This window comes from Brassica oleracea, chromosome C3 (genome assembly GCF_000695525.1).
Source record: "Brassica oleracea var. oleracea cultivar TO1000 chromosome C3, BOL, whole genome shotgun sequence".
In the NCBI taxonomy this organism is placed as follows: Eukaryota; Viridiplantae; Streptophyta; class Magnoliopsida; order Brassicales; family Brassicaceae; genus Brassica; species Brassica oleracea.
In genome coordinates, this window is record NC_027750.1 from 2741091 (window position 1) to 2809236 (window position 68146).

General features: G+C 33.0%; 11 protein-coding genes and 3 pseudogenes across 19 annotated transcripts in view; 6 read left to right on the plus strand and 8 right to left on the minus strand.

Moving 5' to 3' along the window:
* Positions 1-7340: 7340 nt before the first annotated feature.
* Positions 7341-11084, minus strand: LOC106335751 (mechanosensitive ion channel protein 10-like). 4 transcript variants are annotated; one of them, XM_013774355.1, is made up of 7 exons: positions 10972-11084; positions 10802-10862; positions 9171-10530; positions 8963-9086; positions 8134-8427; positions 7852-8054; positions 7341-7760 (listed from the first exon to the last, which is right to left on the minus strand). In XM_013774355.1, exons 3-7 carry the CDS (start codon positions 10511-10513, stop codon positions 7514-7516), a joined length of 2211 nt encoding a protein of 736 aa, XP_013629809.1. In that variant the 5' UTR covers positions 10514-10530; positions 10802-10862; positions 10972-11084; the 3' UTR covers positions 7341-7513. The 4 variants fall into 4 exon arrangements, with proteins under 4 accessions (XP_013629809.1, XP_013629808.1, XP_013629807.1 ...); XM_013774353.1 differs by having other exon boundaries at positions 7342-7760; positions 9171-10540; XM_013774352.1 differs by having other exon boundaries at positions 7342-7760; positions 9171-10540; positions 10802-10878; positions 10972-11083.
* Positions 11085-12268: 1184 nt separating this feature from the next.
* On the minus strand, positions 12269-12738 carry LOC106329648 (B3 domain-containing protein REM9-like). The gene is made up of 2 exons (XM_013768330.1): positions 12676-12738; positions 12269-12589 (listed from the first exon to the last, which is right to left on the minus strand). The coding sequence occupies exons 1-2, from the start codon at positions 12736-12738 to the stop codon at positions 12269-12271; spliced, it is 384 nt and encodes a 127-aa protein (XP_013623784.1).
* Positions 12739-15178: 2440 nt separating this feature from the next.
* Positions 15179-17622, minus strand: LOC106335166. 2 transcript variants are annotated; one of them, XM_013773611.1, is made up of 3 exons: positions 17491-17622; positions 15519-17107; positions 15179-15488 (listed from the first exon to the last, which is right to left on the minus strand). In XM_013773611.1, the coding sequence occupies exons 2-3, from the start codon at positions 17083-17085 to the stop codon at positions 15325-15327; spliced, it is 1731 nt and encodes a 576-aa protein (XP_013629065.1). In that variant the 5' UTR covers positions 17086-17107; positions 17491-17622; the 3' UTR covers positions 15179-15324. The 2 variants fall into 2 exon arrangements, with proteins under 2 accessions (XP_013629065.1, XP_013629064.1); XM_013773610.1 differs by having other exon boundaries at positions 15179-17107; positions 17491-17621.
* A 3155-nt stretch (positions 17623-20777) lies between these two features.
* LOC106335167 (calcium-dependent protein kinase 17-like) lies at positions 20778-23195 on the plus strand. Its single transcript, XM_013773612.1, has 6 exons — positions 20778-21726; positions 21809-21961; positions 22047-22330; positions 22428-22555; positions 22633-22732; positions 22811-23195. Exons 1-6 carry the CDS (start codon positions 20916-20918, stop codon positions 22904-22906), a joined length of 1572 nt encoding a protein of 523 aa, XP_013629066.1. The 5' UTR covers positions 20778-20915; the 3' UTR covers positions 22907-23195.
* A 362-nt stretch (positions 23196-23557) lies between these two features.
* LOC106332090 (splicing factor 3B subunit 6-like protein) lies at positions 23558-24143 on the minus strand. Its single transcript, XM_013770562.1, has one exon. The coding sequence runs from the start codon at positions 24088-24090 to the stop codon at positions 23716-23718; it is 375 nt and encodes a 124-aa protein (XP_013626016.1). The 5' UTR covers positions 24091-24143; the 3' UTR covers positions 23558-23715.
* A 395-nt stretch (positions 24144-24538) lies between these two features.
* LOC106336510 (geranylgeranyl transferase type-2 subunit beta-like) lies at positions 24539-27362 on the plus strand. 3 transcript variants are annotated; one of them, XM_013775352.1, is made up of 9 exons: positions 24539-24637; positions 24992-25045; positions 25124-25274; positions 25528-25647; positions 25776-25842; positions 25941-26089; positions 26174-26785; positions 26866-26996; positions 27068-27362. In XM_013775352.1, the coding sequence occupies exons 1-7, from the start codon at positions 24611-24613 to the stop codon at positions 26353-26355; spliced, it is 750 nt and encodes a 249-aa protein (XP_013630806.1). In that variant the 5' UTR covers positions 24539-24610; the 3' UTR covers positions 26356-26785; positions 26866-26996; positions 27068-27362. The 3 variants fall into 3 exon arrangements, with proteins under 3 accessions (XP_013630806.1, XP_013630807.1, XP_013630808.1); XM_013775353.1 differs by having other exon boundaries at positions 25127-25274; XM_013775354.1 differs by having other exon boundaries at positions 24570-24637; positions 25165-25274.
* Positions 27363-27477: 115 nt separating this feature from the next.
* Positions 27478-33124, plus strand: LOC106336509 (annotated as a pseudogene).
* A 763-nt stretch (positions 33125-33887) lies between these two features.
* On the plus strand, positions 33888-36904 carry LOC106335232. The gene is made up of 8 exons (XM_013773700.1): positions 33888-34142; positions 34563-34654; positions 34740-34814; positions 34903-35009; positions 35109-35164; positions 35311-35485; positions 35563-35847; positions 35930-36904. The coding sequence occupies exons 1-8, from the start codon at positions 33960-33962 to the stop codon at positions 36796-36798; spliced, it is 1842 nt and encodes a 613-aa protein (XP_013629154.1). The 5' UTR covers positions 33888-33959; the 3' UTR covers positions 36799-36904.
* Positions 36905-37153: 249 nt separating this feature from the next.
* Positions 37154-39319, minus strand: LOC106335233 (mediator of RNA polymerase II transcription subunit 19a-like). 2 transcript variants are annotated; one of them, XR_001268709.1, is made up of 7 exons: positions 39071-39318; positions 38540-38609; positions 38161-38456; positions 37725-37955; positions 37471-37530; positions 37242-37392; positions 37154-37164 (listed from the first exon to the last, which is right to left on the minus strand). XR_001268709.1 is itself a non-coding variant. In XM_013773701.1 (6 exons), the coding sequence occupies exons 2-6, from the start codon at positions 38565-38567 to the stop codon at positions 37342-37344; spliced, it is 666 nt and encodes a 221-aa protein (XP_013629155.1). In that variant the 5' UTR covers positions 38568-38609; positions 39071-39319; the 3' UTR covers positions 37240-37341. The 2 variants fall into 2 exon arrangements, 1 of the variants encoding a protein (XP_013629155.1); XM_013773701.1 differs by lacking the exon at positions 37154-37164 and having other exon boundaries at positions 37240-37392; positions 39071-39319.
* Positions 39320-40402: 1083 nt separating this feature from the next.
* LOC106335235 (CLAVATA3/ESR (CLE)-related protein 22-like) lies at positions 40403-41044 on the plus strand. Its single transcript, XM_013773703.1, has one exon. It carries the CDS (start codon positions 40582-40584, stop codon positions 40885-40887), a length of 306 nt encoding a protein of 101 aa, XP_013629157.1. The 5' UTR covers positions 40403-40581; the 3' UTR covers positions 40888-41044.
* Positions 41045-41865: 821 nt separating this feature from the next.
* On the minus strand, positions 41866-43670 carry LOC106335234. Its single transcript, XM_013773702.1, has 6 exons — positions 43601-43670; positions 43277-43336; positions 43125-43185; positions 42481-42521; positions 42197-42256; positions 41866-42096 (listed from the first exon to the last, which is right to left on the minus strand). The coding sequence occupies exons 1-6, from the start codon at positions 43664-43666 to the stop codon at positions 42043-42045; spliced, it is 342 nt and encodes a 113-aa protein (XP_013629156.1). The 5' UTR covers positions 43667-43670; the 3' UTR covers positions 41866-42042.
* A 267-nt stretch (positions 43671-43937) lies between these two features.
* On the minus strand, positions 43938-44778 carry LOC106329649 (annotated as a pseudogene).
* A 17425-nt stretch (positions 44779-62203) lies between these two features.
* LOC106329171 lies at positions 62204-65000 on the plus strand (annotated as a pseudogene).
* The window catches only part of LOC106329172 (nuclear control of ATPase protein 2), a 3426-nt gene continuing 271 nt past the window's right edge, over positions 64992-68146 (minus strand). For both annotated transcript variants that reach the window (XM_013767784.1, XM_013767785.1), the window contains exons 2-14: positions 68008-68125; positions 67725-67928; positions 67512-67649; positions 67280-67441; positions 66978-67172; positions 66654-66754; positions 66373-66462; positions 66216-66288; positions 66108-66136; positions 65902-66025; positions 65671-65781; positions 65467-65567; positions 64992-65306 (exon numbers count right to left, since the gene is read on the minus strand). In XM_013767784.1, the coding sequence (XP_013623238.1) occupies positions 65186-65306; positions 65467-65567; positions 65671-65781; positions 65902-66025; positions 66108-66136; positions 66216-66288; positions 66373-66462; positions 66654-66754; positions 66978-67172; positions 67280-67441; positions 67512-67649; positions 67725-67928; positions 68008-68125 (1567 nt within the window). In that variant the 3' untranslated portion in view covers positions 64992-65185. The remainder of the gene's footprint in view (positions 65307-65466; positions 65568-65670; positions 65782-65901; positions 66026-66107; positions 66137-66215; positions 66289-66372; positions 66463-66653; positions 66755-66977; positions 67173-67279; positions 67442-67511; positions 67650-67724; positions 67929-68007; positions 68126-68146) is intronic.

A 68146-nucleotide genomic window follows, 5' to 3' on the forward strand; every position in this document is an offset into this window, starting at 1 on the left:
TTTTTAAAAAAAATTATTTGGTTTCATATTTAATTTTATTTCAAATATTTTAAATTTTAAAATTATTGTTTTATAAAATTTATATAATTATTATAATTAATTAATATTTTAAATATGGAGATGTAAATTCGTTGTAAAATTCCACGTTAAGTCCTCGTAACATTTACGAGGAATTTACATGGAGTCGTTGTAAAGTCCTCGTAAAGTTTACATCGACTTTACGTGGAAGCCTTACGTGGCTTTTACAACGAACTATTACGAGGTATTTACATCGCCATTTACGAGGGCATTACGACGAATAGTTTCCTTCCGCTTTACGAGGAATTGACTTCCTCGTAAACGTAACTAGGACTTTACGACGAAACCTCCGTTACGACGAGCGTTTAACAACGAAACGCGTATCGATGTTAATTCGTCGTAAAACCCCTATTACGACGAATTTACAACGAATACCGCCCTCGTAAAAAATATGTTTTCTTGTAGTGAATTACTCATCATTCTAACTCAGGGTCATCTCGAATTATTTATGGGTCCTGTCCTGTTCAAAAATTATTAATGGTGTATTTAATAATGTATTAAAGTAGTTTAAAAAATTTATAGCTTTATTTATTTATATATTTGACGTCTCTTTATTTAATTTATATATTTATTTTTAAAAATTCTTAATTTTTCTTTTATCTGTTAAACTGTTCCAGTTGCACGTAACATGCTGTTAGACGGCCTTTTTCCAACCATAACATATATCTCTACCGGAACTGTCTTCAAGTCTGCATACCTCACTACGGTTTATATCCCACAAACAAATATGCCATAAGCATGGTTTATGACCATCACCATCTCTGTCATCATCATAGATATCAAACCAATGGGATTCTCCAGCCCACATAAACTTACAAAAAAAGAGTGTTGTGCCGAAAAACGATGTTTTAAACTTGAATGACCAACTACTATCCGGTGCGAGAGTTTGGACACCGAGATCGTCATCCTTAGACTTACAATGGAATGTTAGTGTTAAGCCACCACCAAGCTTATTGGTAATCTCCACCGTTCTCTTACTAGGAAAATCAAAAAGTTTATTGGTAATCTCCACCGTTCTCCCCTCAATAATAGTTTCCACTCGAGACGCCGCCAAATGGACGAATAGGGATATGACCACCACATAAACTTGCCATTTCTTCATTTTTGCTATACTTTTTTTAAGTTCAAAGTGTCTTCTACTAATACTATCTGTAGTGGTACTCATAAGAAGCCTTTGATGAACCCATCTCCTTGTTGATTCTATTTTGGAATTTTTAGGGTCAAATAGTACAATGTATATTGAATCAAAAGTCAAAGCTAATACCTAATCAAAACGTTACATACCACTTTACAGATTTACATCAACATATATTTAAAGATATTTTCCCATAATTGTTTAATTCATGGTCTACTGGATGTGCATCACTAAAAATCTTATCATAAAATAAACATCATTGATATTTTTTTTGTTTTAGGTTTGCAAATTAAACTGACACTACGTCAAAACTATTGGTTAGAAATCTTGTAATATATTCCATTCGTACCACTTTAAGTGGTGTTTAGAGAAAAAAAATTGTTTCAAAATGCGGATTTTTTTCTTATTGATTGAATGAGTTTTATTTAATGATATTTTATGTAACCAAGATAAATTATATAGAAGTTTGTATTTTTTTAATCTATGTGTAAAAATCTTAAAACCCAGTTAAAGTTGTACGGAGGGAGTATGTGATTGTGCTGCAAAATAAAAATGTTGAGATATGTTTGTACGAAACTCTAACAAAATAAATAAATTAAAATTTTATAGATACATATATTGGTTCAAAACTTCTTACTCAGATATATTAAATCTAAAACTAATCCAAATATAACCAGATTCAATAAGAATTTAAGAACTAATTCCAATAGATCCGATGATCCACACCTAACATGAAAACATGAATATGTAAGATCAGGAGCGGATCTACCTTATATAAGAGTGCAATTGCGCTCACCCACAATTTAGTGATCAATCTAATTTTGTTAAAGATCAATTTGTTGCATCCACAAAAGAATATGATTCCGCATCCATTGTTTATTTTCTGTTCCTTAAAATCAAAATTAGAGATGACTTTAAAATGGATATTTGATTACAAGAAGTATTTTGGTTGAGTCCATATGTATTAATGTCACACATATATGTATAGTATACATCTGGGTTAGAAATGTAAATAAGTCAAAAATAGTTTTTTAAACACTAGCTAAATTATTATATAATTTTTATTACAAATGATGGAGTATTTTTTCTTGAAAAAAACTAAACTACAATCAATATATACAATATTATTGAATATTTTTTGGATAATTTCACGACAAAACTCTCTCTATAATACTCAGACCGACATATAGTTCTGCATGTACGACATTATCTATGGACATATTATTTGCAGGATGCGATCACAATAAGCTGCTTTGCATGCATCACTCTGAAACTTCCAATAAGCATGCATATAATATACAAGAAAATGTATCCTCTAGGAAACTAACCCCAAACATAGTAAAGAGACCACAATGTTTCTATGGTAAGAAAATAACTAATATATGGATTAGAAATAGAGAACGCAAAAATATTTGATAAATAACTAAGTTTTAATAACATACTAGATTCTGACCTGTCCTAAAAAGGCGGATATATTTTTTTATTTTATATTTTTTTTAGAAATGGTAGGTATATTTTTGTTTTATATTTTAAAAAAAAATTATTTGTGTTTTATTTATATTTGTGTTTTCCTTTGTACTGTATAGTATTTTTTTTAAAATGATTAATAAGAGATTTTTATAATTATATTAAACTGTATCTAAAGCCGGTTATAACCAGTTCAGGCACTGAAAAGGGATTACGTTTTTAGAAACAAATAATTAAGGATCAGACAGTCTTTTCAATTCGTCGTCTTCCCCTTCGCCCTGTAACCCTAAATATTCATCCATTCTATTTTTTTCAAGATCTGTTTGTTTAATTCTTTCATCAATTCTTTTTCGCTGTTCTTAAGTTTGTTAAAATCCACAAAACTATCAACCATTCATCGGCTTTAACACAAAACTAACATTATAAAAAGATTTATCAATATTTCCAGTCAATCATTTTTACTCCGGTTAATCAGCAATAGAATCTCGTTTTAATACAAAATCATGCTGATTCTCTACACTGAGAGTATAAACCTTAAACTTTGCAGTTAATCTTCCTCGTTAACTATTCAAATCAATTCCAAAATGAAATACAACAAAATTTATTTTGGAACAAAACATTTTAGAGAAATATCAATGAAAAATAAAATTTTAAAAGTTGGAAACGCAGAAAATTATAATCATAAAACTTTCTTTGCCATGTTTTTAAAATTCCAGGGTCAGTTTAGTTTGATCATAATCCTGTCATGGTTCTGGAATTAAGTGTCGTGGTCATAATTTTTGTTTGTTAGTGATAATTAATTGATGAAAATACAGTTACAAAAAAAAATTAATTGATGAAAATAAAAAGTGTTTGGAAAGAGAATGTGGTAACTGTTTTTTGTTTTTTGTTTTTTGTTTTTTTTTGGTCAGCAAACAAAGCAGACTCATGTAGACTCTGTGAACCACCCCGGTAGCTCTGCATCCATATGGACGACAAACGACGGTTGCTTTCTTGCACTGCGTGCGAGACTGTCCGCCTTTAAGTTCTGTGTCATTGGTATATGAATGATCTCTGACCTGTTAAAACTCCTCTTTAAAACTTTTATGTCTTCCAAATAGCTTGCAAAAGTTGGCCACTCTTCTGGTTCCGACACCATCTTCACCAATTGAGCACTATCCGTTGCAAAAAAAACCCATGCTTGTCTAAGATTCCTCATACATTCCATTGCCCATATAATGTGGTAACTGTTTTTGGTAGAAAAAAATATAACGTGGCTTGAATTTGTTTTGATGTAAATAGATACAGTTATATATAAATCAGTAGATAACATGGAAAAATGACAAATAATAATTGTACATAATATTTATCAATAGGTCATGCTGATATTTTAATAGAATAGATATTCATATATATATATGATTATTAAAGTATACTGTATTTATGGTTTAAAAATTGTCGAGTTTTTATGTAGATTATTTTTTAGATATTTAATGCAATATTAAAATTTTACATTCAGTTAAAGATTTTCTAGATCCAATGATTTCATGTGTTTTTTCTATACTTTTATTTATTTTTTATCGTTCATCAACACACTTCCATGTTTTTCTTCACAATCACTCACAAATGTAAGTCCAAATTCATTATTCATTAAAATTAATTATTTAAAAATATATATATTTTATTACCTTGTTTTCCCTAAACGATTATGAAAAAATCATTATTTATTAAAAAAATACTTAACTAATATTTTCCTTCGCAACACATGAAAAAAAAATCATTCTTCTGAATCCCCATCTATCTCAATATTAGAAAAATTATATCGTTTAGATTCGATTTGCGGGATAAGCAGACGCCTAGAGAGACGCGTAGACCAATTTTTAAAACACTAAACTTGTGACCAATTTTTAAAACACTAAACTTGTGGCCAATTTTTGCTTATGGTTGAATGCCAATATTTGGGCATTGTCTATTTAAGTTGTGTTAGTCATATACAAGGTTAGCAATATAGATTTTAATCTGATTTTGGTTCATTTTCTCAGGTTTTTTTCTCTAGAAAATCTGTTTATAAATAAATTGTATCCAAATTAAAATCTAATAGAGTATGAATAATTGTGTATGATTTCTGTCAAGAGTTTAGACAAATCTATCATTAATTTTCAAAGATATTTAAAAAATCAACTAAAATAAATAAAAATATATAAATTACTTATTCCAATCATAAACAAATCAAATAAATTGGTCTTTTGGTTAAATCTGCATGGCCTATTCTTGTCTGTATTCCACGTACAGTCGATGCATGGACTACCCTTACGAACACCATCTCTATAATTTTTTTTTTGTAAACTACACCATATCTATAATCATCATAAATATCCAACGAATGTGATTCTTGAGTCCACATAAAACGACGTCAGAAAATGAGTGTTGTTCCAAAAATATTTGGTCTAAAATAAAATGACCAAGAAACTATCCGGTGCGAGAGTTTGGACACCGAGATCGTTATTCTTAGATTTACAATGGAGTGTTAGTGTTAAGCCACCACCGAGGCGATTAATGATCTGCCCCGGCCCGTTGTTTTCATAAAAGCCCAATGACAACTACATGAACTTGCGTTTTCTTCATAGTTGCTACCCTTTTTAAGTTCAAAGTGTTTAATTACTACGAATAATATTTTTGCAGTGGTAATGATTAGTGCTGGGTTCGCGGGTCAACCCGCCCCGACCCGCTGCGGGTCGAATCATTTTTTCGATTCAAAAAATTCGACCCGCATAACCCGCAAACAAAAATTTTTATATCCGCACCCGCCCCGCCAAAACCCGCGGGTAACCCGCCAAACCCGCGGGTAATATTAATTATATTAAAAATAGTTATTTTAATTAAAAATAATTATTTTTTATTTATATAATAGTTATTTTTAAAAAAATACTATTTAAAAATATATATATAATTAAAATTATACAAATATTTATTGTTTTTTATATATTTTACGAAAAAAATGTTTTTTTTTCAAAAATGTTTTTTTTTTAATTTGCGGGTTGGCGGGTACCCGCGATTCAAATTCGGCTGACCCGCACCCGCCCCGCTCAAAATAATCTCGACCCGCACCCGCACCCGCGATTTAAAATTTTCAAATGGTTCGACCCGCATCCGCTCCGCGGCGGATCAAACGGGGCGGGCCCCGCGGGCAATGATTAAAATTTCCAGCTCTAGTAATGATAAGAAGTCTTTGATGAGTCCACATCTCGTTGTTGATTCTGTTTAACAAAAAAAATTGCTCAATAGTACAACGTATATTAAAACATGCATATTACATTTACAGATTTTACATTACTGTCGTTTACATATATTAAGATATTTTCCCATAAATATGTAGTCCCTCACCATTTTGGGGTTGTATCCTCTAAATCGCCAGCTACTCTGCTAGTCTCTGGCATCGTATATGACAGCCATCTCAAAGGTATCTTGTATATCATTCTAACGTCTAGTATAAAATCTTTACTGAAATTTTTTTAATCCATCAACAATAAATGATATGATCGCGTAGTGAATGCATTGCTAAAAAAAAATAGAATATGTGTTGGATTAATTCTACGTCAAAATTATTGGTTAAAAATCTTTATAATATGTGGGGTGTTGTATACCTTATATCTAGTATGATTCATTAACATTAGTTAATGTTATATTCTTTCAATTCTATTGTAATCTAACAAGAGGTTCAAAGTATAGTTTTTCTGTCCTTGGACATAAGTTCATAACAAATTGATAAACCATGTTAACTTTTTTTGTAGTTCATTTTTTTTGTATTAATGTATCCATTATAATAATATAGTACTAGATCTCGATCTGCGCAACCGCGTGAATTTTTGTTTTCATTTATTTTTGTATAAATATTTTGTTTTCAATTCTAAATTTGTATATATTATAATATATATGTGTATCAATTTTTAAAACATAATAAGTTTACTGTATATTTTTTTCATTGAATAGATTGTTTCAAACTTTTACATGTATTTGTATCTTCTTCTATATATATATTTTCGGATTATTATTTCATTATTAAAATCGTAACTATATATATAAAGATTAGTAAAATTTGTTTTATTGTCATATTCAAAGATATTGTAACATTTCACAAATTTAGAAAGTTTTTAAAAAATTAAACTTTTCGCTTCATAGATTTATATTATCGAGTAAATAATTAAACATTAGTTTTTGTTTAATTTTTAGAATAAACTGTATAGTTTAAAATTTGTTTTCATTGGTTTAAGTTAGTAAAGATTAATCATTGTTAGATAATATAATTTTTGTTATTTAAAAAAAACTTTATAATTTTAAAAGTTAATATCGACAAATATTTAAATATTTAGCATATAGAGGTATAGTATTACAATATTAAATTATATATATTTAATTTATAGTATCTATAAATCCAATGTATCATCTATTGTTTAAATCCAATTATTGATAGCCTAATAAAAAATTTTGGTATGCCCAAAATTTAAATGATAAGATTGGATATTAAATGTAACATGAATAAAATTTTTAGGAATAGGTCTATTAGGTCCATTTTTAAAAAAAATCACACATGAATCAAAGTCGTAACTTTTGTTTTAATATATAAAATGTGACTGACGTCAAATAAAAATGTTGAAATAAGTTTGGAACAACGTCCATTTCATTAAGAACTTGGAATACTGATTTCATCTTCTATTCATAAAAAAAAAAAAAAGTTTAGAACTTGCAATATTGATTTCATCTTATAATCTAACAGTCTAAGATAAACAATTCACCACAACATTTGATAATAATAACTTAAAAACGGTTTAGTAAAAAAAAACCAAACCGGTGTTTTTAATTTTTGTCGGACTTGGTGAGATGAACATGTTGAGGAAGGAGACTATAGTCAATGTGAAGATCCTCCAATATTTTCTTAATAGCCAAAGCCTGTTCGGTCCTTCTGATATTCCTCTCACTGTATTCCTGAAACGTGATGGTGTGGTTGCTGTATAGAGCCATCTTCAGCTTGTTCATGTTCTCTATCTCCTTAACCACCACCGTGTGTATAGGTGACCAATGATGCGGATTCTGCTCCAAGTAACTGATTGTTTTCCATAGAACAAAACCAAATCAAGAACTCTTTCAAGATTTGATCAAGAAGAGTTTCAAATGAGTGAAGGGTGGTAACTTACTCAGCGATTCTTTCTTTGAGATGTGCGATCTTGGAGATTGGTGTTGAAAACGCTATAGAGAACTCCACTGTTTCGCTCATATCAGGACTTCTGAAGTAGTTGCTTATCGGTTTCGTGGCTAAAACTGCGTTAGGATAATACACTTTCTCGTTGTCAAGCTTCAAGAACACTGTAGATAACAGATTCATCTCTTCAACCAGCAACTGAAAAGACCGCAAAAATGTGAAGCCGAAGACATATGGAAAAAATGTAATGGATTCTTTTGGTGGTGAGTGTTTTTACCGGGACACCGTCGACAACGCAGCGATCACCAACATCATAAGGATGCATAACGAAGACAAAGATAATGGATTCGAAGAGATTTTTGCAAGTGCTTCCGATTATAAAAGCTAGAGCCACCATTTGAGTGGAGAAGAAGAGCAAAACCTTGGTCGTTGCTACTTCTAGAAGCAGCAGCCAAATGATAAGGGTAACCACCATCAAGATCGCTGTCACAAGTTTGTTTAACTGCTTAACCGCCGTTTTTGTGTCGTTTAAGGAATGCGCTAGAGCTTTCCTGCTAGTGTACACCTTAACCTGATCATATAACAGCAACAACAACACAAGTGGTTAAACACAAGAAACACAGACTCTGATTCGTAATAACCAGTACCAGTCCATATTTCTGAATGTATTAAACAAATTTTCAACAATGTTCTTTTTTACGTTTTTTAAATATAACATAAATTACACTACAATTTCATATCCTAATTCAATTCTATTAATGACTGATTAAGATAATTGCATGATTAGTCAATGCTTATCATTAACATTTGACTATAATTGAGCATGTTAATACAAAATTTTATATTTAAGAATCATATTTTTTAATAAAACACGTACTCAATATATTTATAAATTAAAAAAATTCCATAAGCAATATTAAAGTCCTACAAATATTACTATTATTATAAATGAATTATAAACTCTATTCACATAAATACTAACAAAAAAAATAATATGAAAAATAAATAAATATATATCCCTCAAGCTATATATAATCAATAACTTTGCCCTCTTGGTCCAGCCTTGGTAATAACTAATCTCTAAGAACAGAAAGCATGAAAGTTACCACCCATTCTGTGAAAGCTTTTCTGGTGATTTTACCAGTCTCAGCAGCACCATCAAACAAAGGAAACACAAGATCAACCTCTTCCTTAATCATGAACCTAAGCAAGTCTTCCTCCTCTATGAAACTAAAACAATAACCAAAAAAGCAGAGATCTCCATTAGAGAATGCACAGAGAAAAAAAGTATATGAATATTGGTTATTTACTCACTTGAAGCAAGGCTGAGCAACATTTCTAAAGACATGATAAGCAGCAGCCAAAGCCTCCATCTCACTAGTAATCTCCCCTCTATCACCTTTCTCTTTCCCATCGCCAAAAGCCGCCGTCTGATCCAACGTGTCAGAGATAGTAGACAGACCCGAAGTCCTAACCGCTTCCATCAAAACCCTCATCGTCCAAGCAGAGACTTTCTCACGCTTCATCTTGTGAACTTTCCCCATATCAATCACTTTCTTCTCCTTAACCTCTCCCTTCTTCACCACGCTAGCGAAACTCAAATGCCCCGTCCCCGGCTCCCTCCCCACCCTCTGGGCCTCCTCGATGAGCGGAGGCCCAGAGAGCGTCTGGAGGACGTACTGGTGGAACACGGAGTCTTGAATCCTATCGAAGAAGTTAACCACGTTGAAGTTCGCCGCGAGGATCTTTAATAAAAGAGTTTTTACCAGCCAGAGGAATGATCCGGTTAGAAGAGAGATGAGAGTTCTCGTGATAGCGGTGAGGATCTTGGTGGCCCCGGGTGAACGATCCACGTCGCGGTTGAAGAGGAACACCCACGCAACAAGAATCAAACTAAGCCATATAAAGACTTGAACGCTCTTCTTTAACCCGTGGACGAAGTAGAGCACTTTTCTTCTTAAGAGAAAGTTTGTTTCGATGAGGAAGACGACGAAACGCATGAACCAGTTCGTCACCAGCATCCCGCTGAACGTGACCATCACGAGCACGCACCATTTCCAAACTTCTAGCCCCCAGAAGGTGTGTTTCTTCAGGGAGTCGATGGTTAAGCTACAAACCAAAGAGGCTAAGACCGCTAAGAAGAAAGCTATCTCTATTAAAGTCAATAAGCTGATCTTTCTACGCATCTCTTTGCTCAGCTTCACCTTCTTGTAGATCTCTTCGTCTTCGTCCTTCTCCGCAGCCTCTACGGCTTTGCTTGGAGTGAGAGGTGTCGTTGAGCCGATGCTCCTTGTGGAGTTGTTGTTAGGAGAAGCTCTTCTGAAAGAGAAACGAGCGCCGAGCTGTTCTTTGACTTCCTCCTCTAGGTTGCTTGTGTCTACAGGACAAGGTGGTTCAACAAAACGGGATTTGGATTTGGAGTAAACCGACCTCGCAAAAGATTTTCTCTGAATTAAACCGGCGTTGCTCAGATTGGGAGATCTGGGAGGCTTGTGAGGGCTACCAGTAAGCTTAGAGATCTCAGGAGAAGAGGTTTTATTGATGGCAGAGTCTGGTGAAGCCATCTTTGATGAAAGCTCACCTGAGACGTTGATAACAACTTCTGTTTTTCCATTGCTACTCTTGCTTCCTGCCATTCCTATACTACTAGCATCCATTTTGACAACAAACGGCTCTGAAAATTTCTACAAAAAGACACAGATTAAGAACACTGTTGGGGTGATAAAGACCTTAAAGGCCAAGGGTTTAAGAAACTCTAAAGCTCTTTGTTCTTGGTTAAAAAAAAAACTTAAAATCTTCTAGCAGAGAGAGATGTGTAAGAAAGTAAGTGGATTTACACAGGAGGATTAATCTAGAGAAACTTACTAAATAAAGATCTAAACCCTCAAATAAACATATACAAATCTGTTACACCAAAAAAAAAACATATAAAAATCTGTACTTACCAGTAGTGTTCTTCTTCTTGCTCAATCAGCTCATTCTTGAGAAGAAGGCCCCAGAGAAGTGCTGAAGATAAAGGGAGCTGTTAGGAGTTTCAGTACACACACAACTACCACTTTTAAAGAGAAAGAATTCAATTATTTCGAAAAAAGGAGAGAAGAAAGTCGATAATGACCTCAAAGAGAAGATGATAATAGCAACTGAACAAGAGAGGTCATGGAGAAAGTTTTGCCTGAGAACCCCAGAAGCCAACAAAAACAAAAAGCCAAATGTTTTAGTATGAAGCGATGAAAGATAAGAAAAAGGGAGGTTTGAGAAGACAGTACATGAACAGAACACTAATTAATAATTACCTCTAAAAGCCGGTCCAAAGAGTGAGTGAGAGAGATCTCGAGACTTTTCAAGCCTAATAACTTGATAAACTATTTACGGTAAATTGGAAACTGTGATTTAACTTTCTTTTTATAATAGAAGATGCTAAGGCCATGATTATCCCTAAAAAACCCACTGTGGGTTTCTTAGTTTTAAAAAAAAAAAAAAAAAAAAAAATTAAAGAGCAAACCAATCGCGGACCGCCACGTGTCAGTTGGGCCCGCGAACAGTGTAAGAAACTCACTAAGATCGGTTCTTAATTAGTAGTTTTTGTAACCGATCCTTAAGGGTTTTGTGGGGGCCCACGCACTAAAAAACTCACTAAGGACCCCGGATAATCATGCTCATAATCATGCTCTAAGAGCATATGCAATGGTGAAATCCTTAAGAATATTTTAGTAATATTTTTTTTTTTGGTTTTTGTTTGAATAGTTAAGGATTCGAATCAAAAATGGTCGTCCAATGGTGTTCCCGAAGATGGATCCTTATAGAAAAAAAAAAAATTATTAATTTTTTTTTAAATTGAAATTGAAATTTGTTTTTAAAACTGAAATTGTAGTTTGTAGTGCTTTGGTGATGTTAAATCAGTTGGTTAAACTTAAACCAAGACTGGTTATGTCAATTGAGCGGTCAGATTGAAGAGGAGGCATCCGGTTCAGTTAGACGGTTTAACTCTGTGTGTGTACTTCTTTTGTGTTTCTTGTTCTTCTTCTTTGAGAGTTTGATTGAGAGAGAAAACGATTGTGTGTGAGAAGTGTGATCACACATTCGTGAATTTGAGCGGGAAGATCCTAAACAGATTGAGATTAACTAAACAAAAGATAAAAGAGAAGAGAATGAAGAGAAGCAAGATTGTAGTTAGCTAAACAGATTTAAACTTACAAGAGTAGAGGAAAAAGATTTAAACTTATAAAAGTAAGTTGATACTCGAGAAACACAAGAACTTGAGTCTAAACTGAACTGATCATTACATTGTAGCAAGGAAAACAAGATGATAGAAGCTCTAAACAAGTCCGAGATACATAGCTAAAGAGACACAAGCTAAAGAGACGGAAGACATTGCCTCTGTTCCTCCTGAAATAAAAAAACAAGTTTCCACGTCAAGACTTACTAATCTCATTGTCATCAGCATCACCCGCGTCGGCTTCTTCCTTGATGATGTGAGGATGTGTATACTGAATCTCACAACAGCTAGGACCAAAAGGAGTGACATGAAACACCATGTCTCCTTCGTGTTTGAAGATGACAAGGTCACCGATTTGAAGGTCATGTGCTGTGGTGAAATCTTTCCAACCTCTGGTGAGTGTCCTGTCTTCTTGTATCACTTCCCAAGTTTGATCTGAAGCGTCTGATCTTAGTTTCCATGTTTTCTGGTTCGTCTTCCCTTCTATGTGCTTTGAGAAGAAGGCAAGTGGTATTGTCTACAAGAAAAGGCAAAGTTAATCAAACAAGAAATACATCTAATCAAGAAACGCATGTAAACAAATAGAGAGAGTGAGGTTCTTACGACGCCACTTTGGAAACCAGGAAGCAGCGGCTTAAAGAAATGAGGTTCATGTGGATTCGCCATCTGCAAACAAGAAACGAATGTAAACAATATCAGTATTGAATTGATTCCCAACTCCTTTTGAAATCCTAATTTCAAACCAGAAGAACCCGAAATCGATGCTAGCAGTATCGTCTTCACACCAATTTTTTACAAACGCAAAAAGCCCAAAATTCGAATTGAAACCCTAATTACAAACGCAACAAACCCCCAAATTGTGTTCGAACCCTAAGTTGAAACGATATCGATTGAACATTCAAATTAATATATATCGATGAATCTACCTTGTTCAGTCGACGGAGACAAATCACCGTCGTTCGCCGCGGGAATAGTTGTCTGTCGTCGCGGGATTCGCCTTCGCTTCGTCGAGAGAGCAATCGCCTTTCTTCGTCGGGACTTTTTTTTTCTGCTTCGGTCGAGAATGACCAATGTTTTACGCGTAACCAAACCGAAATCTCTTCCATCCATTCAAAACACGCCACGTACCCTAAGGATCAAGTCCTAAAAATCCTTAATAACGTATCAATCCTTACTCTTATTAACCAAACAACTATTATTATAATCTTCTTAACCTATGATTAAACGCCAAGGACCCTGCATGTACCTCCGTTGCGTACGCTCTAAGAAGGTGGTGGAGTTTTGACCCAAAAAAAAAAAAGATGGTGGTGGAGTAAGTAGCAATGATAAAAGTATTTAGAATAGTAATTGCTAACTCCTGACAATATCGTTTACAGCAAAACTATAGTTCAATATTATTATATATGTATTGGGGTAAATGTCCATACACTTTTTAACTTCTTTTTTTTGTCAAAGTACCTAGATAACCTAAGTACTATTTATCATTAAATACTTTTCATAACTCCTATGTACTGCTAAGCTGACACACAAAAAGACAATGCTCTGTGCTAAAATGTCAAAAAATAAAATATGAATTTTGTAAAAATTTTATGTTTTCCACAATTTCCAACTTCGGGCAAGAAAATTCAAAACTGAAGTTGCCAACCGAAAAAGTAATCAAAACTGAAGTTCCAAAAGGATTAATAAACTATAATTTCCAGCTTTCTAATTAAAACACAACTTTTATTTATTTATGGGGTTAAAAGACACCAAATAAACATAATGATTTTTCGTTTGACTGTGACAAGTTTGGACAGTGGCCATACCACTCACTGTCTCAATCGATTAGCAGCAATTCCATTACTTATTGCTAGGCCTGGACGTTCGGATACCCGTTGGCATTCAGATCAGGTTTTTCGAGTTTTCGGATTTTCGGGTTTACGCTTCTAGGTCCCATACTAAAATTTTATTAGTACGGATCGGGTTTGGATAATAACACTTCGGGTTCGGTTCAAAATTGTATTGCATCATAAAACCCATAAAGTAATCATATATCGTACGGGTTCGGGTTATATCGGTTCGGTTCGGATATAACCAAAGTAAAAAATAAATTTTTTGAAGTAAAACATAAATAAAAACATCTAAATTAAATAAAAATTAATCTATCACATATAAAATTGATAAAATAACAATAAAATGTTAAATCAAGCATGAAAACAAACATCATTTGTAAAAAATATGTATTGCATTATAGAGAGTAGACTTTTTATTTCAATGAACAAATTATAAAATACTTATTTATAAATAATTGTGTACTTAAAGTATTTATTAAAATTTTAATATTTATTATTATGTATAATATTACCACAAATATTGAATTTAATAATTGGAATACTTATATATATTTCAAAATATTTATATTGACTATTAATTTCGGATTTTTTGGGTTACCCGTTCGGGTTCGGTTAATAACACTTCGGGTTCGGATATTTTTTGTACCACCCTACAAGACCCGTTCGAGTATTTTTTATGTTTCGAGTCGGATAACGGATCGGGTTTTTCGGTTCGGATTCGGTTCGGATTTCGGGTTTCGGATTTTATGCCGAGGTCTACTTCTTGCTGGAGAGCTATTATTAGTCATTCCGGTAATTAACGCGCGTGCATGGCATCACTAATATCTATTATTACTACTATTACTATATAACTAATTGTACTTGGTGGTAGCTGCTCTTTTCTTCATCATTGGTGGCTGGTCTCGTGGAAGATTATATATTGTTTAATTAATAAGCTTTGTTTTTCAACATCTAAATAACGTGACTATTATCGTTATGGGTTAATTAAGTTTGACTAGTGGGTTCATTCGAGACCATCCAAAGCCTAAAACGAGTACATCCAAAGTGTCCGCATCGTCGCTTTAACAAGATTTTTTTTTTTTTTTTTTGACAAGATTTAGAGACTCTAAAACCATTCCACATGATGATGTCTCGAGTAACCAGTTTTAGTGCCATTCATGGTCTTCTTCCTTTCCTTTTGTTCTTCATACGGTTCCCGGCTTCCCGTATGTTTCTTTAAGTCGTTTCCTTCACGTTGCAAGACCAATGTTGGAGTTTAAGAGCTCTCCGTGGTAGATACGTTGGGGATAAAATATTAGGAAATTTTGAAAAGATCCATTATGATTGAGCAAACATGCAAGAAACTCGCTCTTGATAAAACTAGTAACCACAAACACATACCCATCGATCATCATCTTTATTATAGAAGCAACTTTCACCTTCAAAGAGAAGGAGGCACGTACTGTCTAGACAAACTAAACAGATCTTTACCCTCAAATGGCGATGTCCATTCTCTCCCATTCCCCACTAAAGCAGCTTCCTGCACTCCCATTGCCATGCCCATCGTTCTTGTCCTTCCATTCATGTTTGCTTCATATGGGGATGATGCCGCTACGTACTGTTGTTGGTTTGGTCTCGGACAAGCTAGGCCTCTGTCTAAACTCCAATCAATGTTGTTGTAATCCGAATATCCCGCTGACCCATCCGTGTTCCAGTCCACCCCAGATGAAGATGTTGATCCATACCCCGAGAAGAGCCCAAGAGAAGCAGCTGGTGCCACAGCATGCTGTGAAGAAGCAGAACCTCCTGCCGTTCTGTGACCGTTGTTCCCCTGGCCTTGATATTGTCGGTACTGAAGCTGCTGGTACATCAGATTTGAATTCAGATCACTAGGAGGCAGAGTTCTTGTGGGCAAGTAACCGTTAGATTGTGCCGCCTCATCAGATCTATTTGCAGAGTACCAATCGCTGCCTCCTGATACAGTAAAGGATGAATTCATGGTAGAGACAGGTAACTGAGTGCGTTGTTGTTGTTGCTGCATCGCCATAACTGGTTCCCTCTGCTGAAGTCTCTTGAATTGACCACCTTGAGCCGACACATAATGCGTTTCTTCTCTTGGCCGCGGCAGCTGTGTCTGTTGAGTTAACATGCGTTTCTTCTCTTCCATGGCAGCATTCTGTTGCATTTTCAACCACTGCAATTCCGTGTGAATTCTATCTACTCTTTCGTTTCCGGATTCTCCATTAACATAGCTGGATCCTCTGAGGTAACCGAGACTCTTTCTGTCTTCTTCTCCCCCTGCAGTATACATGCCTGAGTTAGGTTGCAACTGGGCGGCTACTCTGTTTTGGCTTTCCTGCACAGAAGGGACTCTGCTAACGGACGCATTATCACTAACATCCTCTGCTTTTACTGAAGCAGTAGATTGCTCTTCCTTCTGTCTTGTTAACGATTCCTCTGCTTTCTCAATATCCCCTTCCGCTGTAACCACAGCCTTTTCTACATCCTGCTTTGCGCACTTATATTCCCTTTCCAACTCCAAGATTCTCCCCAGCTCTTGCGATATGTCAAGCTTCAAGTTCCCAGAGGCGGGATCTAGTTTCGTATCAGCTACACTCGCCCCACTATCATCAAGCAGCCAATTAACAGACTCTTCTAGCTTCCCTTCATTCAACATCAGAGCGTAAGTCGCACGCTCATGAGAAATCCCCATCACTATGACCTGCACCTGCTGAACAAGGACTTCGAGTTTCCTCGACATCAGAAACTGACAGCACCGCTCATGCAACTCCTGAGCTCGCTTCTCCTTCTGCCGCTGATGCTTTCTCTCGTTCTTCAGCCGCATCTTCTCTCGCTTATTATCGTTGTCAGCTGCTCCCGGAATGGCTTCTTGCTTTGCGGTGGCTGTCGTAGGTAGTGCCTTCTCTTTGTGATCTTCCGAATCGCCTGACCAGCTACCGTTGTTAGAGACGGAATCAAAGTCGGCGGTGGTTGAATCCGAGTCATCAATGCTTCTGAAACGGCCGTTATTGTGAAGCGATGAGGAACCATTCAGTGTCTCAACGGTTTGAAAAGTCCCTAAGAGAGGATTGTAAGCACCACCAGTAGTTGCACCTATGGATCCAGAGGCTTGGCTTGGTGCCTTCTGTGAATCATTAACAATCTTCTTGTCTCTTGATTTGGTCTTTGATACGGTAGACATCTTCTCAAAAACAAAGTTAATCCTGCAATTCTCACAGAAAACGATAATAATCAATACATAGCAGTAATCTTCTCGTTGAACATCAAAGATCAATGAAGAGCATCAACCTAATAGCGAATATCGAAAACGCATAGATCCATCGGAAGAGCGAAACAAGAAATCAAACAACATTTCTACAAATACTTCCATCGAATATGGTTCAAAGAGCAAAATCTCGAGGCGGAGGATGATCTAAGCAGGCGAATCCGAACCATAAGTCATTGATTGAGCAACGAAGGGACGAAATTCGAGCGAATCAAGAAAACCTAAAGGCGATTCTGATGAATAATAATCTAAATCGTGGTATAGATCAGTGACGAGAGGTTGCCAGAGAGAGAGAGAGAGAGAGAGAGGGAGGGAGAGAACCTGCTTGGTCTTGATCGGCGTCGTTGACGGAGAAGCAGAATCCGGAGAAAAAAGAAGAAGCTGAGCTAAGGCGATGAGGATAATACCAAATGTCTCGGCGTTTCGATTCCCCCAAATCGATAAATTAGGGCTTTGTTACGAGGGAAAATAAACCAATTTTTTTAACAGAGTGTATAGTAAATCATTTTTAACGATTCTGAGCCATTTGATTTATGTTCTTCTACATTTTCAGTTATTATTTTTTTCTTTTTCATGATCATTTCCAGTTGTACTTGTTTGATTTCAGTTGTCACAAACTGATTAATAAAACAAATTTACATTAATATAAAGTGTAAATCTAAAAATACATACTTATGAAGTTATGATCATAATGAAGAAAGCAGAGCCTAGGTCCGAGACAGATCGGGTATCCGGAAAATTTTAAGGTATCCGGATCCGGATCCTTATCCGGCGGATCCATAATTTTACTATCGTTATCCGGTCCGGATCCGGGGTTCTCGGATATCCGGGTGTCGGATATTTTTCTAAAAATTGTAATATCCGGCGGATATCCGGATCCGGATTTGGATCTTTCAAATAAATAAAAAATAATATTAATATATATATATATAAAATATTAACAATAATTTAAAAAATGTATATATATTGTCTTTAATTATTTCTATGTATAATATTACAAAATTTACATAAAATTTATATATACTATTATAAAAATGAAAATATATTAAATAAAATTAATTTTTATATATAGATATTACTATTTTTAATATATTTATTAATAAAACTTACGGATCCGGATATCCGGACTTAAAAATTAAGATACCCGGATCCGAATCCGGCTTTGACGGATCCAACATTTTACTTTCCGGATCGAATATCCGAATTTTCGGAACGGATCCGGATCGAATTTTTGATCGAATCTGGATCTCGGATAAAAGTCCCAAGCCTAAGCAGAGGTGAGTATTGAGCATAAATTTCCTCTTCGGTGGTAATTTATACTTTACTTTAAGTGGCTGTTTGGTTTCAGCCAGTAGAAACAGTGAAAAAGATGGAACTTACCAACATTCAAATCATGCACATTCATCCAAGCTGTCACACCATGGGAAGGACCTCTATCTTGTGTCCTAACTTACATAGATTTATGCTTTTTTTTTAACACAACATAGATTTATACTGTATATAAATTTACTATATAACTTAATTATTTTTAGGCTGTAACTGGAAATAGATTTTATGAATGTTCGGAATGAAAGGAATTAGAAAAAAATGGAATGTTAACATTGGAATGGTAGCAGTTATGGAATAACTTAAAATTACATGAGCTTAATCGTAGAAAATATTTTTCTAACATAAATGGTAATATTTTAAAGGAATGGAATGGAATGACATTAAGTGTAATTTTAATTAAATTATTAAGACTATTCTCATTATACTAAGTAAATGCATCTGACAAAAATATAGTTGCTTCTTCGGATGATTTGTAAGTTTGATCACTACAGAGTGTTTAAATAAGAAAATATGTTGTTATTTTTAGTTTAAGGTTGTAACAAATCATAGAATCTCAAGCCAAAGTTCAAAAAAAAAAAACAAATCATAGAATCTACCAGAATTTTTAAATTTAAAATCATAACAAATCTACCATTTGACTGCAAAAAAGTAAGTACCATCTAAACATAATTAAAAATATCTAATTTTGTTTCATTCCACCCCATTCTCGTAACTTTTTTCTTCTGAATGATTTATTACTGTATTTCTTATGTTTCTATTTATCCCACCGGAATTATTGGAATATGATCTTTTTATTTTATTTTATGTAACTGGTAATTTTATTTTGGAATCAAATGGAATGACCCATTCCACATACTCCAATTCCAAATTTTGTTGATCCAGTTACATCCTTAATGTGTATGTTGATTTGTTGACATAAAAAAGCTACTATCTCTTAATTAGTTGTTCACTTTGCTTTGTTTGATAACAGTAACTAATTCACTAAAATTTTTGTATAAGGAATTTCAAAAACACACTAATTTCCTTATTTTGTATAAGTTTCTGATTTAATTATTTTTAATATTTACTTGTAATTTACTTATTTTTTTACTTTACTTTTCATGAACACATTTATATGTAATATATGCATCTATCTCGTCTCTAGATGTCTTTGTACGGCATTGAATTTAAACATATCTCGTCTCTAGATGTCTTTGTACGGCATTGAATTTAGCGATGTCAACTATCACTCTTCTGGTCACCTAATTACAACAACGTTATGGACCAAACATATGTCAACTGTGAACGTTCTATCATTGTCCTCCACTTTACCTCATTTAGATGTAGTTAGAAACCAGAACGCTTTTCTTCACTTTTACAAAGTGAATTTTCTTGCGCACTCGGTTATATAAATGGACTCATTTGCTTGACAAACTGTCAAAAGAAACAAAATGGGCTTAATACAATTGCCAAAGCTAAACACTAGTTTCTTAATCATAATGTTGGTGTTTGTAGGTATTTTCGTGATGGTTCTGCTGGTTTTCGGGTTCTATTGGTTTACCTTGTGTAGTAAAAGATGGTGGTTTCATCTCTTGCATCAACAGTGTCAGTACCATGAATTGTCATGTTGTCATTACCGTACCTTGGAGTTGCATCACCACTTCCAAAATGGTTCCTGTTTTGGCACCACCAAGGCTTAACAGTTCTCGTACTGATTCAGTCATTCCTCCACCTACTCCCACTGGATTTAAACTAGGGCTTTTGTTGTTACCAATAGATTTGAGAGATTTATATGAAAAACCGAACTGAAAAAGATAATATAAGATATATGAATGTCATATCATAAAATATTTCAATGATGTTAAATGGAAAATATGACATTTTTGTATGTAGCCAGCTGGATTTTCATATTATTATCTTGTCGTGATTTGCTCATAAAATAACTAATGACGATTTTCAATAAATTAAATTAGTTTTAATTGTGTAATACATGTCAAAATCCCACGAATTAGAACTTAGTTTCCCACATATCAGATCTGATGAATAGATTTTTGCAACATGTCAACTTCAAGGTCAATTATATATTAAAATATATGACATGTGGAAGATAAGAAGAACATACAGTTCTGTAACAAATAGACATCCCTAGGATTAGCTGTCAACCTTTGTCTTAACTCCTAAACCTCTTTCTGTTTTACTTTAAATAACCAAGTTACAGACAAGCTTTGGTCCTAAACTTCCTCTCTATCAACAATTCCTATAACCCTTTGAACCCAAAGGCCAAAAACATTCTATTCATAGCCATTCACAACCAAAACACCTTAACTTCCTTGCTAATCAAGAAACACAAACCAGAGGAAGAAAACAAGAGAAAAAAAACACACAAAGAACACAACCTTTCTAATTCTCCTTCCTCTCCCCCACCCTTTAATGCAACAATGGGGAATTGTTGCTCCGGACGGGACTCAGAAGATGGACACACACAAGACAAGGGCCTAACCGATTCAAACGCTGTTGGTCCAACCGCTGAACCTCCTGTAGCACAATCCAAACACGCCCCTCCTTCACCACCTCCCGCAACAAAACAAGGCCCTATAGGACCTGTCTTAGGTCGCCCCATGGAAGATGTAAAATCTTCATATTCTCTAGGCAAAGAGCTAGGCCGAGGGCAGTTTGGTGTCACGCACCTCTGCACACAGAAGGCAACAGGTCAGCAGTTCGCTTGCAAGACCATTGCCAAAAGAAAGCTTGTGAACAAAGAAGACATAGAGGATGTAAGAAGGGAAGTGCAGATAATGCATCACATGACTGGTCAGCCAAACATTGTGGAGCTTAAAGGAGCTTACGAGGATAAGCATTCTGTGCATTTGGTCATGGAGCTTTGTGCTGGTGGAGAGTTGTTCGATAGGATTATTGCTAAAGGACATTACTCTGAGAGAGCAGCTGCTTCTTTGTTGCGAACAATTGTTCAGATTATTCATACTTGCCATTCAATGGGGGTTATCCACAGAGACTTGAAGCCTGAGAATTTTCTGTTGCTGAACAAAGATGAGAACTCTCCTCTCAAAGCCACTGACTTTGGGCTCTCCGTTTTTTACAAGCCAGGAGAGGTGTTTAAAGACATAGTGGGTAGTGCTTATTACATAGCACCAGAGGTTTTGAAAAGAAAGTATGGACCAGAAGCTGATATTTGGAGTATTGGTGTCATGTTGTATATCCTCTTGTGTGGTGTCCCACCCTTCTGGGCTGGTAAAGTTTTTATAAACATATCTAGATATGTTTATTTTTTTAATATATATATTCATGTGTTTTGATTACCTGATGATGATAGAATCGGAGAATGGAATATTCAACGCCATCCTAAAGAGTCATGTTGATTTCTCAAGTGATCCATGGCCATCCATCTCACCTCAGGCGAAGGATCTTGTTAAGAAGATGCTCAACTCTGATCCTAAGCAAAGACTAACTGCTGCTCAAGTTCTCAGTAAGCATAACTAATAACCACAAAGCATAACAGTCTTTCTCTCCATAACAATTAATGTTTTTCTCTCTTTTTTTTTTTTGTAAAGACCATCCATGGATTAAGGAGGATGGAGAAGCACCAGATGTTCCTCTTGACAACGCGGTGATGTCCAGGCTCAAGCAATTCAAAGCAATGAACAATTTCAAGAAAGTTGCGTTACGGGTGATAGCAGGTTGCTTATCAGAGGAAGAGATCATGGGGTTGAAAGAGATGTTTAAAGGTATGGACACTGACAGCAGTGGAACAATTACACTCGAGGAGCTAAGACAGGGACTAGCTAAGCAAGGTACAAGGCTGTCAGAATACGAAGTCCAGCAGTTAATGGAAGCTGTAAGTCCTTTTGCGTGCTAACTACAGTTTTAGATTTTGTGATATGCTGAGCAACAAGGAAGGAGGACTTACCACTGATTTTGCTTTGATTCTACAGGCCGATGCTGATGGTAATGGAACAATAGACTATGGTGAGTTTATCGCAGCCACAATGCATATTAACAGACTTGACAGAGAAGAACATCTCTACTCAGCCTTCCAGCACTTTGACAAAGACAACAGCGGGTAAGCACTCAACACTTTTGTGATAATGGTTGCTGTGAAGTCAAATGTTCACTTCAAATAATGCTTGCTCTTCCCAGATATATCACAATGGAAGAGCTGGAGCAAGCCCTCCGGGAATTTGGGATGAGTGATGGCAGAGACATTAAAGAGATAATTTCAGAGGTTGATGGAGACAATGTAAGAAACAACAGCCCCCTTGAAACTGAAACAAAGTATTTAACAATCTCGATATTAATAACCAAATTTCTGATGCAGGATGGTCGGATCAACTATGATGAGTTTGTGGCAATGATGAGAAAAGGAAACCCGGATCCTATCCCAAAGAAACGGCGTGAACTTTCATTTAAATGACCCAATTGTTGAAGTAGAGGAAGAGAGAAGATAGAAAGAGAGCAGAACAAGACAAAAGGCACATCAAAAGTTGCTAATCATTGAACTGGAGGAGAGATCTTTAAGGGTGGAGAAGGAAAACAAATTCATTAATTGGGGATTTGGGGGAGGTGTTTGATTTGTATGTACATTTTCTTTCTGGTTGTTTACTACTACAGCTTCTTAAAGGTGCCATGGGTTTCTCAATGTACTTAAAACTTCTTTTTCGATTCTCTTGTATGTGTTAGTGTTATTTGTTCTTTACTTCCTAGCAAGCCACCTGAAACCAGTCCTTATAAGATACAAAGCTAAACGCAATGGCACTTTGAAACCAGCCCTGAAAAGATCAACAATGGCAAATGCAGTGTAAACCCAAAACCAAATCTACTTAATTAGACCTCGGTGGCAAAATATCCTTGAGAAACTATGGTGTTGCAGCAACATCTAAGAAAAATTGATATGACTCAAAATTCATTTTCAGCTCTCTTGTATGTGTCAGTGATATTTGTTCTTACTTCTTACAATGCTAAAACACAAGATCAACAGTGTCAACACAGAATCCAAGCAAATTGATATGACAAAAAGATCATTCATCAAAGCTTCAAACTTTCGTAACAGTAATAGCTATTTAGGAGTTAAAAAGAGATTCCTTTTCATTGATTTGTCGATCGATATAAAGGACAAGAGACCAAACAAGTTCAACATACAACTCACAATACAGATAACGAAACAAAAGTTCGAAACTTTCCCCAATTAAAAAACCCTAAAATCGAATCAAACGATACACATGTTCACTTATCTTTGGTAGAGACACCATACTTCTCCTGCAACTTAGCAACCTCTTCTTCATTCTTCTTCTGATCGAACTTCTTGCTCATCTTCGCGTGCTGGTAGTAGAGCACGATCAGGTACCGATTCGCCACGTTGAAACCCGATAGATGGTCCACGGCGTTCTTAGCATCGTAGATATCCTCGTACACGACAAAGGCCGTTCCTTTCGTGTCCTTGTTGCATCCGATTCGAATCTGGCGAATCGCGCCGTACTTGCCGAAGATATCGTACATCTCCTCGCTCGTTATGTTGAACGGGAGGTTCCGAACGTAGAGCACGCGGTTCACCTCAGGTGGGAGCCTCGTGTTTTGCTTGCGGAGACTGATTGTCGTCATAGCTTCGCCGGAGATTTCGCTAAACCGTCGCCGAGGAAAAGAAATCTTCAATCAGTGAGGAAAACTCCATATAAGGGGATGGAAGAAAGGGTAAAATCGTCTTTCTAAACCCAATGGGCCAACAATGCTTGATAGTAAAGGCCCACTGGAAAAAAGGAAACAAAACGAGTTAATTCAATAAAACCGGTTAAATCGGGATTGGCTTCTCTGATTCGCTAAACCAGAAAGAATCTTCATTCAGTGAGGAAACTCTGTATAAGGGGATGGAAGAAAGGGTAAAACCGTCTTTCGAAGCCCAATGGGCTAACAATTATTAGCTTGATAGTAAAGGCCCACTGGAAAAAGGAAACATGAGTTGTAATCATATCCGGTATGCGTCCTAACCAAAACGAATTAATTTAATAGAACCGGTTCAATCGGGATTGGCTTCTGTGTAAAAGGAAACATGACTTGTATTAATGTTTTAGACGAAAAGGTCAAGAAGTTTCTCTTCGATCTTCATACCCAGTGGCTTGATTTGATGAGCTCTACGTCTTCTTCCTTTCAGGTAACCAGTTCTCTCTCAATGATGTTGTTCGATTTCTAGTTAAGTTTGTGGCTTTTGCGCTTGGGTCTCACTACGTTATCTGAATTTGAAAGTTGGGGTTTTTTTTATTAAAAAAAAATCTAAATTCAAGCTATTGAGGTTTGAAAAAAAAACTGTGCGTCTTGATCGATCTCGTCATATATGGCTTATGCTATTTGAATTTTCTATGATTTGGGTTTAAAAACGTATACTTTCGTGTTTTGTGATGGTTCCTGTAGATTACTAAGCTTGCTGCATTGAGTCAAGTTACACTGTTATGGTGGTTCTTCCGTTTGTGCCACGTAACTGAATCTGCTGTGAATAATTTTATGGCAGATGGGTGAGCTTGTAGCTGACAAGCATGTTCGTTACATTCTCATGACAGAAAAGGTAACGTTTTATTTTCGTTATGATTATAGTAATTTACTCTTCTCACTTTTTAATTGGTGTGGGGATTATATATGTTAGAAGAAAGAGAGTTTTGACTCTGTGATGATGGATCATTTAAGGATGAACGGTGCATACTGGGGACTCACCACTCTAGCCTTATTTGAGAAGCTTAGCTCTGTTTCCCTAGATGAAGTTGTTTCATGGCTCATGACTTGCCAGCACGAATCTGGTGTGTACCATATAGTACTATATTTCCTCTACCATACGGTTTGCATATCAGCTATTTTTAACTTACGAATAGAATAATAACGATAGAAAGGATATAATCTAGCAATCATTGGCTTTCATTGCTTTATAATCTAGCAAAAAGATCTGTGGAGATCATTGGACTTGCTATAGGATTTCACTTTTTTTTTTAATCCCCAATCATAAGCTATCGCTTCAATATAAAATTTACTAACGAGTGGTGCTTTCCTGAGTAGGTGGCTTTGCTGGCAACACTGGACATGATCCACATGTTTTATACACACTGATCAGTGCTGTACAAATCTTGGCCCTCTTTGACAAACTAGACATTCTTGACGTTGGAAAAGTATCAAGCTGTATCCTTTTACCACTTGGCTTCTTTACTCATGCATGGTGGAGCTTTCATATTATTTACTCAATGAAAACTTTTCGGCAAATTGCTTATGATAGATATATTATTATGGTTTCCTATATACAAAATTAGATATTGCTGGTTTGCAGAATGAAGATGGATCTTTCTCAGGAGATATGTGGGGAGAAATAGATACGAGGTATTACTCTTCATGGCCATGTAGTCCCAAAGACATTTATATATCTCCTATTGTTGCTTTCACTATGATGAACTTTAACTGCAAGGCTGTTTATGTAGGTTTTCGTACATCTCTATATGCTGTCTGTCAATATTGAAATGTCTTGACAAGAGCAATGTGAAGAAGGCTGTTGATTACATTGTTAGCTGCAAAAACCGTGACGGTGGTTTCGGGTGCACACCTGGAGCTGAATCACATGCAGCACAGAGTATGTTTATGCTATTTGAGTATTGGAAAGTTTCATGGTAGCAGGACGTTTATTGTTTGTTTTTGTTTCTTCTTTTCCTTGTAGTTTTCCGTTGCGTGGGTGCTCTTGCTATCACCGGGAGTCTTCACCATGTTGATAAGGACTTGCTTGGTTGGTGGTTGTGTGAGAGACAAGTCAAATCTGGGGGCAGGGATGTTATAATGGGTTTTGTTAGCGGGTTTTTAATGGGTTTAAAAAAGAATGTCCATTTAGACTCATTTAGTTAAATGAGTTTTAAAAGGGTAGTTTTGTTAAGATTCATTTAAATGGGTAGTTAATCAAATCAGGAAAGATGAGAGCTTTAAAATCAAATTAGCAACGAAATGTTGAGACACAAAACTGACAGTCCAAGATGAACTTGACAAGCTTTGCTTTATCGATCTAGTGAACTCGAGTTTCTTTCCTGATTTGATCAGGATTTGGATAGGGATGTTAAAATGGTAAAACCCACCCGTTTAAGATCCACCCCATTTAAAACTCTTACCCGTTTAGACCCATTTAAAACTCATTTAACTAAATAGTTCTAAATGGACATTATTTTAAACCCATTAAAAACCCGCTAACAAAACAAACATCCCTAAATTTGGAGAATGGAGGCATCTCAGACCCGACCAGACGATGCTGTTGATATCTACCACACCTACTTTGGAGTTGCAGGTGATTACTAACTTAGTTATATGTCTCTTTAAGCTCATCTTTGTTAAATCAAATCTCATTTCATCAAGAATTTGGTGCAGGGCTTTCCCTTCTTGAGTACCTGTGGAGTCAAAGCAATGGATCCAGCCTACGCTTTGCCTGTTGACGTCATCAACCGGATCATCCTCAACAAATGAAAGCAGATAATTGCACTTGATATAACACTAATATGGTCAGTATGGAGGCAGATCCTCGATCACATTCTCCATAGAGTATAACAGATTCTGCTTTTCTTTGCTACAGCTGGTACTGCAAGTTATAGTTGAAGATCTGACTCCCTTAAGTGTTTCTCAAGCGATGCTAACTTCTCCAGAGTGAAACATTTTGCTCTGAAACTCTCCAACTCGTCTTGAAGACTCCTTTTTTGCTTTCTTCTAATGTATTTGTATTTGGATTCTGTTTCCTCAGCCCTTCCTTCAGTCTTTGGCTAATTTGTCCTAGTTGATACGTTCAAGATATGTTATCTGATTAGCAGAAGTATCATTCAGTTGTTCCTAAAAGAGAGCTAACTTTTTCACTTAATATGGAATTTTCAGGGTTCAACAAAAACAATTTGCTTTTTTTTTCAAAGTCTCTTTTAAGCCTTCTGTTTGCGCCATAAGAAAGTTATGAAGTCTTGCATTGCTGCTATCAAGCTTGTGCTATGACTTTCTTTATTTTACTATTTTTCTTACTAACAAGAAAAAAAATGTTTTGTGCTTTGTGTTGTCTTGTTTATGCTTCCTGAATCTCATATTTACTAAGGAAGTTTCCTCTCTTGTCACTTGCTCTTGTAGGGCCTCCTCTATTAGACTATTACTGTCGGTTCTATAATTTTCTGTGTGAAAATATCAAGGAATTAGGTATACGGAGAAAAGAAACATTCGATCCACGTTTTTTTGCTAGTAATTTCAACTTTCTAGTCAACGTTCTGTGTTCAGTGTATACAAACCTTCTTTATAGTTTCTTCCTCCACATAGCTCTCTGTGGAGGGCTTTCCCTTCTTGAGTACCGTGGAGTCAAAGCAATTGATCCAGCATACGCTTTGCCTGTTGATGTCATCAACGGGATCATCCTCAACAAATGAAGGCAGATAATTGCACTGATATAACAGATTCGACTCCATGAAGTGTTTCTCAAGCGATGCTAACTTCTCCAGAGTGAAACCTTTTGCTCTGAAACTCTCCAAACTCGTCTTGAAGGCTCCTTTTTACTTTCTTCTAGTGTTTTTGTATTTGGATTCTGTTTTCTCACCCCTTGCTTCAGTCTTGGCTAATTTGTCAACGTTCAAGATCTGTTATCTGAGTAGCAGAAGTATCGTTCAGTTGTTCCTAAAGAGAGCTAACAATTTTCACTTGATGTTAGAATTTTCAGTGTTCAACAAAATCAAATTTTACTCAGCCTTTTTTTTCAAACTCTTTTTAAGCCCTTCTGTTTGAGCCATAAGAAAGTCATGAAGTCTTTCTTGCATTTCCGCTATCAAGCTTGTTGTGCAAGGCAAATTCCTTAGCTTCTAAACGTTCACTGGAACAAGGAATCATTCCGAAAGAAGAACAAGGATTCATATAGGCTTATAGGTTCTGTAACGAGAGGTTATAGAGGTTCATATATATAGCAAGGATTCATTCCGAAAGAATAACAGTTTAGAAGTTGTGACATGAACAAGTGGAGAAAAGCAAGACAATGGGATTAATTCGAAGATAGAAGAGTAGAGGGTGGAGTTCCAGAGAAGCGAGCTCCCTGATCCGTTCCACTCTCAACTAGAACTCTTCACGGTAAGGAGCTAAGATAAGCTTGAGATTAATTCAAAAATGTATGTAGTTACTTCAAGTCTTCAATGGTTCTTGGAATAGCTCATTCACTGTGATCTATATGGATGGTTTGGTTTTGTGTGTTTAACAAGTTTTGGTTTGTTTTTTGAGTGCATGCAGATTCTGAAGAACACAAACAGGAAACAAGAGAGGAGGTGGTGGTTGTTGTCTTGTTTAAGCTTTCTGATTTCTGATTATTAATCTTCATTTTTAAGTTTATTATCATTATGTATTTTCTTGAATCTCATATTTACTAAGATTCCTCTCCTGCTACTTGCTCTTCTAGGGCCTCCTCTATTATTGTCGTTCTTGTAATTTTCTGTGTGAAAATATCAAGGAATTAGGTATACGGAGAAAGGCAACAGTCGATCCACGTTTTTTTTGCTCGTGATTTCAACTTTCTAGTCGGTGGAATAGAGGCAACGTTCTGTGTCCAATGTATACAAACCTTCTTTATAGTTTCTTCCTCCACATAGCTCTCGGTAATACTGATCCTCTTTCCATCATACTCATTAATGGATTCTTCTTTGTTCCTCACCAGTACTGTTGCTTCTGCAATAGGACTCTTAACTCTTTTGAGAAAACTTAGATTCCATCAAGAAGATAACAGAGAAGAGGATTCTCCTTCTCCTTCTTCACCTTCATCTTCTTTGTCTCCTTCAACAGTTCCTCAACCTTCTTCTTCTGACATCTGGATGCATGATGTCTTTCCCAGTTTCCGCGGGGCAGATGTCCGCAGAACCTTTCTTAGTCACATTCAGATGGAGTTCGAAAGAAAAGGAATCACTCCATTCGTTGATAATGAAATCAGAAGAGGAGAATCTATTGGTCCCGAGCTGATCAAGGCCATCAGAGGATCTAAGATTGCAATCATCTTGCTCTCTAGGAACTATGCCTCCTCAAAATGGTGTCTTGATGAACTTGTGGAGATTATGAAATGCAGAGAAGAGTTGGGTCAAACTGTAATGGCTGTTTTCTACGAAGTGGATCCATCTGATGTGAAAAAGCTAGCAGGAGATTTTGGGAGAGTCTTTAGAAAAACTTGTGCTGGTAAAACAAAGGAATGCATTGAGAGATGGAGACAAGCTTTTGCAAAAGTTGCTACAATCGCTGGCTATCATTCAAGCAACTGGTTAATTCTTTTGATTCCCACTGTCTCTATACATTTTTAAACAATAGATTCATATTTCTTTATCATTTTGCATGATTATTTAATGGATGCATTGAACTCTCCAATTGTTAGGGATACTGAAGCGGCCATGATCAAGAGAATCGCCACTGATGTTTCAAACATGCTGAATAATTTCACACCCTCAAATGATTTCGACGGGTTAGTTGGAATGGGAGCTCATTTGAAAAAGATGGAACCATTTTTATGCATAGACTCAGATGAGGTGAGGATGATTGGGATTTGGGGTCCTCCTGGGATTGGGAAGACCACAATCGCTAGAGTTGTATACAACCAACTCTCCAACAGTTTTCAGCTGAGTGTCTTTATGGATGATCTCAAAGCAAACTATTCAAGACTGTGTTCCGATGACTATAGCTTAAAGTTGCAACTACAACAACAGTTTATGTCTCAAATAACCAACCAAAAGGATATGGTGGTTTCTCATTTGGGAGTTGCGTCAAATAGATTGAAGGACAAGAAAGTTCTTGTTGTTCTTGATGGCGTGGACCGGTCACTACAACTAGATGCGATAGCCAAAGGGACTTGTTGGTTTGGTCCGGGGAGTCGGATTATAATCACAACCCAAGATCAGAGACTTTTTAGAGCACATGGAGTCAACCATATTTACAAGGTGGATTTTCCAACGAATGATGAGGCACTCCAAATCTTTTGTACATATTCTTTTGGTCAAAAGTCCCCTAAAGATGGTTTTGAGGAGCTTGCTCGGAAAGTTACAAGGCTTTCTGGAGAACTCCCTTTGGGGCTAAGGGTTATGGGTTCCTACTTTCGGGGAATGTCCAAGCAAGAGTGGACAAATTCGCTACCAAGATTAACGACTAGCCTCAACGCTGATATTGGAAGCATTTTGAAGTTCAGCTATGATGCTTTGGATGATGAAGATAAAGATTTATTTCTTCATATAGCCTGCTTCTTCAACTCTGAAAAGATTCACAAAGTGGAAGATTATCTTGCAAATAAGTTCTTGGAAGTGAGGCAAAGACATAACGTCTTAGTTGAGAAGTCTCTTATATCTATCAACCGCTGGGGATATATAACGGTGCATAGTTTGCTAGGAAAACTAGGTAGAGAAATTGTTTGTAAAGAATCTATTCATGAGCCTGGACAGCGCCAGTTTCTGTACGATGAAAGAGAGATTCGTGAAGTACTGACTGGTGATTCAACAGTAAGAGGCTTTCATTGTCCCTGGAATTTTAGTTTATTTGATAACTGACAAACTCTAGTTTCTTGTTTGTTCCTTATTTCAGGGTAGTAAAAGTGTCATAGGCATAATGTTCAGATACGGAAGAATCAAAGAACAAAATAGAATTAAGTGAGAAAGCCTTTGAAGGAATGTCAAATCTCCAATTCTTAAAAGTCTCTGGTGATTGTGATAAATTGCAATTAACTCGAGGTCTGAACTATCTATCTCATAAACTTCGATTACTAGAGTGGAGTCATTTTCCAATGACATGTTTTCCTTGCAATGTAAACTTGGAGTTCCTTGTCAAACTAGTGATGAATCACAGCAAGCTTGAGAAGTTGTGGGAAGGAATTAAAGTAAGTTATTTGATTTATTTATCTTCGCTTCGAATCTCTCATTTGTGCATTTTTAGCTATATAAAAAAAGATCTGATCTTGCCACACCCATCTATGTAGTTTTCTTTTTAAAAGTTTGGTTCTCGTCTGTTTAAAGTGTATAAAAACAACTATGCTTTTGTTTTTTTTTTTCTGTACAGTCACTTCGAAGTCTCAAGTGGATGGATTTGAGTGATTATGTAAATTTGAAGGAGCTTCCTGATCTCTCCACTGCCACTAACCTTGAGAAATTGAATCTGAATGATTGTTCAAGCCTAGTGAAGCTTCCACCCGCTATTGGGTATACCAATAATCTTGAGAATTTGAATCTTCGTGATTGCTCGAGTCTAATCAAACTCCCTTCTATGAGTGGAAATAGTCTGGAGAAACTAGATATCCGGTGGATGCTCAAGTCTTGTGGATTTTCCCTCTTTTATTGGGAATCCCGTTAATCTCCAAGAATTGGATGTTAGTAATTGCTTAAATCTTGGTAGAGCTCCCATTTTTTGTTGGGAATGCCACCAACTTGGAGATGTTGGTTCTTAGTAACTGCTCAAATCTGGTGAAACTTCCTCTCTCTCTTGGAAACCTTCAGAAGTTACAGATATTGATATTACAAGGATGCAGTAAGCTAGAGATTCTTCACACCAACATCAGTAAGTTGTATAAACTTGATCTCGCTGGATGTTCAAGTCTTGATTTCGGTGGATGCTCCATTATCGGAAATGCCATCAATCTCCAAATTCCTTTATTAAGAATGCCATTAATCTAGAGGAACTGAACCTTAGTAATTGCATAAATCTGGTGGAACTTCCTCTTTTCATTGGAAAGCTTCAGAAGCTGAAAGAACTGAGACTAAAAGGATGCAGTAAGCTAGAGGTTCTTCCCACCAACATCAACTTGGAATCTTTGCAGTTACTTGATCTCAGTGATTGCTCCATGTTAAAAAGTTTTCCTGACATCTCCACAAACATTGGATATCTCTACCTCATAGGAACTGCAATAGAACAAGTGCCTCCCTCGATTAGGTCATGGCCTCGTCTTGATTATTTGCAGATGTCATACTTTGAAAACCTCAAGGACTTCACTCATGCTCTTGAAAGAATCACATGCATGTGCTTGACCGACACAGAGATACAAGAGCTTCCTCCGTGGGTCAAGAAAATGTCTAGTCTGAATAGGTTCGTGCTCAAGGGACAAGTGCCGGAATACTTCACTCACCGAGCTACTGGTGGAGGTCCATTGACAATCAAGTTGAATGAAAAGCCTCTTCCAAAATCCATGACATTTAAAGCTTGCATCTTGCTGCTTAGTAAAGGTGACCACGACGCTTGCTCTGAAGACAAATCGACGGTTGTGTTTGTTGTGTATAAAAATTGCAGTGAAATTTTGTATCCGGCTTTAGCAGAACATCTTTACACATTTTGAATCGAAGCTGAGGTTACTTCTAGCGAGCTTCTCTTTGAGTTCAAGCTGGAAAGTGATGACATTTGGAAGATAGGAGAATGCGGGCTAGTCCAATACTCGGAGGTCCCTTGATATTGATGAACACAGACGAGAGCTTGAGAGGTGGTAGCCATGGCGGATGTGAAACATACTCTAAAGTTAATTGGTCTCTCTGTTTATGGTTCTCTTGTTTTTTTATTTTGGGATGTGGTGGTTTTTCCCGACAGAATAGAGACATGTTATCTACTTTTTCTTTCTCTTCTCATTGTTCATTTAATTCAGAATCCATACTTTACCATATAATGCTTTTGTCATATAATTCCCTGAGTACATTTTTACACAATGTACTTAATTGATAAAAGACTTTCATTGTGGCTGCTTATCAATTGATTTTCTGGTAGTCTGAATGTTTATGATTCCTTTTGATTGTTTGTTCATATAACACTGTTGTCCCTCTCTAAGCTTTTTTTTTTAAGGCTATGGGATGAAAATTTTGAAAATTATAATGCTAAAATTAAGGATTTGAATGTTTTTGTTAATGAGGCTGTTATAAGATCATTTGCAATGACTTTGGTGCTTTAGGTCGAGGCTGGAAAGCTTCGAAGCTGCGTCTAAAGTCATGGGTTGATCTTCAGAGGTTCTGGTACGTTCTTCTGAAAGAAAAGAGATATGTTGATGAGCTAGAACATGATGTTTCCAAACCATGAACGCATTCCAAAGGTAAATACAATGCTGGCTTTTTCTCAACTCTTGAAGTTTTTGTTTTCAAAAGTTGATCATGGATGCTATGAAATGAAATGTGATCCTTTCCTCAACCAAATGGATGTATCTGAAACGCAAATTTAGATGAGGAGAGATCATTGGTGCGGCATAAAGCATGTGTTTGATGGAGAGAAGATGAGTGTTGTGTTGTGTTTAAGAGTATTCCAATGCAAATTAACCGAACCAACTTATAATAATTTCAGTTCCATGGACTATAACTTAACAAAAAGAAAATAGGGGGATTAAATCGAAAAATATTAAAACAATAACCCAAATTTTGCAATTATGTCCATTTTTTCATAAACCCTAATCCGACATTGAAGGTGGGTTTTAGTTCAGCTGTTCTGTCTTCCTTTCTGCCAAGTTTGTTATCGAGCCGAGTCCCTCTTCAATGGAGTCTCTACAGGGTATTGAAGCAGACTTCGAGTCGTATCTCAACAACGAACATGATCAACAGAGACCATCATCGGACGGCTGTAAACAAGTCCCGTGGCTGAACTGGGAAGAGTGGGACTCCGTCAGAGAGTCTCTCTTCTCTTCTTCTCCTGATCGATTCGCGTTTGCCCTGCAAAGGGTATGTGTAAAGCACTGACCTTTATATGAAATCGTTTATCAAAGCTTACTGCTTTAGACCCAAGGAGCTTAATTGAAGTTGAAAGTTTTGATTTTTATATGAAACTGTTTAGTAAAGCTAACTGCTTGAGACCCAAGGAGCTTAATAGAAGTTGAGATTCCTGTAAAGTTTTGATTTTTATAGTGAATTGAGCTTAATTGAAGTTGAGATTCCTGTAAAGTTTTGATTTTTATATGAAACTGTTTATTAAAGCTTACTCATTTGGACCCAACGAGGTTAATTGAAGTTAGAGATTCTTGAAACAGTTTTGATTTTTATATGAAACTGTTTGGTAAAGCTTACTCCTTTAGACCCTAGGAGCTTAATAGAAGTTGAGATTCCTGTAAAGTTTTGATCGAATTTATGTTGTGGGTGTTTCAGGTTGAGACATGGAGAAGTAGAGGGTCTATTCCAGGGCCTGTGGATGTTACTTGCACCCTTCTTGAAATCCAGCTCAAAGATGGCTTTATTGAGTTAGTCTCTATAATCTTTTCTGGTATCTTTCATAAAGCTTTTTGGATGTTTATTTATTTTCTGTTATTGTGATTGGAAAAAAAGGCGAGAGGAACAACCACCAGATGCATTGTATTCAGAGCATTTACTTCAGATGCTTTACACAATGGGAATACTCAGGTGACTATGAGTTTTTCCACTCTTCTTCTTGATATGTTTTGGTTTCATGGAACTTTTATTGTTTTGACTCACGTCTTTATATTTGAAGGCTTGTGAACTGTCTCATAGAGAAGACAAGAAAGAGAGACGAAGTTTCAATTGCGGTTGCAGCTAGAGCAATGGGTATCCCACGTAAATTGATCGATCTTCGTCATGGTAAGAATCTTTAAGGTTGCCTTTCCTCCGTTGTGTACTTTAACTTTTTGGATGCTGCTGCTCTGTGCTTATGCTTTGATTTGATTGTTCTGATTGTAGAGGGTTCTCACCGTGAGCTCCCTTCTCTCCTTGTGCTCCGAGATGCTTCATATGAGGTAAAATTTCTTTACTTCCTAATTCTATTTTGGCGTTTTAGATTCATTAAAGGTCTTGATATCAAAAAGTTTGCTCAACTTTTTTTTTGGAGTGGTGTAGTTATTGAACAATTATTGATTTAGCATACTTCCTTGGTTCATTGTAGGCACTTGAATGGTTGAAATCTTTTTATTGGGTTCCTCAAAAGGCACAGATTCCGTTGAAGAGAGATGGAACTGCTAGCATGAGAAGAGAAGTCAAATCCAAACTCAGGAAACTCTCTTTCTGCTTCCAACTTAAGCAGAATCCTCAATATGACTCCCCTTTGGTCAAAGAAAAATGTAAGACATCTGGATTTAATTCTCAGCTTCATCCCCTTTGTTTTCACATTGCATTTGTGTAATTTTGTGTGTTTCAGGTTCTAATAAAAGGACAAGGAAGATTGTGAGCAGCCTTGTTGAGCTATACCCTTCTTTCTCATCTGAGATCTCATCTGTGCTGCTTGAGTTCTTACTCAAGGCATTGGATTCTTCAAAGTCGGCAGAACTTGAGAATCAGTCTGGCCAAGATATCAGGGTCTTTCTAGATGTGTGGAAGCCTGTAATCATTGTGTTATCCAACAGAGAACCTGAGTTGCTTTTGACTCTACTCAAGTCAGTTCTTGATATGATCCAAAATAATGAACAGAGAAGATATGAAACAGGTAAGGTAACTATTGGTTTGTCCTAAATGGTTGTTGCCAGATTGTTTTTTAACGTTCTTAAGTTGTTTGTTGTTTTTTGCAGATGTGAATCTTACAGATAAGTCAGCAGAAGAAGTTTCTCAAGCTGGGCAGCTCCCTGTCTTATTTGCATGGCTTGTGGGTCTTCTCACTGTGTCAAAGCATTTTCAGAGGAACAGTTCTGTTGAAGTGACACCACCAAGCACTTTCCTTATGGAACTTATACGCAAATGTTTGCTACTAGGAGCCTTGGGACATGAGCTGGTTTTGAAATCAGGTTGTGTGCTTGGGGATATTGTGGGAGGGCGTGTCTTGAAGGAAAAGCTCAAAAGCCTCCCTCTCGTGGATAAAAGCTCCACAAGTGTTCCATCGAAACAGACTTCTCCTACGACGCTCCTTGAGCAACAAGAGAAGAATCTAAGAAGTGCAGGCAAGAGACTTGAGTCTGTCAAACTTCAGCTCTCAAGGAAGAAAGGAAATGAGACAGAGAAAGCTAATAAAAGATGGAGAAAGGCGAGAACATGGAGCACTTGTCCAATTGGTATGTTGCCTCGGATCATTGGATCTTCTGGACGGTTACCTCTTCTGGACAACCAGAATACTCATATGATCTCAAAACAAGCACAAGGGAACAACAATGTCAAAAGAGCAGCTGAGTGCAATAATCAGCAGTTGGAGACCTTGGCATTCAAGAGAGCAAGGACGAGCACAGAAGATCTCAATTCAGATGAAGTGACATTGGAAGCACATGAGGAAGAAGCTGAGATGGATAAAGAACAGACAGATGAGGAAACTGAAAGTGAATCAGAAGGGAATCTGATGTTTGCGGATAAAGAGGAAGGCATAGGCTACCTTAGGATAGGTGATCTGTGGAAAAGAGTAAAAGATGGAGAGCAATTGGTGATGGCTTCTCAAGTTAAAATTTGTGTTTGATTGAAAACTTTTGGTAGTCTTCCAAGCATTTACTATTAAGCCTTTATTTTAATGTGACATCCTTTTTAAGAAAATAGTTTATATTACAGTTGCTCAATTTTTTCAATTATATAGTGGCATACAGATAAGATAATAGTTAGTAATTGAATTAACAGTACTTTATTCAGCAACACTAATTGGATAACTAATTATTTTACATGAATAGTATTGTTTTTATAGACAGAAAAGAGATGGAATTAAGAAAAACTCCAAAGATCAAAATGTTACAAAGTGTCACCAAATCAAATGAAATACAAGTTCTGCTTCTTCTTCTTAACAAATTTCACCTTCTTCAACAAATGAATCCACCATTTTGAAAATTTTAACCTGCAAAGCAAATCCTCTTGTTCAGTATCAACACAAGTTGGATAAGAACGCTAAGCTAATTGAACAAAGATGCTTACCTAATATATAGTCTACAGTGAGTTGAAAAGTGCTTCTAAACCTCTTCCGTGACACCTACAGGATTGCAGAATACAAAAATTGGGAATGTCTCTACCAGTTTTAGCCAGCAACCCTTATAGCACCCATCTCATCAAGCTTTGAGCTCCTATGCTGCAACCAGAAAAATCGACTAATCAATAAATTTACCAAAGACGTACTATGGTTGGAACTTCAAGTCACTACCATTACCTTGTTTTTCTTGTGCCTATGAACGTCATTTAGATCCTCGTCCCCATCGTGTTTCCTTTTCTGAAATATCAGCGCACCATGTGATTTCCATCGGATCAAATAACAAACGATATACATAAAGAGCAGCCTAAGATCTGCTAAATTTTATGTCAAAGCAATATTTAACCAAGCTTCCCAACTCCAAAGCAAAAAACTTTCATAAGACCACTTTTCTATGGTAAGACAGACAGGTTCAACAAATAGACATGTCTTACCTTATCATGATGTTTCTTAGCGTGATCACCCGAATCGTGGTGGCCATTTTTTCCCTTTTTCCTGTCTCGGTCCTTGTCTTTATCTTTGCTTCTGTCTTTATGCCTGTGCTTGTGCTTCTTATGCTCTCTATCTTTGTCCTTATCCCTGTCCTTGTGTTTTTTATGTTTCCTGTCCTTACCTTTGGACTCACGTTTTGACTTTGGTGGAATTGTTGGAGCCCCCTTCTCTGCCTGAAAGAAAATAACAGTAATCATCTATAAAGGATATCCAGATGTAATTCACCTTATCAGGCAATGATTCTTAATTAACTAAAGAACTAGATGTTACAGGACACAGTCATTACTGACCCCATTTCCAAGTTTATGCAATTGCAAATATCGATTCTCGTATGGAGAAAAAAACTTGAAGGCACCAAGAGAGAGAGCAGATGCTTACTGGAGGCAATTCAACAGGAGTCATATCATTAAGTTGGAAAGCCTCCTTAAGCTTATCCATATCAAAAGGTTGGATGCGGGCATTATTACTCTCCCGGCTCTGTGACATATTATTATCAATAAGCTGGTCTAACTGCATTCCATCTCCTTTTCTGATCTCAGTGTCCCCAACCACATCATGAAGATAATGGGAATCTGACAGAGACGCAGAAAGCGATCTTTTGCAAAAGAAGTCATGGTGTTGCAGTAGTTTGTACTGAGATATAAGATCCACTGCACCACACAACTCTCTCGGACCTGCATTTATATAACCAACCACCACCACATTGACCTCAACAGTGACATGATTGAAGAAGCTCCAAATTTGAAAACTAGTTTACCTCCAAAATTGGTACGTTCAGGTTCCATCTTCTTTATCGAACAGCTCTCAATTGCTCATGCATGATCACTCTGATATGTATGAAAAAAAATCAAAATGAGTGCGCCAAGATTAGTACACGAAAGCATTTGCAAATTTAGATTCTTTAATGCATAAACTAACAATACACATCACCAGCTCACATTGCATTAGTGACCGAAACTGTTAAACAGTCTCAACAACCCTAAGAGCTAAAAAATAATATCTGAATTTAGCATAAATTGCTAATCAAAACTCTCCCAAATCAACTGGAAACTAATAATCCTAGCTCGATAGTAAGCAAGTCAACAAGAAAGTTTCTTCCTTTTTGTGTTATTATTCTACGAAAGCTATCGATAACCTAAAGGTGATACCTTTATAGTTTGATAGAACGAAAATGATCAAAGGATTCGAATTCGAAAGGGAAACTAGACAAAACCCATCAATTAAACACAATCTCAGACTCAATTGAATACGAGAAAGAGACGGAGCTGAGAGAAACACGAATACGTACACGTTGGAACAAGCCCAGATCTCGTGGAGAACTCAATTCTAGCTACGGAGCTTGTATCTAAGCACCTCTGCGAATCCCAGAAGCGGGGAAACGGGAGAAAGTGGTTTGTCCGATTTCCCGCGCGAATTTGAGAAAGCAAAGGCAAAGTGATGGAGGAGGGAGAGAGGAGGAGGGACTACGTCTTCCTTAGGGTTTCAGAGTTTTCTCTCTGTTTCTTCTTAACCAATCGGGTAGGTATACCATTCTTATTTGTTTTTTTTTTTTTGCTTCTCAATAATAAATAATATTCTGCCTTCTTTTATTTATTTTTAACAAAATATTATGTATGGGCTTCACCGCCCTGGACTCGGCCCAGTTAGACTGTGACTCAATCTAGAAGCTCCATAACCGTGCACATTTTTATACGGTTGACACTAAATCGCTAACAACCATCAAAGGATTTGGATAACAATCTTCTACTGTTAAAACAATTTAACTGAACCTCTTGCGGTTTCTTTATTTGTGCTTTTAATTTAAGAAAATAAAGTAGTTTCATTAATTAGTATCTGAAATACATATGTACCACCTTTGAGATATGCTTCAAAATTGATAACAAAAGGTCATCAAACTACCATTGATTTGTGTCTTCTTATTTATGATCTTTGAAAAAAATATTCTTTTGGAAAAAAAAAGAAGGTTGATCCATGATTTAATAAAATAAAAAATTCGAAATTCAACAAATGTTTTTTTTTTTTTGTCAAATGTGTTGATGTGTATATAGTCATTTCCTCCTAATTCGTAATAAAACAAAAAAAGGAGTTTAATATTCCACAAAGACAAGATGGAAAATGATAAAAGCAGATGTATATATAAATAAGAGGGGGACATTCAAGTGGGAAGTGGATTTTTTTTTCATGTGTGTGAGTGTAGATATGGGTGAGGAATAACACAATGACAAAAGGGAGTGAAGACAGACAACATCATTCTCCCCAAAGAAAGCTAAGTCTTAGAATCATCACTCCAATTCCCCTTTTTGGCCCCTTCTTCTTCCTTTTTGTATTTCTTTCTTCTTTGACCCTTCACTTAATTACTCTCTACATGCCTTTTGACACCCTCGCTACTCTCCCCCTAAGTTAACCACTACAAGTAAAAAGATTAACCACACTTAATTAATACCACTGATCATAATTCAGCTAATATCTTTTGAAATGATCCAACCAAAGCTTAGTTAGAAAAAAGAATAATGATAATTACAAAAACTCTAATTTTATTCTCTTTGTTATTTTTATAAAGGTATTGTTGAAGAAAAAGGAAAGGAGAGCAGCAAACTTTTGGAGCAAGTCATATGTTAAAAGCTCCCTAGCTTTTCTTCCATCACTTTCATTCTTCTCTTCTCATTCAATGAGACTTTCACAGAGAATTTAAGAGATCTTGATCAGAACTTTTGATTATTTCTTCCCTCTTATATTTTCTAAAAATCAATTCTAACACTCATCTCTCATAGTTATAGAGAAACTCTATATATCTTGAAGATGAGAAATAACTACTCCAGAAGAAAACCTAGGGAACACATCACTACTGTTGCCTTTATCATCCTTCTTCTTTTGTTTCTGTTTCTTTACGCTAAAGCTTCATCGTCCTCCTCTCCTGCTGGTATTCATCATCCCTCAACTCATGGAAGCTTAAAGAAACCTAGAGTTTTGGATCCAAAGCCTGATGATCTTAATGGCAATGCTGCGTTAAGAGGATCAAGAATATATACATATGAAGGTGGTGAGAATGTTTTTGAAGATGGAAAGAGAAGGGTCTTCACAGGTCCTAATCCTTTGCACAATTGATAAATATTTTTTTGCTTTTCCAAGTTTTGTGAATTTTGTCTGAATAAAAATATATATGTGCAAACAAAACCCAAAACCTTATTTATTTACTTTTGTATTACACTGATATACATTATATCGTACGTGATCTGCCGTGATTTGTAACTCTTTCTATGTGGAGGAATGAGATTTCAAGACTTGTTGAACGAGTCTTTCAGAAATAGAAAATGCTGCTTATTTGTTCATCTCTCTCTCTATGATATTCATCTAATTAATATAAATACGTTTAGTTTATTACTGATACGCATGATTATCTCATCTTTCCTTTGAAAAGATTATGAAACTGGTGGAAATTTCGTGTGGTGCGAATATTTTTGATGATTATAAAATGAGCATCATTGTTGAGGCGAAAGGAAAAGAAAAGAACTAACATCATTGTTCAATTGAAATTATGATACAGCTAGTCTCTTACAGAGATGGATGTGAAAGATACAGACTACAATTCATGCTTAAACTATTAACTACAATGGGTCCCCAAAACTAATCAAATTATATTTCTGTTCAACGCAATAATTAAACACTATCACAGAATTAACCTCAGGTCAGGTGTAAGGAAAACCAAAAATACAAAATGTGAGCTTCATCTTTAAACAGAAACGACAGTTCTTAGATTCAACCTGAAACAGCTTGCTAGTATACAGTTAAAATTTAGTTACCACAAATCATACACGATGCTTTTTGCTATGACTTTACATTTTACTAGGTGTGGTTAATATGGAAGAAATAGGATGGGAGCTGTCGGAACAAGATATGACCGGAAATAAAGACAGAAAAAAAACATATCTTACTACATTCTCATTGAAGACACTATGTAGGGACAAGAAATAGATTTTGAGAAATAAACATTTGTAGATAATACAAAATTAATTTTAAAAATCCCGATTAAGTAAATGGAGAATTTGAGAAAGACTTGCTGTTTCCACATAGGAAGAGAAATCATGTCTCAAACATCACTTTCTCTACCATATAAGATGAGAATCATAATTAGATGAACACGAGAAGAGATTTTTGACCACTCATACCTAATTGTGATAATCAAAAAGCAAAGAAAAAGAGAGTCGAAATATCTCCACGCAATCAAAACCTTTGGAAGCATATAGTAATTAAGACGTGAATTTAAGAATTTAATAAGTATCGCTTTGCAGCTTCTGGATTCAGCTCTTCATACACCTGAAACCAAAACACACATGATAAGAAAACGTCCTCGGTAATTAGTAGTGATCTGCAGAGAACGTCTTTAGTAGATGAAGTGTGAGTGTGTGAAACATACAAGTTTCTTGTGAAGTTTCTCGAAAGCCTTGCAAAATCTCTCTGCTTCAACCTCACCAACCTGCAACGATGTTAATTAAGGTTTCATAATCAGTTTAACAACCCGAATATAAATAGTGGAATCAAAGATGAACAAGAGTCAGTTCTGTCAGTAGAAGACTAGAAGTATCTAAGTTATAAACTTGGTTTACTAAACTATTAGCTACAACTCTAAAGACAAACAGTAGACTATAAATCTCCTTGCAACAACAGAAACGTTTGAAAAAGCCAGTGGTGATCATTTACCTTCTTCTCAGCAGCCGCTTTCAAATGATCCCAGAATGTATCTGTATAAAAATGTCAAGAAATTAGGACAGTCGATACAAAATCATGCCGCAAAAAAAAACAATGCATAAGATTTCTGAAGGAGCAAATGAAACCGCATGCTTCTTCGACAACTATATGTGTTAAGCGAAAAAAAATACATGTATGGAATATGTTGAGATTTTGATTCGGCTAAAAGGAGCAGGGATGGTTTCATTTCATTGGTCAGATCACGTCAAAACCATATCCAAAGTAAATACAAAAATGAAATGTATATAATTGGATCAAATGTCTAGCATTCTAAGGTAATCATACAGGACAACATTCCTAATTATCAACGAATGAGTTCACCTCGTCTGCCTAGAAACACACAACAAAAGCTAACAAATAAGCAACTTGCAATATTCTTGATCCAATAATCAAAAAAACATATCACATAGATCCCAAATTACCACCAAAGAACAGCTGATTTTTTTTTTAATTTATCCTCACTTAATACAAGTTAAGACACATTTGAGTACCTGGGTATAAGAGTTGTTTCAAATTATGTAACAAAAAAAAATCGGTTTCAGAGAGAAAGCTAAAGAGATGTCGCTTTCCTTCATTAGAGAGAAAAGGAGGCATACCTTGATCTTTCAAGTCTTCCCGCTCAACAACGCTGGGTGCATCGTGCCATTCACTTACCTCCTATAAAATGGTTCCAAGTTTCATCAAAATTACAAGCATTTAACACCTTAAATCAAATAAAGAAGGAAAAAAAAAGACCTCACAAATGTACCTCTCGCTCAACAACTGAGAGTGAAGTTGATTGCTTTGAACTTGAAGAATCTAAATCAGCCTGCACCAGAACAAAAACAGACAATAGTTATGAATACATTCTAGCTACAATTGTAATTTTGCATTCAAACAATCTTAAGAACACTCTTATCACTATATCTACTCCCAATCTCAGGAACGTCAAAGATGTTTGACTACTACTAAAGATCAGATTAAAAGACGGATACCAAGTTTGCTAGTAATAGCCCTTTTGAACCAAGTAAATAAACTAACAGTGGCAATCAATCAACAAAAGAGATTGTCCAGAGAGAAGAGAGATTTTTACACGGTAGTCGCGAGAGCGCACGACGGGGAATAGTTGGAGACGGCTGCGAAACTCTTGCTCGTCCATCGCTTCCTTTGGGAAATTTCATAAATAGGAAACTTAACATTGCAAGATCGTCCTTTTAATTTTAATCAGTTTTTAATTAGCCCACAATAATTACATAATTGACAATCAAACCCATGGCAGATTGCAAAAATCATACCTAACTAACCGAGCGACAAGCATAATAATAAACACTCACTTTTACACACAGACAATCACATGAAACTCATATACGGGCGAGGACATAAGAACATGAAATGGTGACTGATAAAAACCGTTAATCTCAGCAGCATTTTCACTCATTATACTCCACTTCTTCATCCTTCATACTCCCCTTCTTCATCTGCAGTTGCGTCTTGGTTATTGCTGGTACTCCGACACCAAATCGTTCATGTTGCTCTCCGCTTCCGTAACCTCCATCTCGTCCATCCCTTTCCCCTGTGTGCCAATGCAAGAAAGCTTTCCTCCTGAACATGGCAGTAAACTGCTCGCTCACCCGCCTAAACATCTCCTGAATCGACGTGGAGTTCCCAACGAAAATCGACGCCATGGAGAGACCTCGAGGCGCTATGTCACAGACGCTTGACTTCACGTTGTTCGGTATCCATTCCACGAAGTAGGATGAGTTTTTGTTCTGCACGTTTATCATCTGCTCCTCCACTTCCTTTGTGCTCATTTTGCCGCGGAACATAGCTGAGGCTGTTAAGTATCTGCCGTGGGCGCGGGTCTGCTGCGCACATCATGTTCTTTGAATCCCACATCTGTTGGGTTAGCTCAGGGACGGTGAGTGCTCGGTACTGCTGGGAGCCACGGGAGGTGAGACCATGAAAAAGTGGAGACGAGGGAAAGGGATGATGGGAGCGGCTTACAGCTAGGAGTAATAAGCTTAAGTGTTCTAAAACAGATGTCGTAGAGAGCTTCATTGTCCAGAACCATACACTCATCAGCATTTTCAACCAGCTAGTGAACTGAAAGCGTCGCATTGTATGGCTCCACCACTGTGTCTGAGACCTTAGGTGATGGGAAGACAGAGAAAGTAAGCATCATTCGATCAGGATACTCTTCCCTGATCTTAGATATCAGCAGCGTTCCCATTCCAGACCCAGTGCCTCCACCAAGCGAGTGACATCACACATTAGGTATTGATGAAAAATTCTGAAGTAATACTCAACTATCCAAAAATATTCTTGTTATCTTTATTTCTAAATCATAAACCCAAATCTATAATATTTCTCTATAAAATGAAAATCTGCCAAAAATAGCAGCTTTTAAGATAATTATATAAAATACAACATATTGATGAAAAAACTGAAAGAATACTCATATATCCACAAATATTCATTTTATCCTAATTTCTAAACATAAACCTAAATCTATAATATTTCTCGATAAAATGAAAATTTTCCAAAAATAGCAGTTTTAAGAAAATTATTTAAAAATACAGCATATTGATGAAAATTCTGAAAGAATACTCAACTATCCACAAATATTTTTTATATGCCAATTTATAAACCATAAACCCAAATGTACAATATTTGTCTAAAAAAATAGCAGTTTTTAAAAAAAATATTTAAAAATACAATATTGATGAAAAATTCTGAAAAAATACTCATCTTCCACAAATATTTTTTTTTATCCTAATTTTCAAATAACAAAGCCGAAATCTACAATATTTCGCTAATAAATAAAAACTTTCCAAAACTAGTAACTTTTAAGAAAATTATTTAAAATACAGCCTATTGATGCACATTCCTGAAAAAAATACTCAACTATCCACAAATATTATTGCTTTACTAATTTCTAAATCATAAACTCAAATCTACAATATTTCTCTATAAAATGAAAACTTTTCAAAAATAGCAGTTATTAACAAATATATTTAAAATTACAACATATTGATGAAAAATTCTGAAAGACTCGTCTATCCACAAATATTCTTTTTATCCTAATTTTTAAATCACAAAACCCAAATCTACTATATTTCTCTAATAAGTGAAAACTATCCAAAAATAACAGTTTTTAAGAAAATTATTTAAAAATAAAACATATTGATGAAAAATTCAAAAATAATACTCATCTCTCCACAAATATTCTCGTTATTCTAATTTCTAAATCACAAATCCCAAATCTAGAATACTTCTCTAATAAATGAAAACTTTCCAAAAATAGCAGATTGTAAGAAAATTATTTAAAACACACAACATAATGATGAAAAAAAGTGAAAGAATACTCAACTATCAGCAAATATTCTTGTTATTCTAATTTCTAAATCATAAACTCAAATCTACAATATTTCTCTAAAAAAATGTAAACTTTCCAAAAATAACAGTTTTAAAGAAAATTATTTAAAAATACAACATATTGACAAAATATTCTGAAAGAATACTTAACTATCCACAAATACTCTTGTTATCCTAATTTCTAAATCACAAAACCCAAATCAAGAGAATTTATCTAATAAATGAAAACTTTCCAAAAATATCAGTTTTTAAGAAAAAAATTATTTAAAAATAGAACATATTGATGAATAATTCTGAAAGACCACTCAACTATCCACAAATATTCTTGTTATCTTAATTTCTAAACCACAAACCAAAATCTACAATATTGTTTCTAAAAAAATGAAAACTTTCAAAAAATAATAGTTTGTAAGAACATTATTTAAAAATACAACATATTGATGAAAAATCTGAAAGAATACTCAACTATCCGCAAATATTCTTGTTATCCTAATTTCTAAATCATAAACTCAAATTAACAGTATTTCTCTAAAAAATGTAAACTTTCCAAAAATAGCAGTTTATAAAAAAAATATTTAAAAATACAACCTACAAATGAATTTTTTTGAAAGAACACTCAACTATCCACAAATATTCTTGTTATCATATGAAAGAACTCAAAACTACAATATTTCTCTATCAAATGAAAAGTTTCTAAAATAACAGTTTTTAAGAAAATTATTTAAAAATACAACATATTGATGAAATCTAAAATAATACTCAACTATTCACAAATATTCTTTTAATCTCAATTTCTAAATCACAAACCCTAAACTACAATATTTCTCTATAAAATGAAAATTTTCCAATAATAGCCGTTTTAAAGAAAATTATTTAAAATACAACTTATTGATGAAAATTTCTGAAATAATACTCAACAATCCACAAATATTCTTGTTATCTTAATTTCAAAACCACAAACTCAAATCTACAACATTTCTCTAAAAAATGTAATCTTTCCAAAAATATCAGTTTTTAAAAATATATTTTAAAAATACAACATATTGATGAATAATTCTGAAAGACTACCCAACTATCAACAAATATTCTTGTTATCTTAATTTCTAAACACAAACCCAAATCTACAATATTTCTCTTAAAAATGAAAACTTTCCAAAAACAGCAGTTTGTAAAAAAATTATTTAAATATAAAACATATTGATGAATAATTCTGAAACAATACTCAACTATCCATAAACATTCTTGTTATCTTAATTTCTAAACCAAAAACTCAAATATACAATATTTCTCTAAGAAAATGTAAACATTCTAAAAATAGCAATTTTTAAGAAAATTATTTAAAAATACAATCTATTGATGAAAACTTCTGAAAGAATACTCAACTACCCAAAAATATTTTTGTTATCATAATTTCTAAATTATAAACTCAAACCTACAATATTTATCTACAAAAATGAAAAATTTCCAAAAATAACAGTTTTTAAGAAAACTATTTGAAAATACAACATATTGATGAATAATTCTGAAAGATTACTCAACTATCCACAAATATTCTTGTTATCTTAATTTCTAAACCACAAACCCAAATCTACAATATTTCTCTAAAAAAATGTAAACTTTCCAAAAACAGCAGTAACATAACATATTGATGAAAAAATCTGAAAGAATACTCAACTATCCGCAAATATTCTTGTTATCCTAATTTCGAAATAAGAAACTCAAATCTTCAATATTTCTCTAAAATATGCAAACTTTCCAAAAATAGCAGTTTTTAAGAAAATTATTCAAAAATACAACATTGATGAATATTTCTGAAAGAATACTCATCTATCCACAAATATTCTTGTTATCTTAATTTTTAAACCACAAACCCAAATCTACTATATAGATGAAAAATTCTGAAAGAATACTCAACTATGCAAAAATATATTTGTTATCTTAATTTCTAAATCACAATCTCAAATCTACAATATTTCTCCAAATATTGTAATCTTTAAAAAAATAGCAGTTTCTAAGAAAATTATTTAAAAATACAACATATTGATGAAAAAATATGAAAGAATACTCAATTATCCCTAAATATTCTTGTTATCCTAATTTCTAAATCAAAAATTCAAATCTACAATATTTCTCTAAAAAAATGTAAACTTTCCAAAAATAGCAGTTTATAAGAAAATTAATTAAAAGTAAAACATATTGATGAATAATTCCGAAATAATACTCAATTATCCTCAAATATTCTTGTTACCCTAATTTCTAAACCACAAACCAAAATTTACAATATTTCTCTAAAAAAACTAAAAACTTTATAAAAATAGCAGTTTGCAAGAAAATTATTTAAAAATATAACATATTGATGAATAATTCTGAAAGACTACTTAACTATTCTTGTTATCTTAATTTCTCAACCAGAAACCCAAATCTACAATATTTTTCTAAAAAAATAAAAACTTTCCAAAAATAGCAGTTTGTAAGAAAATTATTCAAAGATACAACATATTGATGAAAAATCTGAAATAATACTCATCTATCCACAAATATTTTTGTTATCCTAATTCCTAAATCACAAACCCAAAACTACAATATTTCTAAATAAAATGAAAACTTTTCAAAAACAGTAGCTTTTAAGGAAATTATATAAAAATTCAACATAATGATAAAAAAACTGAAAGAATACTCATCTATCCACAAATATTCTTTTTATCCAAATTTCTAAATCACAAAACCTAAATCTACAATATTTCTCTAATAAATGAAAACTTTCCAAAAATAGCAAGTTTTAAGAAAATTATTTAAAAATACAACATATTGATGAATAATTCTGAAAGACTACCCAACTATTCACAAATATTCTTGTTATCTTAATTTCTAAACCACGAACCTAAATCTATAATATTTCTCTAAAAAAATGTAAACTTTCCAAAAATAGCAGTTTGTAAATAAATTAATTAAAAATACAACATATTGATGAATAATTCCGAAAGAATACTCAACTATCCTCAAATATTCTTGTTATCTTAATTTCTAAACCACAAACCAAAATCTAGCATATATCTCTAAAATACTAAAAACTTTCAAAAAATAGCAGTTTGTAAGAAAATTATTTAAAAATACAACATATTGATGAATAATTTTAAAAGACTACTCAACTATCCACAAATATTCTTGTTATCTTAATTTCTCAACCAGAAACCCAAATCTATAATATTTTTCTAAAAAATGAAACAATATCCATCTCTCCACAAATATTCTTATTATCCTAATTTCTAAATCACAAAACCCCAATCTACAATATTTCTCTTTGAAATGAAAACTTTCCAAAAATAGCAGTTTTAAGAAAATTATTTAAGAATACAACATATTGATTAAAATTTCTGAAAGAATACTCAACTATCCTCAGATATTCTTGTTATCTTAATTTCTAAACCACAAACGCAAATCAACAATATTTCTCTAAAAAAAAACTAAAAACTTTCCAAAAATAGCAGTTTGAAAGAAAATTATTTAAAAATACATCATATTGATGAATAATTCTAAAAGACTACTCAATTATCCACAAATATTCTTGTTATCTTAATTTATAAACCAGAAACCCCAAAATAGCAGTTTGTAAGAAAATTATCTATAGATACAACATATTGATGAAAAATTTGAAATAATACTCATCTATCCACAAATATTTTCGTTATCCTAATTTCTAAATCACAAACCCAAAACTACAATACTTCTCAAGAAAATGAAAACTTTTCAAAAATATCAGTTTTTAAGGAAATTATATAAAAAATTCAACATAGTGATGAAAAATATGACAGAATACTCACTTATCCACAAATATTCTTTTTATCCTAATTTCTACGTCACAAAACCCAAGTCTACAATATTTTTCTAATAAATGAAAACTTTCCAAAAATAGCAGGTTTTAAGAAAATTATTTTAAATTACAACTTATTGATGAAAATTTCGGAAAGACTACCCAACTATCCACAAATATTCATTTTATCCTAATTTCTACATCACAAAACCCAAGTCTACAATATTTCTCTAATAAATGAAAACTTTCCAAAAATAGCAGGTTTTAAGAAAATTATTTTAAAATACAACCTATTGATGAAAATTTCTGAAAGACTACCCAACTATCCACAAATATTCTTGTCATCTTAATTTCTTAACCACAAACCCAAATCTACAATATTTCTCTAAAAAACGTAAACTTTCCAAAATAGCAGTTTGTAAGAAAACTAATTAAAAATACAACATATTGATGAATAATTCTGAAAGAAAACTCAACTATCCACAAATATTCTTTTTATCCTAATTTTTAACTCATAAACTCAAATATACAATATTTCTCTAAAAATATGAAGACTTTCCAATAATAATATTTTTTTAAAAAAGTATTTAAAAATACAACATAATGATGAATAATTCCGAAAGAATACTCAACTATCCACAAATATTCCTGTTATCTTAATTTTTAAATCACAAGCCCAAATCTAAAATATTTCTCTAAAAATGTAATCTTTCTAAAAATAGCTGTTTTTAAGAAAATTATTAAAAAATACAACATATTGATGAAAAAATCTGAAAGAATACTCAACTATCCCCAACTTATTCTTGTTATCCTAATTTCTAATTTCTAAATCATAAACTCAAATCTACAATATTTCTCTAAAAAAATGTAAACTTTCCAAAAATAGCAGTTTGTAAGAAAATTAACTAAAAATACAACATATTGATGAACAATTTCGAGAGAATACTCAACTATCCTCAAATATTCTTGTTATCTTAATTTCTAAACTCAAATATACAATATTTCTCTAAAATACTAAAAACTTTCCAAAAATAGCAGTTTGTAAGAAAATTATTTAAAAATACAACATATTGATAAATAATTCTGAAATACTACTCAACTATCCACAAAATATTCTTGTTATCTTAATTTCTCAACCAGAAACCCAAATCTATAATATTTTCTGAAAAATGAAACAATACCTATCTCTCCACAAATATTCTTATTATCCTAATTTCTAAATCACAAAACTCCATTCTACAATATTTCTCTTTGAAATGAAAACTTTCCAAAAATAGCAGTTTTTAAGAAAATTATTTAAGAATACAACATATTGATGAAAAATTTTAAAAGAATACTCAACTATCCTCAGATATTCTTGTGATCTTAATTTCTAAACCACAAACCCAAATCTACAATATTTCTATAAAAAACTAAAAACTTTCCAAAAATAGCGGTTTTTAAGAAAATTATTTAAGAATACAACATATTGATGAATAATTCTGAAAGACTACTCAATTTTCCACAAATATTCTTGTTATCTTAATTTCTAAACCAGAAACCCAAAAATAGCAGTTTGTAAGAAAATTATTTATAAATACAACGTATTGATGAAAAATTTGAAATAATACTCATCTATCCACAAATATTTTTGTTATCCTAATTTCTAAATCACAAACCAAAAACTACAATATTTCTCAATAAAATGAAAACTTTCCAAAAATATTAGTTTTTAAGGAAATTATATAAAAATTCAACATAGTGATGAAAAAATATGACAGAATACTCATCTATCCACAAATATTCTTTTTATCCTAATTTCTACATCACAAAACCCAAATCTACAATATTTCTCTAATAAATGAAAACTTTCCAAAAATAGCAGGTTTTAACAAAATTATTTTAAAATACAACCTATTGATGAAAATTTCTGAAAGACTACCCAACTATCCACAAATATTCTATTTATCTTAATTTCTAAACCACAAATCATAATCTACAATATTTCTCTAAAAAAATGTAAACTTTCCAAAAATACCAGTTTTCAAAAAAATCAATTAAAAATACAACATATTGATGAATAATTCCGAAAGAATACTCAACTATCCTCAAATATTCTTGTTATCATAATTTCTAAATCATAAACTCAAACCTACAATATTTCCCTAAAAAACTGAAAACTTTCTAAAAATAGCAGTTTTCAAGAAAATTAATTTAAAATACAAGATACTAATGAAAAATTCTGAAAGAATACTCAAATATCGAAAATTATTTTTGTTATCATAATATCTAAATCATAAACGCAAACCTACAATATTTCTCTAAAAAACTGAAAACTTTCCTAAATATAATAGTTTTTTAAAAAATTAATTAAAAATGAAACATATTGATGAATAATTCCGAAAGAATACTCAACTATCCGTAAATATTCTTGTTATCTTAATTTCTAAATCACAATCTCAAATCTATAATATTTCTCCAAAAATTGTAATCTTTAAAAAAATAGCAGTTTCTAAGAAAATTATTTTAAAAATACAACATATTGATGAAAAAATATGAAAGAATACTCAACTATCCCTAAATATTCTTGTTATCCTAATTTCTAAAGCAAAAACTCAAATCTACAATATTTCTCTAAAAAAATGTAAACTTTCCAAAAATAGCAGGTTATAAGAAAATTAATTAAAAATAAAACATATTGATGAATAATTCGGAAATAATACTCAATTATCCTCAAATATACTTGTTACCCTAATTTCTAAACCACAAACCAAAATCTACAATATTTCTCTAAAAAAATTAAAAACTTTATAAAAATAGCAGTTTGTAAGAAAATTATTTAAAAATATAACATATTGATGAATAATTCCGAAAGAATACTCAACTATCCGAAAATATTCTTGTTATCTTAATTTCTAAATCAAAAACCAAAATCTACAATATTTATCTAAAAAATGTAATATTTCCAAAAATAGCAGTTTTTAAGAAAATTATTTAAAACTACAACATATTGATAAAAAAAATCTGAAAGAATACTCAACTATCCCCAAATATTCTTGTTATCCTAATTTCTAAATCATAAACTCAAATCTACAATATTTCTCTTAAAAAATGTAAACTTTCCAAAAATAGCAGTTTGTAAGAAAATTAATTAAAAATATAACATATTGATGAATAATTCTGAAAGAATACTCAACTATCCTCAAATATTCTTGTTATCTTAATTTCTAAACCACAAACCCAAATCTACAAAATTTCTCTAAAATACTAAAAACTTTCCAAAAATAGCAGTTTGTAAGAAAATTATTTAAAAATACAACATATTGATGAATAATTTTGAAAGACTACTTAACTATCCACAAATATTCTCGTTATCTTAATTTCTAAACCAAAAACTCAAACCTATAATATTTTTCAAAAAAAAATGAAACAATACTCATCTCTCTACAAATATCCTTGTTATCTAAATTTCTAAACCAGAAACCCAAATCTACAATAGTTGTTTGTAAGAAAATTATTTAAAGATACAACATATTGACGAAAAATCTGAAATATTCTTGTTATCCTTACTTCTAAATCACAAACCCAAAACTACAATATTTCTCAATAAAATGAAAACTTTCCAAAAATATAAGTTTTTAAGGAAATTATATTAAAATTCAACAAAGTGATGAAAAAATATGACAGAATACTCATCCAAAAATAAAAAATGAAAAAAAAATTAAACTTTCCGAAAATAGGAATTTTTAAGAAAATTATTTAAAATACAACCTATTGATAAAAAAACTCTGAAGAAATACTGATCTATCCACAATATTCTTGTTATCATTATTTCGAAATCATAAACTCAAATCTACAATATTTCTCCAAAAAGCTGTAAACTTTCCAAAAATAGCAGTTTGTAAGAAAATTAATTAAAAATACAATATATTGATGAATAATTCCGAAGGAATACTCAATTATCCTCAAATATTCTTGTTATCATAATTTCTAAGTCATAAACTGAAACCTACAATATTTCTCTAAAATACTAAAAACTTTCTAAAAATAGAAGTTTGTAAGAAAATTATTTAAAAATACATCATATTGATGAATAATCCCGAAAGAATACTCGACTATCCGTAAATATTCTTGTTATCTTAATTTCTAAATCACAAACTCAAATCTACAATATTTCTCTAAAAAATGTAATCTTTCCAAAAATAGCAGTTTTTAAGAAAATTATTTTAAATACAACATATTGATGAAAAAATCTGAAAGAATACTCAACTATCCCCAAATATTCTTGTTATCCTAATTTCTAAATCATAAACTCAAACCTACAACATTTCTCTAAAAAACTGAAAACTTTCCAAAAATAGCAGTTTTTTAAAAAATTATTTAAAAATATAATCAATTGATGAAAAGTTCCGAAAGACTACCCAACTATCCACAAATATTCTTGTTATCTTAATTTCTATATCACAAACCCAAATCAATAATATTTCTCTAAAAAAATGTAAACTTTCCAAAAATAGCAGTTTTTGAAAAAATATATTTAAAAATACAACATATAGATGAATAATTCTAAAAGAATACTTAACTATCCGCAAATATTCTTGTTATCTTAATTTCTAAATCACAAACCCAAATCTACAATGTTTCTCTAAAAAATGTAATCTTTCCAAAAATAGCAGTTTTTAAGAAAATTATTTTAAATACAACATATTGATAAAAAAATCTGAAAGAATGCTCAACTATCCCCAAATATTCTTTTATCCTAATTCCTAAATCATAAACTCAAATATACAATATTTCCCTCAAAAAATGTAAACTTTCCAAAAATAGAATTTGTAAAAAAATTAATTAAAAATACAACATTTTGATGAATAATTCCGAAAGAGTACTTAACTATCCTCAAATATTCTTGTTATCATAATTTCTAAATTATAAACTCAAACCTACAATATTTCTCTATAAAACTGAAAACTTTCCAAAAATAACAGGTTTTAAGAAAATTATTTTAAAATACAATATATTGATGAAAAATTATGAAAGAATACTCAAATATCTAAAAAATTTTTTGCTATCGTAATTTCTAAATTATAAACTCAAACCTACAATATTTCTCTAAAAAACTGAAAACTTTCCAAAAATAACTGTTTTTAAGAAAATTATTTAAAAATACAACATATTGATGAATAATTCTGAAAGAATACTCAACTATCCACAAATATTCTTGTTATCCTAATTTTTAAATCATAAACTCAAATCTACATTATTTCTCTAAAAATATAAAAACTTTAAAAAAGTAGCAGTTTTTTAAAAAATTATTTGAAAATACAACATATTGATGAATAATTCCGAAAGAATACTCAACTATCCGCAAATATTCTTGTTATCTTAATTTCTAAATCGCAAACCCAAATCTACTATATTTCTCTAAAAAATGTAATCTTTCCAAAAATAGCACTTTTTAAGAAAATTATTTAAAAATACAAAATATTGATGAATTATTCTGAAAGAATACTCAACTATCCCCAAATATTTTTGTTATCCTAATTTCTAAATCATAAACTCAAATCTACAATATTTTTCTAAACAAATGAAAATTTTCCAAAAATAGCAGTTTGTAAGAAAATTATTTAAAGATACAACATCTTGATGAAAAACGTGAAATAATACTCATCTATCCACAAATATTCTTGTTATCCAAATTTCTAAATCACAAACCCAAAACTACAATATTTCTCTAAAATACTAAAAACTTTCCAAAAATAGCAATTTGTAAGAAAATTATTTAAAATTACAACTTATTGATCAATAAAATGAAAACTTTCCATAAATAGCAGTTTTAAAAGATATTATATAAAAATTCAACATAGTGATGAAAAAAATCTGAAAGAATACTCATCTATCCACAAATATTTTTGTTATTCTAATTTCTAAATCACAAAACCCAAATCTACAATATTTCTCAAATAAATGAAAACTTTCCAAAAATAGCAGGTTTTAAAAAAATTATTTTAAAATATAACCTATTGATGAATATTTTTGAAAGAATACTCAACAAATATTCTTGTTATCTTAATTTCTAAACCACAAACTCAAATCTACAATATTTATCTAAGAAAATGTAAACTTTCCAAAAATAGCAGTTTTAAAAAAATTATTTTAAAATACAACTTATTGATGAAAAACTCTGAAAGAATACTCAACTATCCACAAATATTCTTGTTATCGTAATTTCTAAATCGTAAACTCAAATCTACAATATTTCTCTATCAAATGAAAAGTTTCCAAAATAGCAGAATTTAAGAAAATTATTTAAAAATACAATTTATTGATGAAAAATTTTAAAACACTACTCATCAATCCACAAATATTCTTGTAATTCCAATGTCTAAATCAGAAACCTAAAACTACAATATTTGTCTATAAAATGAAAACTTTCCAAAAATAGATGTTTTAAAGAAAATTATTTAAAATACAACCTATTGATGAAAGTTTCTGAAATAATACTCAACTATCCACAAATATTCTTGTTATCTTAATTTCTAAACCACAAACTCAAATATACAATATTTCTCTTAAAAATGTAATCTTTCCAAAAAAAAAGCATGTTTTAAGAAAATTATTTTAAAATACAGCCTATTGATAAAATTTCTAAAAGAATACTCAACTATCCACAAATATTCTTGTTATCTTAATTTCTGAATCATAAACTCAAAACTACAATATTTCTCTATAAAATGAAAAGTTTCCAAAAATAACAGTTTTAAAGAAAATTAATTAAAAATACAACATATTGATGAAAAAAACTGAAAGAATACTCATCTCTCCATAGATATTCATATTATCATAATTTCTAAATCACAAAACCCCAATCTACAATATATCTCTTTGAAATGAAAACTATTCAAAAATAGCAGTTTTTAAGAAAATTATTTAAAAATACAACATATTGATGAAAATTTCTGGAAAAATACTCATCTATCCACAAATATTCTTGTTATCATAATTTCTAAATCATAAACTCAAATCTACAATATTTCTCTATCAAATGAAAAGTTTCAAAAATAGCAGAATTTAAGAAAAATATTTAAAAACATAACTTATTGATGAAAATTTCTTAAATACTACTCATCTATCCATTAATATTCTTGTAATCTCAATTTCTAAATCACAAAACAAAAACTACATTATTTGTCTATAAAATGAAAACTTACCAAAAATAGCCGTTTTAAAGAAAAATATTTAAAATACAACCTATTGATGAAAGTTTCTGAAATAATACTCAACTATCCACAAATATTCCTGTTATCTTAATTTCTGAACCACAAACTCAAATCTACAATATTTCTCTAAAAAATGTAATTTTTCAAAAATAGGAGTTTTTAAGAAAAAAATATTTAAAAATACAACATATTGATGAATAATTCTGAAAGACTACCCAACTATCCACAAATATTTTTGTTATCTTAATTTCTAAACCACAAACCCAAATCTACAATATTTCTCTAAAAAAATGTAAACTTTCCAAAAACAACAGTTTTTAAGAAAATTATTTAAAAATACAACATATTGATGAATAATTCCGAAAGAATACTCAACTATCCGCAAATATTCTTGTTATCTTAGTTTCTAAACCACAAACCCAAGTCTACAATATTTCTCTAAGAAATGAAAACTTTCTAATAATAGCAGTTTGTAAGAAAATTATTTAAAAATACAATATATTGATAAAAAATCTGAAAGAATACTCAACTATCCCCAAATATTCTTGTTATCCTCATTTCTAAATCATAAACTCAAATCTACAATATTTCTCTAAAAAAATGTAAACTTTCCAAAAATAGCAATTTTTAAGAAAATTATTTAAAATACAACCTATTGATAAAAAAAGTCTGAAGAAATACTGAACTGTCCACAATATTCTTGTTATCATAATTTCTAAATCATAAACTCAAATCTACGATATTTCTCCAAAAAATTGTAACCTTTCCAAAAATAGCAGTTTGTAAGAAAATTAATTAAAAATACAACATATTGATGAATTATTCTGAAGGAATACTCAATTATCCTCAAATATTTTTGTTATCATAATTTCTAAGTCATAAACTCAAACCTACAATATTTCTCTAAAAAACTGAAAACTTTCCAAAAATAGCAGTTTTTAAGACAAATTATTTAAAAATACAACATATTGATGAATAATTCCGAAAGAATATTCAACTATCCTCAAATATTCTTATTATCTTAATTTCTAAACCACAAACCCAAATTTACAATATTTCTCTAAAAAAATGAAAACTTTCCAATAATAGCAGTTTTTAAGAAAATTATTTTAAAATACAACATATTGATGAAAAATTCTGAAAGAATACTCAACTATCCAAAAATATTTTTGTTATCATAATTTCTAAATCATAAACTCAAATCTACAATATTTCTCTAAAAAACTGAACACTTTCCAAAAATAGCAGTTTTTAAGAAAATCATTTAAAAATACAATATATTGATGAATAATTATGAAATAATACTCAACTATCCACAAATATTCTTGTTATCCTAATTTTTAAATCATAAACTCAAATCTACAATACTTCTCTAAAAATATGAAAACTTTCCAAAATAGCAGTTTTTAAGAAAATTATTTAGTAATACAACATATTGATGAATAATTCCAAAACAATATTACAATATTTTTGTTATCTTAATTTCTAAACCAAACTCAAATCTACATTTTTTTCTCTAAAAAATCAAAACTTTACAATAATAGCAGTTTAGAATAAAATTATTTAAAAATACAACATATTGATGAAAAAATCTGAAAAATACTAAACTATCCCCATATATTCTTGTTATCCTAATTTCTAAATCATAAACTCAAATCTACAATATTTCTCTAAAAAACTGAAAATTTTCCAAAAATAGCAGTTTTTAAGAAAAAATTATTTAAAAATATAACATATTGATGAATAATTTTGAATGAATACTCAACTATCCACAAATATTCTTGTTATCCTAATTTTTAAATCATAAACTCAAATCTACAATATTTCTCTAAAAATATGAAAACTTTCCAAAAATATGAAAATTTTCTAAAAATAGCATTTTTTAAGAAAATTATTATAAAATACAAAATATTGATGAATAATTCCGAAAGAATACTCAACTATTCGCAAATATTCTTGTTATCTTAATTTCTAAACCACATACCTAAATCTACAATTTTTCTCTAAGAAATGAAAACTTTCCAATAATAACAGTTTGTAAGAAAATTATTTAAAAATATAATATATTGATGAAAAATCTGAAAGAATACTCAAACTATCCCCAAATATTCTTGTTATTCTCATTTATAAATCATAAACTCAAATCTACAATATTTCTCTAAAAAAATGTAAACTTTCCAAAATAGCAATTTTTAAGAAAATTATTTAAAAATACAACCTATTGATAAAAAAAACTCCGAAGAAATAATCAACTATCCACAAATATTCTTGTTATCTTAATTTGTAAATCACAACCTCAAATCTACAATATTTCTCTAAAAATCTAAAAACTTTCCAAAAATAGCAGTTTTTAAGAAATTTTTTTAATAGTACAACATATTGATGAATAATTCTGAAAGACTACTCAACTATCCACAAATATTCTTGTTATCTTTATTTCCAAACCACGAACTCATATCTACAATATTTCTCTAAAGAACTAAAAACTTTCCAAAAATAGCAGTTTCTTTAAAAAATATTTAAAAATAGAACATATTGATGAATAATTCTGAAAGATTACCCAACTATCCACAAATATTCTTGTTATCTTAATTTCTAAACCACAAACCCAAATCTACAATATTTTTCTAAAAAAATGAAAGTTTTCCAAAAATATCAGTTTGTAAGAAAATTATTTAAATATACAACATATTGATGAAAAATCTGAAATAATACTCATCTATCAAAAAATATTCTTGTTATCCTAATTTATGAATCACAAACCCAAAAATACAATATTTCTCTATAAAATGAAAACTTAAAAAATAGCAGTTCTTAAAGAAAATATATATAAAATTCAACATAGTGATGAAAAATCTAAAAGAATACTCATATATCCACAAATATTCTCTTTATCCTAATTTCTTAATCACAAAACCCAAATCTACAATATTTTTCTAATAAATGAAAACTTTCCAAAAATAGCAGGTTTTTAGAAAATTATTTAAAAATATAACCTATTGAAGAAAATTTCTGAAAGAATACTCAACTAATATTCTTGTTATCTTAATTTCTAAACCACAAACTCAAATTTACAATATTTCTCTAAGAAAATGTAAACTTTCCAAAAATAACAGTTTTAAGAAAATTATTTAAAAATACAACTTATTGATGAAAAACTCTGAAAGAATACTCAACTATCCACAAATATTCTTGTTATCCTAATTTCTAAATCCTAAACTCAAATCTACAATATTTCTCAATCAAATGAAAAGTTTTCAAAATAATAGATTTTAATAAAATTATTTAAAAATACAACTTATTGATGAAAAATTCTGAAATACTATTTATCTATCCACAAATATTCTTGTAATCCCAATTTCTAAATCACAAACCTAAAAATACAATTTTTGTCTATAAAATGAAAACTTTCTAAAAATAGTCGTTTTAAAGAAAATTATTTAAAATACAACCTATTGATGAAAATTTCAACGGCTGTGATTAAATCTATCTCTGAGAAGGTAGATGCCGTTGGATGGTGAGATATCAACGTTGCAGATGGGTGTTGGGTGAGATGTATACATAAATGTGGGGACTAGTTGTGTTATAAGTTGAATTGTGATTGTTGGTTTACTTCTCCCATATCAAAATTAATTTTGTAGTATGGCTTCTAGCCTGTGTTTGATTTTATTATCAGCTGTGTTTAATTTTATTGTCAGTGTTGTGTTGTCACACATCTCAGTTCCATAGATCTTAATTTTTATACGTCATTGTCTCCACGCATACGTTAAAATAGACGTTTTATAGGCTCCATATACATGTGGTCATACGACGAAAAAGGATGATGACATCTCAAGTCAAATATTATCAGATTCATTTCCTGTTTGGGACATATTTTGGTGTTGAATACTTGTTTTTTTCTTTTATCAGATTCATTGACTGGTTCTGATATGTTCAATTCTCATGATATAGTCTTTTTTTTTTGGTCAACTACTCTCATGATATAGTCATTGACTCATTTTGTTACCCAAAAAAATAGACATTGACTCATTTATCATTTTACCCACAAATTTATACATGAAATTAGTTATCCAATCTTCTATATTAAAATAGAAGTTACAACCTTGATTCATGTGTAATTTTTTTTTAAATGAACCTAATTGACATATTCATAGAAAGTCATGTTACATTTAATCTCTAATTTTATCATTTAAATTTTGGGCCTACCAGAAATTTTTATTGGGCTATCAATAATTAAATTTAAACAATAGATTATCCATTGTATTTATAGATATCATAAATTAAATAGATATAATTTAATGTTGTAATACTATACCTCCATATGTTAATTATTTAAATATTTGTCGATGTTAACTTTTAAAATTATACCGATTTTTTTTAAATAACAAAAATCATATTATCTAACGATGATTAATCTTTACTACCTTAAACCAATGAAAACAAATTTTAAACTATATAGTTTATTTTAAATATTAAACAAAAACTAAATGTTTAATTATTTACTCGATAATATAAATCTATGAAGCGAAAATTTTAATATTTTAAAAACTTTCTAAATTTGTGAAATGTTACAATATTTTTGAATATGACAATAAAAAAATATTTTACTAATATTTATATATATGGTTACGATTTTAATAATGAAATAATAATCCGAAAATATATATATAGAAGAAGATACAAATACATGTGAAAGTTTGAAACAATCTATTCAATGAAAAAAATATATCGTAAACTTATTATATTTTAAAAATTGATAGACACATATATATTATAATATATAGTAATTTAGAATTGAAAACAAAATGTTTATATAAAAATAAATGAAAACAAAAATCGGCGCGGCTGCGCGGATCGAGATCTAGTTTATTTTAAATCTTCAATTTTGCGGTAAGTATGAAAATAATCAGTAAACATAAATAACGTCAAATTTCAGATGATATATTTACAAAATTAGTTGAATTACAATAAATATTTGTAAACACAAGAGTCAAAAACATTAAATTTCAATATATTGTAATAAATAAGTAAAAGATCCAATAATTAAGGTTAAAGTTGATCGAAAAAAACACTTTTTTTTTTAACGCTGGAAAAAAAAACACCTTAAACCAATGATTAAATTAAAACTCCTTCTAAAAAAAAATAACAATAATAACAGCCCATATAGAAACGAAGTTAAATCTCAAATAAACTGCACTTTCTCTCCCATTTATATCTTCAAATGATTTGTTTCTAGTTTTCTCCCAACATATAAAATATCTGAATCACATTTCATTTAAAAAAGTTATTAAACAAGAAACCTGTGAATCCATGCATGGCTATGATGGGACTTGCCCAACACAAGAAGAACGTACGTTTTCTCATTCTTCTCCTCTTCTGCATGTCCATCATCATTCTCCTGCTTCTCGTCTCCGAGACCACACACTCTCTCACCAAACCAGGAACTAGTTTCCGACAGAACCCTCCTTTCACTTTCCTCATCAAAGTCCTCACCTTTAACCGCCTCCACTCTCTCTCCCGCTGTCTCAAATCTCTCTCCGCCGCCAAATACGGCGTCGCAGGCCACACAGGACGCGTTCACCTACACGTCTATATAGATCATTTCTCACTCGACCTGAATGATACAACGGTGGAAGATAGCTTGAGGAGCACGAAAGAGATCCTGGACTTTGTGGTTAAGTTCGAGTGGAGATATGGGGAGAAACTGGTTCATTACCGGACCGGTAACGCTGGCTTGCAGGGACAGTGGCTGGAGGCGTGGTGGCCGAGCTCAGATCATGAGTTTGCGTTTGTAGTTGAAGATGATCTTGAGGTTTCTCCGCTTTACTACTGGTTTCTTGAGCGCGTGATTCGTGACTACTACTATGATGCTTCTAATGTCAACCCTTCTATCTATGGAGCTTCGCTTCAGAGACCATGGCTCGTTCCAGGTACCATTTTCTTGTCTGTGATTAACAGGGTCAGGGTCCGTCCTGAGATTTTGAGGAATATAGACAATTTAATAATGGTTTATATAATTTTTCTTTATAAATTTGGGGGTTCATATAAATGTAATTTTTTCCAAATTTTGGGGACTATAGACCAATACTTCATCGGCCTAGGGCCGGCCCTGGTAGGGATTTGATGTGCTGGTTACTGGTTAGTGTTTGTCAGTTCTTAGAAATGTCTGAAACAGTCACTTATTGCTCTAGTGATTCAGTAGCTCAGGTTGTAGAGACATGAAGTAGGGATTCATGTGCTTATATGGTTAGTATTTGTCCGTTCCTAGAAATGTCTGAACTAGTCACTTACTGATGTAATAGTGATTCACAGCAGCTCAGGTTGTAGAGACAAGAAGTAGGGACTCATGTGCTCATGGTTACTGTTTGTCAGTTCCTAGAAATGTCTCTAAAATATTCACTTGTTAATGTAGTGATTCAGCAGCTCAGGTTATAATGGTAGGTTCTGAGTGAGTATCTAAACAATAAAAATAATAGAAAATGAAAAAAAAAATCAGAAAAGAGATGATGAGAAAAGTTCTTAAATGAGATGCTTTTTGAACCTTATAAGATACTCTTATTGACAATGTCACCTTGTCCTTCATTTGGCTATTTAAAAGAAAAAATATTTTAATACAATAAATAAGTTGTGTTAGAAATTAGAATAGTGATATTAATCTGCTGAGACCCCTTTGAGAAACTTTGGCGTTATGCTCTTAATCTTACAGAGACATGAATTACGCTTTCATGTGCTTATATGTTTAGTGTCTGTCAGCTACTATAACTGTCTCAAACAGTCACTCATTGATGTAGTGATCAAATGCAGGTGAAAATGGAAATAAACTACAAGTAGATCCCAAAACAAATATTTTCTTGTACCAATTGGTGGGAACTTGGGGACAGCTTAGCTTCTCTTTCCAAAACCATGGAAAGAGTTCAGACTATGGTACGACGAGCACAAATCAAAGGACCAGAAGCCTTACCTTAGTGGCATGGTATGTCTTCCTCATGGGTTTCACTAGCTATAAAATTCCAAGTTTTATGCCATTTTTATCTGTTTATGCTTGCTCAGGTGACAGATGAATGGTACCGGGCGTTAGAAGAACGAATATGGACACCATGGTTCATAAAGTTTGTCCACTCTCGTGGCTACTTCAACATCTACACCAACTTCCCAAACGAAAGTGCCTTAAGCGTCTCTCACAGGGATGCTGGTGTTAACAATAGAGAAACCGTTGGACCGGACTCTCAGCTACTGAACCAAAGCTTCATCGGCTCTGATTTTCTGAAACTCCAACCTTTGACCAACCTCAAGTGGTATGATTACTGTTTCAGTGAAGTAGTTCCTGGTATAATTGTGAGGAGCTTGAATGAACTTGAGGCCATTCTTCCTTCTTCTGTGCAGAGAGATAAAACTATAGTTCTTGTCAGTCTATTTGATGCAGAGAAGATGTTTATCAGGAACTTACTCTGTCATTTCGAGAACCTTGCCATATTTTTATAGGCTCTGGATCAGAGTTGTTCTATGATCTTGCAAGAAGGGGACATCCTGTGATTGATGCGGATATGTTTATAAAAAGCAAAGCTTCGTACACAGACTCGGTCAAGGAGGCTTATGTTGTTGAGAAATGCTTACAGCTTGGATACAGCACATGGGTGTTTTCGAGTAATGTGCTTTTGGTGGATAAAGGTCTCCTCCTTGACAGAATCAGATCAGAAGAATATGACTTCTATATAGGTGAAAGCTCTGGAGTTTTGATTGTTCAGTCTTCATTGGCCACTCAAAAGCTATGGAGCAATGAGCTTATGCCTAGCATTGTATCCTCTGCAACGAAGAATCCATCCCCGCAACATGGTCTAGATTTTATTCATCTAGTGAAAGAGCTACTGGAGCAAAAGGGGAAAAAGGTAAAGACTGTAGAGACGATGAGTATTGCAGAGAATATCAATGTCAGGAGCGTAAACCAGTGGTTGGAAGATGGTTTAGATGGCAAACCGGTGGTGTATTGGTCACATGAGGTTGATTCCAATACCATTCAGACAAAGCTTGTGGAGTTGGACTTGTGGCTCGTTGATGATGATCTCTCATGCAAGGCTGTGATCAGAGAATATAAACAGGTTTGGATATGTTGAATTACAACAAAGGAGAAAACCAGTTGGTGAACTCATAACAATCTTCTAACTGTAACTTTGTTTTACCATATCTCAAGTAAAAAAAAAGAAGGCATTTTCCGCAAAGGCAGCCAAGCAAGAGTTGCTGGAGGAATAATTGAATAAAATTGGTTTTCACAAAAGGGAGATCAACAACCCGTGATAAGTTATTGTCGCTTCAGAGAGGGAAGCAAGCAGTCGTAAACCGTTACTAGACGCTGTGTCACGGTTAGCTTGTACAATGTTTGCTGTTGTGGCCTTCCTAATTCGATCAGATCTTGTTTCACTCTGTTTATACAAACACATCAGTCAGCTCTGGCACACATAACCAAACACACAATAATCTAAAAGGAGGACATAACGACCGTGAATTAGCGTTTTGTATCATGAACACTTTTGGTTATTTTTTTTTAGCTAAACGTTTAATGGGATCAGAGTGAAAACTTACAAATCCCACTCCCCGATAGTCTTTGCAGGAATCTCAACAACCCGGTACAAACGCTCAAGGCTGTATATCAGCAAACCAAATACGGTTTCTGCATCCTTATCCTGCAACAGCATTAACAAACGTCCAGAAAATTTTCACATGGTTTCTTCAAAGAACCCATTCGTAGAATGATAATGATCAAAAATAAAATAGTGGACATCTTACACGTCCTTGTTCAACGTAGCTCTGATACTGCATAATTCTCTTCTCGATTTCAACGACAAGTAGCCTCCTGTGAATACGCGCAATTCTTCCGCGTCCTTGAGCTTTGCTATCCTATTCATACCAGTGAAATCAAACGGAATAAAGATAACAATGAGTCTCATAAATATAAAGTTGAACAACATATATGTATCATTATCAACTGGTTTGGCTTGATTTATCAATTTTTATCACCTGTTTAAGCCATGTCCGAAGCAATGCGAGCATACCAAGGCTAAGAAAGAATGCTGGTAACGCAGCTAGAATGGCAAAGTTTATCTCATTCGCTCGAAGTATCTGTTCCAGTTCAAGCATGGCTCTGCAGGAGAAGAATATTCAGTTATATACAAAATGATTAGGCGATCTGTATTACACAGTTAACTTAGAGCTACTGGTATTACGTTTCTATATCCAGTTTAAGCTTCTGGACCTGAAAAACAAAACAATGTTGATGTGATTAGAAGCTAACAAACAGTAATCTACAGCTTTATGCCAAATTTTGAAATTACCTGGATAAGCATACCCCGGGCAAGCTCTCCGCTAAGGAGGTTGTGAATAGGGTGCACAAGTTCCTTTTCATACCTGAAATTAGATGGAAAAATTCATTGTAAATGCAGTTTAATGTGCCTTTAGCTGCCTAAAAAGGATTAATGTTCAGACTTGTACCGGTGCATAACAACTTCAAGCATCTCCTGATCGGTTGCATTGTCTGATACCTTTTCAGCCGTGGCCTGCTCGCAGAAATTCCTCAGCATTCTACATAGCAAGTAGAAAATTAGGAGTGCAGCCAAAGACATTTTGGGTTCTGGTTACTTGACTCCCTATATTAGTGAATTCCATATAAATGTACCAATTGCTATAATGAAAAAGGAGCTATGCAGGAACATATAAAATAGCAAGCAAATAGAACCAGGGTAAAAAGTATCAAGAAGGAAATGAATATCAACCTATGCAGTGAGTCTTGCGTCAGCTGCACTTCTTCAGCTTCCATGACACCCTTGTGTCTTTTCCGGAAAGTATCAAAAAGCTCATCCCTAATGGCAAGCAGCTGCAAGATCAGGAGAGACTAATTCAGAAATTTCAAAGCTAACAAAATGCCAAGAAACAGACTAATAACTCGATCATCTTAACTTGCCACGCATCCATTTTGGATAAGAACCAAAAGGAGAGTTGCATTAGCCATCACATTTTACTTTATTTCTATTCCTTTAACAGAGTTTTACTCAACAAGCCATTTGGACCAAAATTTGAGAAAGGCTAAAAAAACAAACCGGTTGCTCAACGTGATCACTGAAGAAGCTCACGGTTGCTTCTTTTGCATCATGAATCCAATTCTCGATGTCAGAACTTCCCATCAAACTACTGTGACGTAGTAGCCATATAGAAAAGACAGAAAGTCCAACAGCACCACATGTATACCGGACCCAGTACAGGGTCATCCACCTTGGCTTTCGATGTTTGCCTACCTTTTTTTTAAAAAAAAGAAGGAAAATCTTAAAGAGTTGTTTTCAAATAAAGATATTCGTCATTACATGGCTGTGGCAACTATAAAATAAACTACATCCACACCTACCATAACTGATAAGTATGAGTTAAGTTTCTCCAAATTCTTATGAACCAGATTGATCGCATCCGTAAGTTCACAATCAGTCCACTGGGATCCCTCTTCGTTAACCTCCGGCAGTCGATCAAACACAAGAGGCATTGAGTAACTTCCATCAATAGAAGAATCAGACTGTAAATGTGATACAAGTCAGTAAAATCAAAGTAAAAATCAAGCAAGTAGAGAAACCAGGGTGTTTTACCTCACGCGCAGCATGTAAATGGCTGAAAGAGCCCTCCAAATTCAAAAACAATCGATCAACAACAACCAACAACGACGGCAGTGACTTCTTCGGATTCTTCAAAAGATCTTCACCACGCTTATCCAACTCAACATAAAGCTAAAGAAAACCCATTGAAAGTAGTGAGTCACAAGCACATAACTTCACAATGAAAATTTTTGATTGATGATAAACCTGAGCAAGAAAGGAAGCTAGTGAAGATCTCAACTCCATCAAAACCCTCGTCCTATTAAACATGTGAGACGAAGACGACTGACAAAGATGCTGCATAGCAGAATCCTCACTAAGACCTTTGCGGACGAGCTTCACACTCTCATCAACAAAAGCTACAGGTCCTCTCTCAAAAACCATGAAGTAAGCTTTCCGAGCATTAGAGCCCTGTAGTACTCAAAACGATCCCAAAAAACGTCGTTTTACAAACATAATCAAGTGAAAGACATGTATTGATTGATTTCACCTCAGCTCTAGATTGCCAAAACTCCAAACTCTTCTGGATATCATGCAAGTTCGAGAGAACGTCGGCCATTATCTCCTCCAACGCAACGTAAACACTAGACGTATCCGCCGAGATGTTGCTGAAGATAATCAAACAAAAG

Bases quoted from the DNA above. Each gene is read 5' to 3' on its own strand.
- LOC106335751 (XM_013774355.1), bottom strand. From the start codon at position 10,513: ATGGATGCTAGTAGTATAGGAATGGCAGGAAGCAAGAGTAGCAATGGA. The intron at 8,428-8,962 runs GTAACTTTCATG...TTATATGATCAG, and splicing joins AAGCTTTCACAGAATGGGTG to GTTAAGGTGTACACTAGCAG. The intron at 8,055-8,133 runs GTAAAAACACTC...CGGTCTTTTCAG, and splicing joins GCGTTGTCGACGGTGTCCCG to TTGCTGGTTGAAGAGATGAA.
- LOC106329648 (XM_013768330.1), bottom strand. From the start codon at position 12,738: ATGGCGAATCCACATGAACCTCATTTCTTTAAGCCGCTGCTTCCTGGT. The intron at 12,590-12,675 runs GTAAGAACCTCA...CTTTTCTTGTAG, and splicing joins CTGGTTTCCAAAGTGGCGTC to ACAATACCACTTGCCTTCTT.
- LOC106335166 (XM_013773610.1), bottom strand. From the start codon at position 17,085: ATGTCTACCGTATCAAAGACCAAATCAAGAGACAAGAAGATTGTTAAT.
- LOC106335167 (XM_013773612.1), top strand. From the start codon at position 20,916: ATGGGGAATTGTTGCTCCGGACGGGACTCAGAAGATGGACACACACAA. The intron at 21,727-21,808 runs GTAAAGTTTTTA...TGATGATGATAG, and splicing joins TGTCCCACCCTTCTGGGCTG to AATCGGAGAATGGAATATTC. The intron at 22,331-22,427 runs GTAAGTCCTTTT...TTGATTCTACAG, and splicing joins TCCAGCAGTTAATGGAAGCT to GCCGATGCTGATGGTAATGG.
- LOC106332090 (XM_013770562.1), bottom strand. From the start codon at position 24,090: ATGACGACAATCAGTCTCCGCAAGCAAAACACGAGGCTCCCACCTGAG.
- LOC106336510 (XM_013775352.1), top strand. From the start codon at position 24,611: ATGAGCTCTACGTCTTCTTCCTTTCAG. The intron at 24,638-24,991 runs GTAACCAGTTCT...ATTTTATGGCAG, and splicing joins CTACGTCTTCTTCCTTTCAG to ATGGGTGAGCTTGTAGCTGA. The intron at 25,843-25,940 runs GTATTACTCTTC...CTGTTTATGTAG, and splicing joins TGGGGAGAAATAGATACGAG to GTTTTCGTACATCTCTATAT.
- LOC106335232 (XM_013773700.1), top strand. From the start codon at position 33,960: ATGGAGTCTCTACAGGGTATTGAAGCAGACTTCGAGTCGTATCTCAAC. The intron at 35,165-35,310 runs GTAAAATTTCTT...GGTTCATTGTAG, and splicing joins TCCGAGATGCTTCATATGAG to GCACTTGAATGGTTGAAATC. The intron at 35,848-35,929 runs GTAAGGTAACTA...TGTTTTTTGCAG, and splicing joins ACAGAGAAGATATGAAACAG to ATGTGAATCTTACAGATAAG.
- LOC106335233 (XM_013773701.1), bottom strand. From the start codon at position 38,567: ATGGAACCTGAACGTACCAATTTTGGAG. The intron at 38,457-38,539 runs GTAAACTAGTTT...ATATAAATGCAG, and splicing joins TGAACGTACCAATTTTGGAG to GTCCGAGAGAGTTGTGTGGT. The intron at 37,393-37,470 runs GTAATGGTAGTG...TTCTGGTTGCAG, and splicing joins ATAGGCACAAGAAAAACAAG to CATAGGAGCTCAAAGCTTGA.
- LOC106335235 (XM_013773703.1), top strand. From the start codon at position 40,582: ATGAGAAATAACTACTCCAGAAGAAAACCTAGGGAACACATCACTACT.
- LOC106335234 (XM_013773702.1), bottom strand. From the start codon at position 43,666: ATGGACGAGCAAGAGTTTCGCAGCCGTCTCCAACTATTCCCCGTCGTG. The intron at 43,337-43,600 runs GTAAAAATCTCT...GTTCTGGTGCAG, and splicing joins TGCGCTCTCGCGACTACCGT to GCTGATTTAGATTCTTCAAG. The intron at 42,257-42,480 runs GTAAATGATCAC...ACATCGTTGCAG, and splicing joins AAGCGGCTGCTGAGAAGAAG to GTTGGTGAGGTTGAAGCAGA.